A 72,089-nucleotide genomic window follows, 5' to 3' on the forward strand; every position below is an offset into this window, starting at 1 on the left:
AAATATTTCTGACTGTGCAAATAAGAAAAGATGATTGACAGAGGGTGAGTGAGTGATCTTGTGAATGTAAAGAGTTAATATTTCTGACTGCAAATAAGAAAAGATGAATGACAGAGGGTGACTGAGTGATCTTGAGAATGTAAAGGGTTAATATTTCTGACTTTGCAAATAAGAAAAGATGATTGACAAAGGGTGACTGAGTCATCTTGAGAGTGTAAAGGGTTAATATTTCTGACTGTAAAAAAGAAAAGATGAATGACAGAGGGTGACTGAGTGATCTTGAGAATGTAAAGGGTTAATATTTCTGACTGTGCAAATAAAAAAATATGATTGACAGAGGGTGACTGTGATCTAGAGAATGTAAAGTGTTAATATTTCTGACTGTGCAAATATGAAAAGATGATTGACAGAAGGTGACTGAGTGATCTTGAGAATGTAAAGGGTTAATATTTCTGACTGTGCAAATAAAAAAAGATGATTGACAGAGGGTGACTGTGATATAGAGACTGTAAAGGGTTAATATTTCTGACTTTGCAAATAAGAAAAGATGATTCACAAAGGGTGACTGAGTGATCTTGAGAATGTAAAGGCTTAATATTTCTGACTGTGCAAATAAGAAAAGATGATTGACAGAGGGTGACGGTGATCTTGAGAATGTAAAGGGTTAATATTTCTGACATTGCAAATAAGAAAAGATGATTCACAAAGGGTGACTGAGTCATCTTGTGAATGTAAAGGGTTAATATTTCTGACTGCAAATAAGAAAATATGAATGACAGAGGGTGACTGAGTGATCTCGAGAATGTAAAGGGTTAATATTTCTGACTGTGCAAATAAGAAAAGATGATTGACAGAGGGTGACTGTGATCTAGAGACTGTAAAGGGTTAATATTTCTGACTTTGCAAATAAGAAAATATGATTCACAAAGGGTGACTGAGTGATCTCGAGAATGTAAAGGGTTAATATTTCTGACTGTGCAAATAAGAAAAGATGATTTACAGAGGGTGACGGTGATCTTGTGAATGTAAAGGGTTAATATTTCTGACTGCAAATAAGAAAATTTGAATGACAGAGGGTGACTGAATGATCTTGAGAATGTAAAGGGTTAATATTTCTGACTTTGCTAATAAGAAAAGATGATTGACAAAGGGTGACTGAGTCATCTTGAGAATGTAAAGGGTTAATATTTCTGACTGCAAATAAGAAAAGATGATTGACAGAGGGTGACTGTGATCTAAAGAATGTAAAGGGTTGATATTTCTGACTGCAAATAAGAAAAAATGATTTACATAGGGTGACTGAATTATCTTGAGAATTTAAAGGGTTAATATTTCTGACTGTGCAAATAAGAAAAGATGATTGACAGAAGGTGACTGAGTGATCTTGAGAATGTAAATGGTTAATATTTCTGACTGTGCAAATAAAAAAAGATGATTGACAGAGGGTGACTGTGATCTAGAGACTGTAAAGGGTTAATATTTCTGACTTTGCAAATAAGAAAAGATGATTGACAAAGGGTGACTGAGTCATCTTGAGAATGTAAAGGGTTAATATTTCTGACTGTGCAAAAAAGAAAAGATGATTGACAGAGGGTGACGGTGATCTTGAGAATGTAAAGGGTTAATATTTATGACTTTGCAAATAAGAAAAGATAATTCACAAAGGGTTAATATGTCTGACTGTGCAAATAAGAAAATTTTATTGACAGAGGGTGAGTGAGTGATCTTGAGAATGGAAAGGGTAAATATTTCTGACTGTGCAAATAAGAAAAGATGATTGACAGAGGTTGAGTGAGTGATCTTGTGAATGTAAAGGGTTAATATTTCTGACTGCAAATAAGAAAAGATGAATGACAGAGGGTGACTGAGTGATCTTGTGAATGTAAAGGGTTAATATTTCTGACTTTGGAAATAAGAAAAGATGATTGACAAAGGGTGACTGAGTCATACTGAGAGTGTAAAGGGTTAATATTTCTGACTGCAAATAAGAAAAGATGATTGACAGAGGGGTACTGTGAACTAGAGAATGTAAAGGGTTAATATATCTGACTGCAAATAAGAAAAGATAATTGACAGAGGGTGACTGATCTTGTGAATGTAAAGGGTTAATATTTCTGACTGTGCAAATAAAAAAAGATGATTGACAGAGGGTGACTGTGATCTAGAGACTGTAAAAGGTTAATATTTCTGACTTTGCAAAAAAGAAAAGATGATTCACAAAGGGTGACTGAGTGATCTTGAGAATGGAAAGGGTTAATATTTCTGACTGTGCAAATAAGAAAAGATGATTGACAGAGGGTGACTGTGATCTAGAGAATGTAAAGGGTTAATATTTCTGACTTTGGAAATAAGAAAAGATGTTTTAGAAAGGGTGACTGAGTCATCTTGTGAATGTAAAGGGTTAATATTTCTGACTGCAATTAAGAAAATATCAATGACAGAGGGTGACTGAATGATCTTGAGAATGTAAAGGGTTAATATGTCTGACTTTGCAAATAAGAAAAGATGATTGACAAAGGGTGACTGAGTCATCTTGAGAATGTAAAGGGTTAATATTTCTGACTGCAAATAAGAAAAGATGATTGACAGAGGGTGACTGTGATCTAAAGAATGTAAAGGGTTAATATTTCTGACTGCAAATAAGAAAAGATGATTGACAGAGTGTGACTGAATTATCTTGAGAATGTAAAGGGTTAATATTTCTGACTGTGCAAATAAGAAAAGATGATTGACAGTGATCTTGAAAATGTAAAGGGTTAATATTTCTGACTGCAAATAAGAAAAGATGATTGACAGAGTGTGAATGAGTTATCTTGAGAATGTAAAGGGTTAATATTTCTGACTGGGCAAATAAGAAAAGATGATTGACAGAGGGTGACTAAGTCATTTTGAGAATGTAAAGGGTTAATATGTCTGACTGTGCAAATAAGAAAATATGATTGACAGAGGGTGAGTGAGTGATCTTGAGAATGGAAAGGGTAAATATTTCTGACTGTGCAAATAAGAAAAGATGATTGACAGAGGGTGAGTGAGTGATCTTGTGAATGTAAAGAGTTAATATTTCTGACTGCAAATAAGAAAAGATGAATGACAGAGGGTGACTGAGTGATCTTGAGAATGTAAAGGGTTAATATTTCTGACTTTGCAAATAAGAAAAGATGATTGACAAAGGGTGACTGAGTGATCTTGAGAATGTAAAGGGTTAATATTTCTGACTGTAAAAAAGAAAAGATGAATGACAGAGGGTGACTGAGTGATCTTGAGAATGTAAAGGGTTAATATTTCTGACTGTGCAAATAAAAAAATATGATTGACAGAGGGTTACTGTGATCTAGAGAATGTAAAGTGTTAATATTTCTGACTGTGCAAATATGAAAAGATGATTGACAGAAGGTGACTGAGTGATCTTGAGAATGTAAAGGGTTAATATTTCTGACTGTGCAAATAAAAAAAGATGATTGACAGAGGGTGACTGTGATATAGAGACTGTAAAGGGTTAATATTTCTGACTTTGCAAATAAGAAAATATGATTCACAAAGGGTGACTGAGTGATCTTGAGAATGTAAAGGGTTAATATTTCTGACTGTGCAAATAAGAAAAGATGATTGACAGAGGGTGACGGTGATCTTGAGAATGTAAAGGGTTAATATTTCTGACATTGCAAATAAGAAAAGATGATTCACAAAGGGTGACTGAGTCATCTTGTGAATGTAAAGGGTTAATATTTCTGACTGCAAATAAGAAAATATGAATGACAGAGGGTGACTGAGTGATCTCGAGAATGTAAAGGGTTAATATTTCTGACTGTGCAAATAAGAAAAGATGATTGACAGAGGGTGACTGTGATCTAGAGACTGTAAAGGGTTAATATTTCTGACTTTGCAAATAAGAAAATATGATTCACAAAGGGTGACTGAGTGATCTCGAGAATGTAAAGGGTTAATATTTCTGACTGTGCAAATAAGAAAAGATGATTTACAGAGGGTGACGGTGATCTTGTGAATGTAAAGGGTTAATATTTCTGACTGCAAATAAGAAAATTTGAATGACAGAGGGTGACTGAATGATCTTGAGAATGTAAAGGGTTAATATGTCTGACTTTGCTAATAAGAAAAGATGATTGACAAAGGGTGACTGAGTCATCTTGAGAATGTAAAGGGTTAATATTTCTGACTGCAAATAAGAAAAGATGATTGACAGAGGGTGACTGTGATCTAAAGAATGTAAAGGGTTGATATTTCTGACTGCAAATAAGAAAAAATGATTTACATAGGGTGACTGAATTATCTTGAGAATTTAAAGGGTTAATATTTCTGACTGTGCAAATAAGAAAATATGATTGACAGAAGGTGACTGAGTGATCTTGAGAATGTAAATGGTTAATATTTCTGACTGTGCAAATAAAAAAAGATGATTGACAGAGGGTGACTGTGATCTAGAGACTGTAAAGGGTTAATATTTCTGACTTTGCAAATAAGAAAAGATGATTCACAAAGGGTGACTGAGTGATCTTGAGAATGTAAAGGGTTAATATTTCTGACTGTGCAAAAAAGAAAAGATGATTGACAGAGGGTGACGGTGATCTTGAGAATGTAAAGGGTTAATATTTATGACTTTGCAAATAAGAAAAGATAATTCACAAAGGGTTAATATGTCTGACTGTGCAAATAAGAAAATTTTATTGACAGAGGGTGAGTGAGTGATCTTGAGAATGGAAAGGGTAAATATTTCTGACTGTGCAAATAAGAAAAGATGATTGACAGAGGTTGAGTGAGTGATCTTGTGAATGTAAAGGGTTAATATTTCTGACTGCAAATAAGAAAAGATGAATGACAGAGGGTGACTGAGTGATCTTGTGAATGTAAAGGGTTAATATTTCTGACTTTGGAAATAAGAAAAGATGATTGACAAAGGGTGACTGAGTCATACTGAGAGTGTAAAGGGTTAATATTTCTGACTGCAAATAAGAAAAGATGATTGACAGAGGGGTACTGTGAACTAGAGAATGTAAAGGGTTAATATATCTGACTGCAAATAAGAAAAGATAATTGACAGAGGGTGACTGATCTTGAGAATGTAAAGGGTTAATATTTCTGACTGTGCAAATAAAAAAAGATGATTGACAGAGGGTGACTGTGATCTAGAGACTGTAAAAGGTTAATATTTCTGACTTTGCAAAAAAGAAAAGATGATTGACAGAGGGTGACTGAGTGATCTTGAGAATGGAAAGGGTTAATATTTCTGACTGTGCAAATAAGAAAAGATGATTGACAGAGGGTGACTGTGATCTAGAGAATGTAAAGGGTTAATATTTCTGACTTTGGAAATAAGAAAAGATGTTTTAGAAAGGGTGACTGAGTCATCTTGTGAATGTAAAGGGTTAATATTTCTGACTGCAATTAAGAAAATATCAATGACAGAGGGTGACTGAATGATCTTGAGAATGTAAAGGGTTAATATGTCTGACTTTGCAAATAAGAAAAGATGATTGACAAAGGGTGACTGAGTCATCTTGAGAATGTAAAGGGTTAATATTTCTGACTGCAAATAAGAAAAGATGATTGACAGAGGGTGACTGTGATCTAAAGAATGTAAAGGGTTAATATTTCTGACTGCAAATAAGAAAAGATGATTGACAGAGTGTGACTGAATTATCTTGAGAATGTAAAGGGTTAATATTTCTGACTGTGCAAATAAGAAAAGATGATTGACAGTGATCTTGAAAATGTAAAGGGTTAATATTTCTGACTGCAAATAAGAAAAGATGATTGACAGAGTGTGAATGAGTTATCTTGAGAATGTAAAGGGTTAATATTTCTGACTGGGCAAATAAGAAAAGATGATTGACAGAGGGTGACTAAGTCATTTTGAGAATGTAAAGGGTTAATATGTCTGACTGTGCAAATAAGAAAATATGATTGACAGAGGGTGAGTGAGTGATCTTGAGAATGTAAAGGGTAAATATTTCTGACTGTGCAAATAAGAAAAGATGATTGACAGAGGGTGAGTGAGTGATCTTGTGAATGTAAAGAGTTAATATTTCTGACTGCAAATAAGAAAAGATGAATGACAGAGGGTGACTGAGTGATCTTGAGAATGTAAAGGGTTAATATTTCTGACTTTGCAAATAAGAAAAGATGATTGACAAAGGGTGACTGAGTCATCTTGAGAGTGTAAAGGGTTAATATTTCTGACTGTAAAAAAGAAAAGATGAATGACAGAGGGTGACTGAGTGATCTTGAGAATGTAAAGGGTTAATATTTCTGACTGTGCAAATAAAAAAATATGATTGACAGAGGGTTACTGTGATCTAGAGAATGTAAAGTGTTAATATTTCTGACTGTGCAAATATGAAAAGATGATTGACAGAAGGTGACTGAGTGATCTTGAGAATGTAAAGGGTTAATATTTCTGACTGTGCAAATAAAAAAAGATGATTGACATAGGGTGACTGTGATATAGAGACTGTAAAGGGTTAATATTTCTGACTTTGCAAATAAGAAAAGATGATTCACAAAGGGTGACTGAGTGATCTTGAGAATGTAAAGGCTTAATATTTCTGACTGTGCAAATAAGAAAAGATGATTGACAGAGGGTGACGGTGATCTTGAGAATGTAAAGGGTTAATATTTCTGACATTGCAAATAAGAAAAGATGATTCACAAAGGGTGACTGAGTCATCTTGTGAATGTAAAGGGTTAATATTTCTGACTGCAAATAAGAAAATATGAATGACAGAGGGTGACTGAGTGATCTCGAGAATGTAAAGGGTTAATATTTCTGACTGTGCAAATAAGAAAAGATGATTGACAGAGGGTGACTGTGATCTAGAGACTGTAAAGGGTTAATATTTCTGACTTTGCAAATAAGAAAATATGATTCACAAAGGGTGACTGAGTGATCTTGAGAATGTAAAGGGTTAATATTTCTGACTGTGCAAATAAGAAAAGATGATTTACAGAGGGTGACGGTGATCTTGTGAATGTAAAGGGTTAATATTTCTGACTGCAAATAAGAAAATTTGAATGACAGAGGGTGACTGAATGATCTTGAGAATGTAAAGGGTTAATATGTCTGACTTTGCTAATAAGAAAAGATGATTGACAAAGGGTGACTGAGTCATCTTGAGAATGTAAAGGGTTAATATTTCTGACTGCAAATAAGAAAAGATGATTGACAGAGGGTGACTGTGATCTAAAGAATGTAAAGGGTTGATATTTCTGACTGCAAATAAGAAAAAATGATTTACATAGGGTGACTGAATTATCTTGAGAATTTAAAGGGTTAATATTTCTGACTGTGCAAATAAGAAAAGATGATTGACAGAAGGTGACTGAGTGATCTTGAGAATGTAAATGGTTAATATTTCTGACTGTGCAAATAAAAAAAGATGATTGACAGAGGGTGACTGTGATCTAGAGACTGTAAAGGGTTAATATTTCTGACTTTGCAAATAAGAAAAGATGATTCACAAAGGGTGACTGAGTGATCTTGAGAATGTAAAGGGTTAATATTTCTGATTGTGCAAAAAAGAAAAGATGATTGACAGAGGGTGACGGTGATCTTGAGAATGTAAAGGGTTAATATTTATGACTTTGCAAATAAGAAAAGATAATTCACAAAGGGTTAATATGTCTGACTGTGCAAATAAGAAAATTTTATTGACAGAGGGTGAGTGAGTGATCTTGAGAATGGAAAGGGTAAATATTTCTGACTGTGCAAATAAGAAAAGATGATTGACAGAGGTTGAGTGAGTGATCTTGTGAATGTAAAGGGTTAATATTTCTGACTGCAAATAAGAAAAGATGAATGACAGAGGGTGACTGAGTGATCTTGTGAATGTAAAGGGTTAATATTTCTGACTTTGGAAATAAGAAAAGATGATTGACAAAGGGTGACTGAGTCATACTGAGAGTGTAAAGGGTTAATATTTCTGACTGCAAATAAGAAAAGATGATTGACAGAGGGGTACTGTGATCTAGAGAATGTAAAGGGTTAATATATCTGACTGCAAATAAGAAAAGATAATTGACAGAGGGTGACTGATCTTGAGAATGTAAAGGGTTAATATTTCTGACTGTGCAAATAAAAAAAGATGATTGACAGAGGGTGACTGTGATCTAGAGACTGTAAAAGGTTAATATTTCTGACTTTGCAAATAAGAAAAGATGATTCACAAAGGGTGACTGAGTGATCTTGAGAATGTAAAGGGTTAATATTTCTGACTGTGCAAATAAGAAAAGATGATTGACAGAGGGTGACTGTGATCTAGAGAATGTAAAGGGTTAATATTTCTGACTTTGGAAATAAGAAAAGATGTTTTAGAAAGGGTGACTGAGTCATCTTGTGAATGTAAAGGGTTAATATTTCTGACTGCAATTAAGAAAATATCAATGACAGAGGGTGACTGAATGATCTTGAGAATGTAAAGGGTTAATATGTCTGACTTTGCAAATAAGAAAAGATGATTGACAAAGGGTGACTGAGTCATCTTGAGAATGTAAAGGGTTAATATTTCTGACTGCAAATAAGAAAAGATGATTGACAGAGGGTGACTGTGATCTAAAGAATGTAAAGGGTTAATATTTCTGACTGCAAATAAGAAAAGATGATTGACAGAGTGTGACTGAATTATCTTGAGAATGTAAAGGGTTAATATTTCTGACTGTGCAAATAAGAAAAGATGATTGACAGTGATCTTGAAAATGTAAAGGGTTAATATTTCTGACTGCAAATAAGAAAAGATGATTGACAGAGTGTGACTGAGTTATCTTGAGAATGTAAAGGGTTAATATTTCTGACTGGGCAAATAAGAAAAGATGATTGACAGAGGGTGACTAAGTCATTTTGAGAATGTAAAGGGTTAATATTTCTGACTGTGCAAATAAGAAAATATGATTGACAGAGGGTGAGTGAGTGATCTTGAGAATGGAAAGGGTAAATATTTCTGACTGTGCAAATAAGAAAAGATGATTGACAGAGGGTGAGTGAGTGATCTTGTGAATGTAAAGAGTTAATATTTCTGACTGCAAATAAGAAAAGATGAATGACAGAGGGTGACTGAGTGATCTTGAGAATGTAAAGGGTTAATATGTCTGACTTTGCAAATAAGAAAATATGATTGACAGAGGGTGACTGAGTCATCTTGAGAATGTAAAGGGTTAATATTTCTGACTGCAAAAAAGAAAAGATGAATGACAGAGGGTGACTGAGTGATCTTGAGAATGTAAAGGGTTAATATTTCTGACTGTGCAAATAAAAAAATATGATTGACAGAGGGTTACTGTGATCTAGAGAATGTAAAGTGTTAATATTTCTGACTGTGCAAATATGAAAAGATGATTGACAGAAGGTGACTGAGTGATCTTGAGAATGTAAAGGGTTAATATTTCTGACTGTGCAAATAAAAAAAGATGATTGACAGAGGGTGACTGTGATATAGAGACTGTAAAGGGTTAATATTTCTGACTTTGCAAATAAGAAAAGATGATTGACAGAGGGTGACTGAGTGATCTTGAGAATGTAAAGGCTTAATATTTCTGACTGTGCAAATAAGAAAAGATGATTGACAGAGGGTGACGGTGATCTTGAGAATGTAAAGGGTTAATATTTCTGACATTGCAAATAAGAAAAGATGATTCACAAAGGGTGACTGAGTCATCTTGTGAATGTAAAGGGTTAATATTTCTGACTGCAAATAAGAAAATATGAATGACAGAGGGTGACTGAATGATCTTGAGAATGTAAAGGTTTAATATTTCTGACGTTGCAAATAAGAAAGGATGATTGACAAAGGGTGACTGAGTCATCTTGAGAATGTAAAGGGTTAATATTGCTGACTGCAAAAAAGAAAAGATGATTGACAGAGGTAGACTGTGATCTAAAGAATGTAAAGGGTTAATATTTCTGACTGCAAATAAGAAAAGATGATTGACAGAGGGTGACTGAATTATCTTGAGAATGTAAAGGGTTAATATTTCTGACTGTGCAACTAAGAAAAGATGATTGACAGAAGGTGACTTAGTGATCTTGAGAATGTAAAGGGTTAATATTTCTGACTATGCAAATAAAAAAGATGATTGACAGAGGGTGACTGTGATCTTGAGAATGTAAAGGGTTAATATTTCTGACTGTGTAAATAAGAAAAGATGATTGACAGAGGGTGACTGTGATCTTGTGAAAGTAAAGGGTTAATATTTCTGACTGCAAATAAGAAAATATGAATGACAGAGGGTGACTGAATGATCTTGAGAATGTAAAGGGTTAATATTTCTGACTGTGCAAATAAGAAAAGATGATTGAGAGAGGGTGAGTGAGTGATCTTGTGAATGTAAAGGGTTAATATTTCTGACTGCAAATAAGAAAATATGAATGACAGAGGGTGACTAAATGATCTTGAGAATGTAAAGGGTTAATATTTCTGACTTTGCAAATAAGAAAAGATGATTGAGAGAGGGTGAGTGAGTGATCTTGTGAATATAAAGGGTTAATATTTCTGACTGCAATTAAGAAAAGATGACAGAGGGTGACTGTTATCTTGAGAATGTAAAGGGTTAATATTTCTGACTTTGCAAATAAGAAAAGATGATTGACAAAGGGTGATTAAGTCATCTTGAGAATGTAAAGGGTTAATATTTCTGACTGCAAATAAGAAAAGATGATTGACAGAGGGTGACTAAGTCATTTTGAGAATGTAAAGGGTTAATATTTCTGATTGTGCAAATAAGTAAATATGATTGACAGAGGGTGAGTGATCCTGTGAATTTAAAGGGTTATTATTTCTAACTGCAAATTAGAAAAGATGATTGACAGACGGTGACTGTGATCTTGAGAATGTAAAGGGTTAATATTTCTTACTTTGCAAATAAGAAAAGATGATTGACAGAGGGTGACTGAGTGATCTTGTGAATGTAAAGAGTTAATATTTCTGACTGCAAATAAGAAAAGATGAATAACAGAGGGTGACTGAGTGATCTTGAGAATGTAAAGGGTTAATATTTCTGACTTTGCAAATAAGAAAAGATGATTGACAAAGGGTGACTGAGTCATCTTGAGAGTGTAAAGGGTTAATATTTCTGACTGTAAAAAAGAAAAGATGAATGACAGAGGGGGACTGAGTGATCTTGAGAATGTAAAGGGTTAATATTTCTGACTGTGCAAATAAAAAATATGATTGACAGAGGGTTACTGTGATCTAGAGAATGTAAAGTGTTAATATTTCTGACTGTGCAAATATGAAAAGATGATTGACAGAAGGTGACTGAGTGATCTTGAGAATGTAAAGGGTTAATATTTCTGACTGTGCAAATAAAAAAAGATGATTGACAGAGGGTGACTGTGATATAGAGACTGTAAAGGTTTAATATTTCTGACTTTGCAAATAAGAAAAGATGATTAACAAAGGGTGACTGAGTGATCTTGAGAATGTAAAGGGTTAATATTTCTGACTGTGCAAATAAGAAAAGATGATTGCCAGAGGGTGACGGTGATCTTGAGAATGTAAAGGGTTAATATTTCTGACTTTGCAAATAAGAAAAGATGATTCACAAAGGGTGATTGAGTCATCTTGTGAATGTAAAGGGTTAATATTTCTGACTGCAAATAAGAAAATAAGAATGACAGAGGGTGACTGAATGATCTTGAGAATGTAAAGGGTTAATATTTCTGACGTTGTAAATAAGAAAGGATGATTGACAAAGGGTGACTGAGTCATCTTGAGAATGTAAAGGGTTAATATTTCTGACTGCAAAAAAGAAAAGATGATTGACAGAGGGTGACTGTGATCTAAAGAATGAAAGGGTTAATATTTCTGACTGCAAATAAGAAAAGATGATTGACAGAGGGTGACTGAATTATATTGAGAATGTAAAGGGTTAATATTTCTGACTGTGCAACTAAGAAAAGATGATTGACAGAAGGTGACTGTGATCTTGAGAATGTAAAGGGTTAATATTTCTGAGTGTGTAAATAAGAAAAGATGATTGACAGAGGGTGACTGTGATCTTGTGAAAGTAAAGGGTTAATATTTCTGACTGCAAATAAGAAAATATGAATGACAGAGGGTGACTGAATGATCTTGAAAATGTAAAGGGTTAATATTTCTGACTGTAAATAAGAAAAGATGATTGACAGAGGGTGACTGAGTTATCTTGAGTATGTAAAGGATTAATATTTCTGAAGGTGAAAATAAGGAAAGATGATTCACAGAGGGTGACTGAGTGATCTTGAGATTGTATAGGGTTAATATTTCTGACTGTGCAAATAAGAAAAGATGATTGATAGAGGGTGACTGAGTGATCTTGAGAATGTAAAGAGTTAATATTTCTGACTGTGCAAATAAGAAAAGATGATTGATAGAGGGTGACTGAGTGATCTTGAGAATGTAAAGAGTTAATATTTCTGACTGCAAATAAGAAAAGATGATTGACAGAGGGTGACTGAGTCATCTTGAGAATGTAAAGGGTTAATATTTCTGACTGCAAATAAGAAAAGATGATTGACAGAGGGTGACTGAGTCATCTTGAGAATGTAAAGAGTTAATATTTCTGACTGCAAATAAGAAAAGATGATTGACAGAGGGTGACTGAATCATCTTGAGAATGTAAAGGGTTGATATTTCTGACTTGCAAAAAGAATAGATTGTAAAATGTGATATAAGGTGGCACAATTTGACTTGCTATTCCAAATTGGATATATATCTAATTTTTAAATTTGCTGGTCATTAAACACACCTAAATCTAAATATTCCTCTTGGGAAAATGAGCGTAAAACATAGTTGATTCAAAAGGTATATACAGTTTTATTAATATTTCTTTTAAAACCAATAGTGTATCGCTATAAAACTAGACACCGGTGTCTTCTAAAATTCAGAGTATCAATGATAATAAAATATACAAATGTACCTTTATATCTTTTTTTTTTTATAAACCTATACAAAGTTGCTAACAAAACCTTTTCCCTATAAGAATGGATTGAGCTCCAAATTTTATGCAATTTACACAATATATATTCTCAGAGTTAATATTGCAGTGAGTCCAGTTATTAGGGGCACACGTTTGTTAAAAGACCAATTGGTCCAATGTTACCTTATAGTTTATCTGACTGATTGCACTATACCGGTGAGTCCGTGGTTAAAAGGGGATTGTAGTGCAAATGATCCCCAACAGGTCTGGTGTGAGATGGTGTCTGAGCTTCTGCTTCTTAAGTTGGTATTACGGTTTTTATTTCACCGTTCCTTTTAGATCCTTGCTCAGTGAGTTTCAAATATAGATGATCCTCCTTTCGGTCAGTGACCGATCGCCTCCTGCTGATGTGAATTTCAAATATAGATGATCCTCCTTTCGGTCAGTGACCGATCGCCTCCTGCTGATGTGACCGCTCCTCCTGGGGTGTCTCTTGGCGATTTTTCTTTCTGCGGTCTGTGGTTAACCGCTTTCTGTTACTGCTCCCGATTAGTGAGCCTTTTTTGTGTTAGGGGTCACTTGTTGCTCCTCAGTGCGGATAGGTGGTGTACTGCTAGTGGTTGGAACTAGCTGTAATTCTTACCAGACCTGGAAGATGTATATAAATTTTCAAAAGTGCACAAAATGCTCCGTTTGCTCCTTATTCACCTGTTCACCACAATCAGTGTGACTGGTTCTCTGGTATCAATACGTTTCGGCTTGGCAGCCTTGAATCTCAGAATCTTGAACCTGCAAAATTTAAAAGTTAGATATATATCCAATGGGGAATAGCAAGTCAAATTGCGCAACCTTATATCACATTTTACTTGCAAACATTTGGGATAACGTTTTTAAAGGTGAGCTATATATATATTTAGACTGTGTGATATATATCACACAGTCTAAACCTTTTTGTCCTAAGAAAAGATGATTGACAGAGGGTGACTAAGTCATTTTGAGAATGTAAAGGGTTAATTTTGTGACTGCAAATAAGAAAATATGATTGACAGTGGGTGAGTGAGTGATCTTGAGAATGTAAAGGGTTAATATTTCTGACTGCAAATAAGAAAGATGATTGACAGAGGGTGAGTGATCTTGTGAATGTAAAGGGTTAATATTTCTGAGTGGAAATAAGAAAAGATGATTAACAGAGGGTGACTGAGTCATCTTGAGAATGTAAAGGGTTAATATTTCTGAGGGGAAATAAGAAAAGATGATTAACAGAGGGTGACTGAGTCATCTTGAGAATGTAAAGGGTTAATATTTCTGACTGCAAATAAGAAAAGATGATTGACAGAGGGTGACTGAATGATTTTGAGAATGTAAAGGGTTAATATTTGTGACTGTGTAAATAAGAAAAGATGATTGACAGAGGGTGACTGGGTCATCTTGAGAATGTAAAGGGTTAATATTTCTGACTGTGCAAATAAAAAAAGATGATTGACAGAGGGTGACTGAGTGATCTTGAGAATGTAAAGGGTTAATATTTTTGACTGCAAAGAAGAAAAGATGATTGACAGAGGGTGACTGAGTGATCTTGAACCTGTGTACATTTGTGACTATAAATGTGTGTCACTAAAAATGTAATGGCTTCTCCAGGTACAATTACATTGTTATTGAAATGTGAGTGAGGGTATGTCTATGGAGCGCATGTGAGTAAGGGAGTGTGTGCCAGAGGCCAGCAATACTTTGCAAAGCAATAAGTTGAACCCCTTAAAGGGATAGTTGTTGGTATGAAACTATTTTACATTCTCTCAAGATAAGGCGATAACTTATTAACATTATTTTACTTCCAAAAATGTTATAGGGGTTTTAAATAAGGACTACCAACAATAGGGGAGCCATATTTTATGGTGTTAAATCCCTGTTTTAACCATGGACTTTCCCAAGCCAGCACTTACACATGAGCTGTGCTCACCTACATGATACAATGTATAAACCTTGAGCCTACAAATCTGTATACATTTAGCATGTTTCATACGTGTGTAACTGTTTGTTTTAAACAGAGATGTATGTCGTCAGGGGTTTAAAGCAGATGGAAGCGATCCTGATTGCTTCCATCCACTTTCAAGGTATTGCGTGATGCCTTAATATTGAGTCATTACTGCAATACCTTTTCTGTGGCCCTCTTTGCATCGACCAACGATGGTGCCGATCGTTGGTGGGTGGGAGCAGCTGCAGGGAGGCCGGGTTTAAAAAACCTGTAATACCAGCACTGTAGGTAAGTGAGCGGTGACAATAACGTGCAAGTTAGTACTGCGCCCCTCATAACGCAAAACTCGTAATCTAGCCGTATGTTTATACCACTTGTATAGAAACTTGATTTGAACTGTGTGTACTGTATATATAAGATTGCTGAATAATGAAAAATTTTAATATATATATTTCTACCATTTAGTTTCGGGGATTTCCATGTAGAATCTGTTGGCGCTTTATAAATAAATAATAATAATAATAGAATCCCAGTATAATTAGAAATTTAGGACACATTTCTAACGTAATTTTCAGTCAAGTAGTGGAATTAAAAAAGGATTTTTTTCTTTGACCTCTTTTATTTAAAAATCTCTTTGTGACTGAACATAGGGCATCTTTTTTGTCAGATATACATAGTAAATGTGAGTGTGTGCTTTTGTGTGTGTATGCAAGACTAAGTGCCTGTGATAATGTGTATGTGAGAGAAAGTGTGTGCCTGTGATCGTGTGTGTGTGTGAGAGAGTATTTGCATGATCTTGCGAGCCATGCACTTTTTTTATTACTACATTTTTACCTTATAATTATGTGGTGTCCTGCTATACAGATACATTTTTAGTACTTGCTGTAATGGTATTCTTCTTATGCCAAATATGTGCTTGAGAGTAAGGGAGGTAATGAGGAGATTAATGATTTAACTTGCTGAGTGAAATCTCAGTGTTTTGGCAGAAACTAAAAACTGAATACTCAGAACTGAGGAAGAGTGCGCTCACAGAACTACTTCCTTTTGCCTTAATCTACTTATGTAAAACCAGTTTTTCGCTTATGTTGCAACTAAAAAGAAAAGCAAGAAATCGTTTGTGTCCTGAAAACAATCTAATTGTAGCTATAAGTAGCTTAAACCCTAGGTTTGATATGATTATGTCATCAAACCATATTTTATAAGCCTACATTTTATATTCATGCTTAGGTTTTAGGTTTGTGAAAAAGTTTTGTTTTGATTACTGATAGTTGTTAGAGTATCAGTTCTATGATTAAAAATGCATTCTTTTTTGTTTTATTAATGTAGGTTGCAATATACTTTTTGGTGTAATATGATTAAAAGGAAGAAAAAATATAAATATAATTAAAAGATAAAGACCCCACTTTACCTTTGTGTATGCTCATTCTTGGCTATATATATTTGCATGCCTTTGACAGTTTGTGTGTATAATATTTCTATTGTGTCTTTTATACTACATATTAATAGTTTATATACTCCTCCTCCCTACATCATTTCATAGTTATTTAAAAAAATATCCATTACTAACTTTAATCAGGATTTTTCTAGCGCTGCAGAATCTTTTGGCGCTCTACAAATAACCGATAATAGTAATAATAAATTATCCAATATGCTATTGATTTAAATATTAGTGTCTACTCATTCTAAATTATATGTCTGGAATTTAAAACAGTAGAAATTACTTTCCCAAAATAGGGGTACTTAGGATTTTTTTAGAGATGAAGGGGTATTTCTCCTTAAAAGGTTTAGAAACAATGACTTACAGGAACACAGAACACTATTTTTTTGGCTATGTAATAGTGAAAGTGAAACCAGTGAATGAAAGTATTTTGCAAGATAATTTGTTCTTATTCTGTCTTGCATTATCTCCTGGTACATTCCCAGACATCCCAACCTGTAAAATCTCATTTTAGGGAGGTACCCCCCACACCTTAAACCTGTTATTTAATAAATATAGAAATGATCCACAGAAACCATGCAAATCATTTGTTTAGATTTTTTATTGTGCAATTACACACAAACAATACATTAATAAGTAATACTCTAAGTAGTAAGCACACAATAGACAAAAGCTGCATTTAACACATACATGAAAATTAAATTATAATAGCAAAGATAATTTAACCATTTGTTTCCATGCACCTGTATGTTTTAGCAATCCCCCTATCAAATATCTCATTCTAAACTAAAGCCCCTTTGAATTTCATGTCACACTAGCCTCTTCAGGAAAGCAAGATAATATGTGTTAATGCAGCAGTGTAAGGGTTAAGGTAGAAGTTTTTCAATAATTACTTCTTACTCCATGATTGTAGTTGAGCTGTATTCCTGCAGTTGTCAACCTAGTGATTTATTTTATGCAGGAATTAAGTGAGGATTTTGAGGGGGGGGGTTCAGCTCACTGACATAAAGGGCTTCCACTGAGGGAGGCGGGTGAGTGGCCCATCACTTTCTCATTTCCGGACATTAGTCCACCGTGCGTGCGTGCGTGTATATCTCGAAAGACAGTGCACATTTTGTTAATGTAAGTAAATTGTACATTTGTTTCAAATTGCTGCTCTGTCGGACACAATCAATTAGATTGTTTTAGGCTAAGATACGCTCGTATTTCATCAGTATGTCTCATAACAATACATATTAAGTGCTAGTAGTGTCTGTAGTGCAGCTGCCCCCCCCCTCATTACCCTATCCCCCTCCCAGATCCCTTTCCCATACCCTATCCCCTCCCAGATCTCTTTCCCATACCCTTTCCCCTCCCAGATCCCTTTCTCACAATAGATCCAAGATAGGATACCCATCATTTCCCTTCCTCCTTCCTTCCCCCTCACTTACTTTTTTTTTCCCTTCTGTGTTGCGTGGCATAGTGGTCCTGCCCTCCTCCCGCCCCTCCAGCGATGGGCCGCCCACCGCCTCCCTTCTTACACTCCCACCCACCAACGATCGGCACCACCGCTCTCCGATGCAGAGAGGGCCACAGAGTGGCCCTCTCATCTTCGGTAACTCTGCAAATCAAATTCTGCAGTGCCTCACTCGTGGGGCATGCAGAAATAGTGTCATCTCGCTATTTTGAGCGAGATAACGTCAGGGTACGTCGCTGGTCCTTAAGGGCATAACGACCAGCGTTGTACATTGTACGGCACTGGTCGTTAAGGGGTGAAATATATAAAATATAAATAAATAAATTCTAGTGATGTGATCCGTTATTTGAATGAAATAGCCTCTACTTCTTATAGTTTGAGCTCTCAATTATGTTTGCCTTTAAAAGATGTGCATTTTTTAAAATTAGGTTTATTGTGATGTGGGGGTTTGTCGGTTTAGGAGATAATATGTTAATTAGGTTTATTGTGATGTGGGGGTTTGTCGGTTTAGGAGTTGATATGTTAATTAGGTTTATTGCGATGTGGGGGTTTGTCAGTTTATGGGTTAATAGGTTAATTAGGTTTTTTGCGATATGGGGGTTTGTCGTGTAGGGGTTAAAAGGTAAATTAGGTTTATTGCAATGTGGGTCATTGGCGGTTAAGGGGTTAATATTTTAATTATTTTATTTGCCGATTAGGGGTTAATTACTTTATTATTTTGCGATGTGGTGGTTTGCGGTTTAGGTGTTTGTTAATACTTCGTGCGGGAGGCTAGGTTTTTTTGTTATACTTAGTGCTGGCGGTTACGTGTTTTTTATTTATTTCATGTGGGCAGTTATGTGTTTTTTATTTATTTTGTGCGGGCGGTTGCTTGTTTTTTTTTTTTTGAGACTTTCAGTTTGCCTACGCTGCATCCAGGTGGATTCTTTTGGCTGCCTTGCGCAGCCAACATTCATTTGAGGATGTGTGCGCCACTGGCGACGGCAACGGACGCATTACGAATGCAATTATAGTATAGATTGTTCATCAGGGTAATCCAGTTTTGAGGATTCCCCCCTGTGTTCCTACCTGGTACTTAAGTGGTAATGCTTTAGACTCTCCCCTGTAGTGTTGTCATAACAAAGGGGAAATCATGTTCCATAGTAATTTTCTCTAACTTTTTGCAGGTCTTAAACTTACATGCTTTAATGAATCATTAACATATAATTTATTCAACTATAATGGCATTTTAATCATTCTAATTATTTGTAAAATTAAACAAGAGTTAAACGTAGTGAGTTGTAAACAGTTTAGAAAAATAATTTGGTGCTTGAATATCAAAATTATTGCACACGAAATTGAACCTACCACAAAGAGAGAATGTTATACGTGCGATTAGCATTTGTAGAATTTCATCATAAAATTGGGGACCTAACACTAAGGAGAAGGACTGAACAGACCAGGCAGACTTGGGAAGACTTCATATACGCTGCGGAATCTGTTGGCGCTCTACAAATAACCGATAATAATAATAATAATAATAATATACTCTACACAAAAGATGCAGATGGAGGAGATAACCTCTTCTTGGCTAGGTGTAACTTAAAGGGACAGAGTACACCAATTTTCTTATAACTACATGTAATAGACACTACTATAAAGAAGAGTATGCACAGATACTGATTTTAAAAACTTACTTAGAAGCTCCCAGTTTAGTACCGTTGATGTGTTTAGGCTGGGACACGTAGTGAAAGGGGATGGGAAAGCAAAAAGTGCAGACATCCCCCCCTCCCTTCCTGCATATAAAAATATAGATTACACAAACAATAACAGCAAGAATTTGTAGACCTGGGTCTACAATTGATACTTTGTGGCTTGGTTTGGAGTCTGAAAATCAGTACAATGTTATTAAAAAATAAGCAAAACAATACATGTTTACAAAAACACTCCCAGATGGGCTAAATAAATGGATCTACAAAACATTTATGCAAAGAAAAATCTAGTGTACAATGTCCCTTTAAGCTGACTACAAAATCTCTAGCATCACACACAGACTTGGGAGCTGATTTATTAAGGGCCGAATGTACCTGTTTCCATGCAAACCTTCAGGCTCGCCGGAAACAGGAGTAATGGGGATTGTCAACACCAGAATTTTTGTTCTCTTAAAAGATAGATAATCCCTTAATTACCAATTCCCCAGTTTTACATAACCAACACAGTTATAAGAACACGTTTTACCTCTGCAATTACCTTGTATCTAAGCCTCAGCAGACTGCCCCCTTATTTCAATTCTTTAGACATACTTGCATTTTAGCAAATTAGTGCTCATTCCTCGTTAAAATCACGTGCATGAGATCAATGTTATCTATATGAAACACATGAATAAACACCCTCTAGTGGTGAAAAATTGTCAAAATGCATTTAGATTAGAGGCGGCCTTCAGGGTCTAAGAAATTAGCATATGAACCTCCTAGGTTTAGCTTTCAACTAAGAATACCAAGAGAACAAAGCAAAATTGGTGATAAAAGTAAATTGGACCCAGTAAAATGCTACCAGAAAGGCACCTGGATGGATGGCAAAAAGAAGTTAGGTTGTTATAAATGTGGGGATTGTACCACATGCAACAGCATGCTTATGGGATCTCAGTTCCATCATCCTCGGACGGTGAAAAGTTATAAGATCTTTCACAGATTAACATGCACCAGCAGTTTTGTGATTTATATTTTGACATGTCCGTATTCTCTTGTATACGTTGGCAAGACCTCAACCACATTTAGAGAGAGGATGGCTAATCACTGCCATGCCATAAGAGTTGCTATTGATAAACATGTATCAGATCAACCTGTTGCCAAGAATTTTATGCAAGCAGGTCATACGGCTGCTAGCCTAAGAACCATTATAATTGATTATGTGCCCCACTGACTAGAGGTGGGGATAGGCACAGAAAGCTCCTAAAAGTTGAGGCTTCATGGATCTATCGACTAGATACTGTAGCACCCAGAGGTTTGAATGTACAACTGGACTATAATGTCTTCTTGTAGCTGGATCTTTCTATGACTGGACGGTCTAGGTCTCATCTGGCACAACTATAACAATAGAACTCTACCTCTGAAATCAATAACAGCCCTATTTACAATATGTATATATTACTTGGGCTATTCAGTTGATGAGTGTGTAATCCGCATATGCGGGTTTCTACCATACTGCAATAAACATGAAGGGAATTTGGTACGACTTTGAAGTGTACTTTTTAATCCTATAGTGGCCTAATCTGAGTTATAGGGATTGCCTAAATTGTGTTTTTTTATATAAACTTGTGTAAAGTGTTTTTTAATATAGTAAGGGTTGATCTCTGTGATCGGTTGCGCTGTTGTGTGTCTATGCTGCAGTGAGTTGATTGTACTGTGACGTAGTTGGTTTTCATCACAGGGGGAGAGGCTATGCTAATTAGCCATGCGCCCTAATCGTAAGATGAGATATACGTCATTGGTGACATGGCAAGACCGCACTGGCTTAGCTGAACCGGAAGTCAGAGCACATTGGGGTTTAATAGGGAACGGGTGTGTGTGTTTGTTAGAGAGCACTTGGATACAGTTTGACTACCCATTGAGAAAGGTACCAGTTTGGTACCGAAATGTCTGGGCTTATTTGTACTTAACATGTTGATGTGATTAAATTGGATTATTCTCAAGATCGGTGAGTGTAGCGTTTTATTCTCTGGAAGGATAAAGGATATTTGTATGTATATATACATTTTTTTAGATGGTGGAATACCTTGGCAAATAATAGCATTGGGTAGAGAATTAGACTGCATGATCTCTGAACGTTATCTAGATAAAGCTATAACTCTTGCAAAACAGACATTGCAAGTCTAAAAGTATTACTGAAAACAGACCTTGCAAGTCTAAAAGTATTACTGAAGTGGCATAGCACAACTGTGAGACTTGCCCAGATATATTCAACATGCTCACCCCAATGTTGGAACACAATATTCTCACTGCTAGCGTCTCTTAGTATCCACACTGCCTCCTCCCCCTCTTGTGCTCTTTTCAATATCATAGATGGCAGAATCCCAGAAGCCCCCAAAAGGCTGATGATTTATATTTTAGTAGCATACCATAGAGAGATTTGTCTATAGGATGCAGGATAGAACAGATGCCTATTGGGAGGTATGGGATAAATGGTTATTATTATTATTATTATCGGTTATTTGTAGAGCGCCAACAGATTCCGCAGCGCTATAAACAAAGGGGGAGTACAACAAAACAATTACAGGGTAGAGGGCCCTGCCAAGAGTTGCACTGTTGTAGTCAGCTCTTAAGAAGGTGATCTGCAAACAGCTGGACTTTTAGGCTTACATGCTAAGAGGGTTCAGGGGATTGCAGTGGATGAGAGGAACTGGTATTAGGAAAGGTTAGCGTAGGTTGTATGCGTCCCTGAACAGTAGAGTCTTTAGGGAGCACTTGAAGCTTTTAAAAATAGAAGAGAGTCTTGTTGAGCGAGGCAGAGAGTTCCACAAGATGGGAGCCATTCTGGAGAAGTCCTGTAAACGGGAGTGTGATGAGGTGACAAGAGAGGTGGAGAGTAGGAGGTCATGAGTAGAGTGAAGGGGACGGGAGGGAGAGTATCTGGAGACAAGGTCTGAGATGTAGGGGGGAGCAGTGCAGTTGAGGGTTTTGTATGTCAGAGTGAGAGTTTTGTGTTTGATCCTGGAGGCAAGAGGAAGCCAGTGAAGGGATTGGCAGAGAGGCGCAGCAGATGAAGAGCGACGTGTAAGGAAGACGAGTCTGGCAGAGGCATTCATTATGGATTGTAAAGGAGCTAGGCGGCAGGTGGGGAGACCAGAGAGGACAGAGTTGCAGTAATCAAGGCGGGAAAGAATGAGAGAGTGGATTAAAATCTTAGTTTCTCTTGTGTAAGGAAGTGTCTAATTTTAGAGATGTTTTTAAGGTGGAAGCGGCAGGCTGTAGCCAAGGACTGAATGTGAGGAGTGAAGGAAAGATCTGAGTCAAATGTGACCCCGAGACATCGGGCATGCGGGGTAGGGGTAATGATGGAGTTGTCGACAGTTATAGAGATATTGGGGGTGGAGATTTTGGAAGAAGGGGGGGAAATGAGGAGCTCAGTTTTGGAGAGATTTAGCTTGAGGTAGTGAGAGGACATCCAGGAAGAGATGTGAGAAAGACAGTTAGTGACATGGGTTAGCAAGGAAGGAGATAGTTCTGGTGCAGAGAAGTAGATTTGGGTGTCATCGGCATACAAATGATATTGGAAACCGTGGGACTTAATTAGGGAACCTAGTGATGACATATAGATTGAGAAGAGAAGGGGACCGAGGACAGAGCCTTGCGGTACTCCGACAGAAAGTGGTGACGGGGCAGAGGAGGCCCCAGAGAAGGCTACACTGAAGGTACGGTTTGACAGGTAGGAAGAGAGCCACAAAAGGGCTGTGTCACAGATGCCGAAGGATTGGAGGGTTTGGAGCAAAAGAGGGTGGTCGACAGTTTCAAAGGCTGCGGACAGATCAAGGAGGATAAGCAGAGAGAAGTGTCCTTTTGATTTAGCTGTAAGTAGGTCGTTGGTGACCTTAACAATAGCTGTCTCTGTGGAGTGATTGGGACGAAATCCAGATTGCAGCGGGTCAAGAAGGGAGTTTAACTTAAGGTAATGGGATAGGCATGCATATACTAGTTTTTCGAGAAGCTTTGAAGCAAGAGGGAGGAGGGAAATTGGGCGGTAGTTGGATGGGGAAGTAGGATCAAGGGAAGGTTTTTTGAGGATAGGTGTGACCAGTGCATGTTTCATCGATGAGGGAAATGTACCAGTGCTGAGGGAGAGGATGAAAATGTGTGTTAGCATAGGGGTAAGGGTAGCAGAGAGAGAGGGGAACAGCTGTGAGGGGATAGGGTCAAGGGGACAGGTAGTAAGGTGAGAGCGCAGTATAAGTGCTGAAACTTCGTCTTCAGTAACAGGGGAGAATGAACTAAGTTTCGGGTTATGAGGGTTGTGGTTGAGTGAGAGTATTTGAGGGGGGGAGAGAATGGAATTGTGTTGAGAGCTGATTTCATGTCTGATGGAGTCAATTTTGTTAGTGAAGTGACTGGAAAAGTCTGGAGCTGACAGAGAAGTTGTATTAGGAAGTGGGGGAGGGCGGAGGAGAGTATTGAAAGTGGCGAACAGACATTTTGGGTTTGAAGAAAGATTAGAGATAAGAGTAGAGAAGTAGTGTTGCTTGTGGAGATTAAGGGCAGAGTAGTAGGAGTTCAAGATGAATTTGTAATGAAGAAATCAGCTGAACTCCGTGATTTTCTCCAATGCCGTTCAGCAGTACGGGAACATCTGCGTAGGTACCGTGTCAGAGGAGTATGCCAGGGCTGGGGATGAGTGTGTGATTTCCTAGCAGTGGTAAGAGGGGCGAGATTGTCAAAGACGGATATAAGGGTGGAATTATAGTGGCAGATAGATTGTTCAGGACAGGAAAAGGTGGAGAAGGATGAGAGGAGTGGTTGAAGGGAATTAGCAAGTTGTTGCTGATCTAAAGACCTAATGCTTCTGTGAAGTTTGGTGTGAGGAGTAGAAGGTGGGAGAGTTGTAGGAAGGGATAATATGTTGCAGGTAAGGAGATGGTGGTCAGAAAGAGGAAAAGGGGAGTTTGAGAAGTTTGAGAGAGTGCATAGATAGCTAAAGATCAGGTCAAGGGAGTGACCGTCTTTGTGAGTGGGAGAATCAGTCCATTGTGACAGACCAAAAGAGGAAGTGAGTTGCAGAAGTTGTTTAGCAGATGAGGCAGTGGGATTGTTAAGGGGGATGTTGCAGTCGCCAAGAATGAGGGCAGGGGTGTCTGAGGAAAGGAAGTAGGGTAGCCAGGCAGCCAAGTGATCTAGAAATTGAGTTGCGGAGCCAGGGGGTCGGTATATGACTGCAACACGTACAGAGATAGGGGAGAATAAGCGAATCATGTGGGTTTCGAATGAGGGAAAAGTGAGGGAAGAGATAGGGTGTATTTGTTGGAAGGTGCAACGAGAGGAAAGTAAAATACCTACACCACCTCCTTGTCTATTACCAGACCTAGGAGTGTGGCTGAAGTGGAGACCCCCATGTGACAGAGCAGCAGTGGATGCTGTGTCTAGGGGAGAGAGCCAGGTTTCTGTTAGGGCCAGAAGGTTGAGGGAGTGGGAGATGAAGAGGTCATGTATAGAAGTGAGTTTGTTGCAAACAGAGCGAGAGTTCCAGCGTGCACAGGTGAAAGGCGTAGTGGCTTTAGATGCAAGAGGAATGTGAGTAAGGTGTGCAGAGTTTTGTTTTCCGAGTCTATGGGATGGTACACATGGATGTGCACAGCTTGTCAGTGGTTGGGGACCAGGATTAGGGGAGATGTCACCAGCAGTAAGTAGAAGCAAGAGGGAGAGTGACATGAGATGAGATACAGATTTGCAGTAGTGAGACTGCTTTTGAGATGAGCTGCAGGGGGTAGAGAGAGTGTTTAGGAATAGGTAAAGTTCATGAGTAGAAAAGTAAGGTGAGTTTAAGAGAGATGGGCTAATGAACAGTGCAGGTGGAGAGGGAGAAGGAGTAATTGAATAGTGTAGTTTGTTATAGAGACAAAGGGTAGCGAAAAGGAATATAAATATATTGAGCATTTTTACAGAATTGGGAACCAGTTAAAAATATAAGACACAGTATTACTGTAACAATTGCATAACGGAACAAAAGGTAGGTGAAACATAATATAATAAAAGTACTGTGTATTCTATGGGGTTAAGGGAATGGAAGGATGTGCTGATCAGTGTTTGCACCTGTCATTTTAGGAGAGTTAAAGTTGTGTGGGAGACTATCTATAAATGAGGAAATGAGCTTGGGGTGGGTGGTGTGAGGGGTAGGGTGGGAGGGAAGCTGTTTTCCAGAAGGCTACCTGTAGAAAGTTAGATGGCTATTGCAGCAATTGAGTGAAAAGGTCTGTGGGTTTTTTTCTGTGTTCTGGGAGAGACTGTGTAAAGGGAGAGAGATAAATTGGTTAATGATGGCCCAGAGAAAGTGTGTTAAAATGGTTTCATATATATATTTAGGGCCTATTGACTGCTTCCAATTACCATCCTCCTGTTGCACAGTAGATAATGCTTAGTTTATTCCCTGCAAAATAATTTCAGTTCTAAGTGATGAATAGTCCCTCCCACCTGCTTCTCCCCCTCCCCCCTTTTTTTCTCCTCCTTCGCAATGTCTAGGGTTACATACCTTCTTTTTGCCCTGCTATGTTGTATTTTATCTCTCAGACTGGTGATTGTATACAGTGATTTACATTTTTTTTAAAAGCTATACCTAGAATATCTATTTACATAGATGTTGGATACTTTTAACCTAAACTAATTATGTTGACTCTTTCACAGTTTATGCCACCATACAGAGTCAGTGAACTTTTCTTGTTTGTCTTATTTAAGTAATTATTTTAATGTTTTTAGTAGACCTTTTTTTTTCTGTACATACAACATTACTCAATGTCTTTCAGACCCAAAATAAGATTTGAGATCTTGCTAGATCAAATTCTTCAGATATAATTTTGTAATGTCAATGTTTTTATTACAGTATTAGTTTAAATTTCAATATTTAAAAAGATTTAAAAAGATGAATGAAATAAGAAATGTCCTTTAAAAGTTCAGCATTAAGTTATATAATTGCTTTTTAATTGTTTTATTAACCATAGTTTACACACAGACATTCAATAACAAATATTTCTCTATATTGTGACATACTTCAATTATTTTAAATGTCAGGGTTTGTTAGTTCATATAACCCCAAATATTTTCTTTTTTTTAAGAACAAAAGTAAATTAATTTTAATATTAAAAAAAAATAAAAAGCAAAATCAACATTACAGGACCAGATTACAAGTGGAGCAGTATTTTACACTCCCGCTCGAGTGTTAACTCCGCTAGAAGTAAGGTATTTAGGCTTGTCAGGTAGCGCTCTTATTACAAGTTGAAAATAAACTGTTTTTGCTTGAGCGCTTAATCAACGCGCAGAAAAAGACGACCTTAGAAAATTGTGTGCAAACTCCTACTCGCATGCAAACCGGATCGTATATTTTAAAAAGCGATAACCCAACATGAAAATATGGATATTTAACATTCAAATGTTCTTCACATAGTAGCATTTGTTCTATTTGTTTATAAATACATATTTCTACATATTTCTGATGGTATTTTGCACAAATATATGTATTATATTTATATATTTATATACATACCCATTATTATATATAGGTATAGATATATACAGATATATAGGAATATCTATTTATAAATACATTTCTATATATTTCTGATGGTATTTTGCACACATGTATTTATTATATGTATTTATATATATATTTATATATATATATATATATATATATAAATATATACATATACTCATTATTATATATAGGTATAGATATATACAGATATATAGGAATATCTATTTATAAATACATATTTCTATATATTTATGATGGTATTTTGCACACATATATTTATTATATGTATTTATATATATAATATAATATATAGGAATATCTATTTATAAATACATAGAACATATTCTATATTATATATATATATATATATATATATATATATATATATATATATATATATATATATATATATGTGTGTGTGTTTTAGCACACCTTACAAAAAGTTTATATATACATCTTTTGGGAGTGCTGCCAATATGACCCAGAAATTATACAACAAAAAGGTATTGTTACACCTCCATTATCAAAAGCACAACATATTTTTTAAACTGCTGCAAAGAAATACCTGCAAACAACTATCCTTTTTAAATAAAATTGGGATCTTAGTCACACAATATGGCCATATTTTGCTTAGCCAGTCATCACTTACAAGGTGTCCCAATATAGACTGGTCCTAACACTGCAGTTCTTTTGCCACAGAATCATTCCTGCTTTAACTCCTCATAATAGAATTAGACTCCCTGGTTCACAACTCTTTTACACAGTCCTGAGCACACCTGAACTTGGGTGGGGTGCTTAAACAAATGGGAGATGGTCAGTCTCCCTAATTAAAAACAAATACAATATGGTTTTTTAGCACACCTTACAAAAAGTTTATATACACATCTTTTGGGAGTGCTGCCAATATGACCCAATAATTATACAACAAAAAGGTATTGGCACACCTCCATTATCAAAAGCACAACATATATACTGTATATATATATACTGTATATGTATACATATGTATCTATGTATTTATGTGTTTATATGTGTATATTTGCTTGTAAATACGCATAAATACATATATACACATACCTGCATATATATATATATATATATATATATATATATATATATATATATATATATATATATATATACACACACACACATAAACATATATATATATATATATATATATATACACAAACATATATATATATATATATATAATGTATATATATATATATATATATATATATATATATACACACACACACCTTTAGACATGTATATGTATGTATCTCTATGTTAAAACTTTGTCTTTCACCTGAGACCTCATATCTTTGAGCCTTTATAACTTTTTTTGTGCAATATTTTTTAAAATAATTTTATTAGATGGTGTTATTATGAGGGTAACTGTACTTTGTAATGTTTTTTTTTATGTGTTTTGTGACACTTTTTTTTTAGTTTTGTGAAACAGTTAACCAGAGTTTTGAGGACGTGGTAATTATTCTAGGGTAAATCACTATTGCGCTCGAGTGATTACATTTAATTTCAACTTGTAATACGAGTGGTAAACTCGATGCGCACAAACACCCGTGATAAACACGTTTTGCTTGCGCATAACTTTTAGTGCTCCACTCATAATCTGGCCCTCAATGTGTTATCTTGAGAACTGCTCAGAGGAGAGATCTCCATTTTTTAATTAATATCCATGTTGCTTAAAACGCTGTGCCCTAGCAATAACATCATTGGCATAGTCTTGATCAAAGGTGTATTTGTCTATATTTTCATCCACCACTTTGTTAGGACCAGCGTTATAAGCTGCAAGAGCACCTGTAATAAAAAATAAAGAGATCAAATAGCATATAGCTTTAATATGGTAATCAGGACTAGGCAATATGATACAATATAATATAATGTAATATGTATCATGAACAGATTTGTATACATCCACCCAAAATGATTTATATTCAATTGTATTGCATATTAATGGGAAATGTAATAATTTATTATTTATCTACTAGACAAAGAAAAAAGCCTCTCTATTGGATAATAAAAGAATATCACTGTTATTTTACGCTAAAGGGACATGTTACTCATATGCTAAATTACTTAAGAGATGTAGCACATCTGTAAAAACTGATTAGAAAACAAATCACATGAACATTTCTATGTAAAAAAGATATTTGACCTCAAAATGTCCTCAGGTCACCAGGGTAAAGGCTCTGTGAGCAGTTATTCTTTAGCTTATCTTTCGTAAGGGGAAAAAAACAGCCCGTCAGCATTATCAGTGCTGGTTTCACACTTTGCTTTGCTGTGATCCTGTGGGATTTCACCAACATTTAGCAAAATGTCATAGTAAACTGCCTTAATCCCCCAACATATACCTCTCTGATAATCTTGTACTAAACACTGTCAAACTCAAACAGACCTTTGAGACGTTGCTGGGCGTTCCAGTGTGGGAATTTTTTATCAATGGCATCTATCATGTAAATCAGTATCTCTGTGGCCTGATTAAGGTGTTCTTCACTGTCCCATGCTCCACGAGGCTTGTGCCATATGTTGCTAACCTAGAAACAGCAACAACAACAAAATAAAAAAAATAAAACTATATTCTATTGGAATAAAGATGCTCATAAGCTTAGACTAATGATATGCTTAATTGGTATGGTAAAATGCCATTGATTCTATACCCCCTAGTATACCATATTTGACTGACTCCAGCCTCCTAACTCTTTAAGGGTATTTCTAATTGTACATAAACGTTCTCTGTTGGGAGGGGACCTAGTTAAACCCAAAAAGTATATCCTCATGAACAAGCGTTACTTTCCAATTTGGGATCATTCCTTCTGATTCTACTTATAAACTATTTTTTTTTTCTGGCTCTTAGATGGACAAAATTTGGTTATATTCATAATATTTTTTGATAATCTAGCTGTCCTATTTTTCTGCAACATTTTATTATCATTCTGTGTTTGGATACTTAAATGACAGCTTTCCCTAAACAGAGCTCTAGCCCCCTATGGCTGAAGATTTGGGCATCAGATAAAGGCTCTAAACAATTGTTAGAAACATTCAGTTAAGGAAAAAAAAATGTAATGCTGTTATTATAGAAATTACAGAATGGTAATGGTTCCTTTCTTCTTATGAGTGAAACGTCAAGCCTCTGGTTGGTTTCTTTCAACCTTTATTTTGGTAAGTCTTCCTATAAGTTCAGATCTTCTAAGAAATCATATGATCAAGCCCAAAATGGACCTTATGCTCAATCTATTTACATGCAGTTTCCACATTTAGAAAACTGGAGTCAGACTTCAATTTTCCAGACCTCTTAAAAATATATTCTCTCCTGTCCCTTACGATAGAGGGAAAGAAAGGACCTTTTAAGATGATCAAGATCTTTTCAATTTTCCCGGAAGGTCATCCTGTTCCCTACCCATAACAGAGAAAATGTCAATTTCTTCCAGTTCTAAACTTGAAACAAATACATTAATGAACATTTCTCTTGAAAATGGAAACATTTGTCTTTAGTTATACTTCCACTGGAACTTTATTATCAGACTAGGCGATAAGCCTGCCCAGAGGGCAGTCTATTTAAAAAAAGAAACTACAACACCCAAAACTAAAAATACAAAAAATAAAAAATTTAAAAATACAGAAAAAAATAAACAAAGCTATCCAAAATAAAAATGTAAACTCTATGGCCCCTATTTATCAAAGGTCTTGCGGACCTGATCCGACAGTGCGGATCAGGTCCGCAAGACCTCGCTGAATGCGGACAGCAATACGCTCTCCGCATTTAACATTGCGGCCAATCGGCCATCAGCAGGGTGGTGTCAATCAACCCGATCGTACTCCATCGGGTTGATTTCCTGCGATTCCTGTCCACCTCATCAGAGCAGTCGGACAGGGTTATGGAGCAGCTGTCTTTACTGGTGTTTCTGGCGAGTCTGAAGACTCGCCAGAAACACGGCCCTTCAAGCTTCGTTCGGAGCTTGATAAATATGGGCCTATATCTAAACTAATACCCCTATAAAAATAAAAAATCCCCTCCAAAATAAAAACACCCAATTATCTAATACTAATTTAATAATAGCCCTTAAAATGGCTTTTGTAGGGCATTGTCCTAAGTTAAACAGTTCTTTTACCTAAACAAACTACCAATTACCCCCCAACAGTAAAACCCCCCACCCACCAAACCCCCCAAAATAAAATAAAAACTAACACTGAAAAAAACTAAAGTACCCATTGCCCCTAAAGGGGCATTTGTATAGGCATTGCCCTTAAAAGGGCATTTAGCTATTTTACTGATCTAAAAAGGGCAGCCCATTAAATCCCTAATCTTAAAAAGGTAGCGTATCATGTCCTCTGCATATCGCGGCACATCGATAAATGCCGAGAGCATATGCTGTTGGCATTTATCATTGCACCAGCAGTTCTTGTGAACTGCTGGTGCAATGCCGCCCCCGCTAGCAGGGGGTGTCGATCAACTCGATTGAATTCGATCGGGTTGATTTCTGTCCGTTGCCTCAGAGCAGTCAGACAAGTTATGGAGCTGCAGTCTTTAGAGGGGCCTCAAGCTCTATACGGAGCTTGATAAATAAGCCCCAAATAGTTACTCACCGTTCCTGAAGTCCTGCGGAGAAGGTCTTCTTCCAGGCAGCTCCATCATCTTCTATATTTATCCAGAGCAAAGGTGGCACAAAGCAGAGGTGCAGAGCTGGGGATCCTTAGCGGCGGTCCTCACCAGCGGTGCGCAGCAGAGGTGCGGAGCTCTCTTCCCTGACACGTGGATCCTTAGCAGCTTTTCTCAACGGCGGCAGTCCGCAGCGGTGGTCCTTGGCAGCATGGAGGCTCCTTTAAATCCGATGTCCGTCGTAGACTAAAGATTGAATGCAAGGTACCGCAATCAATTTGGTGTACCTTGCATTCCTATTGGCTGAAATTTTGAAATCAGCCAATAGGATTAGAGCTACTGAAATCCTATTAGCTGTTCAAATCAGCCAATAAAATTTCGGTAGCTCTCATCCTATTGTCTGATTTAAAAATTTCAGCCAATAGGAATGCAAGGTACGCCAATAAATATGAGGTACCTTGCATTCAATCTTAAGTGTGCGACAGACGATCGCATGAAGATTGAGCCTCCACGCCGCTGAGAATCGCTGCTGACTAGGACCACTGCTGAGGATCCCCGCATCAGGGAAGCCAGCTCCGCACCTCCGCTCCATGCCGCTTTCGCTCCAGATGAAGATAGAAGATGATGGAGCCGCCTGGAAGAAGACCTTCTCCGCCGGACTTCAGGAATGGTGAGTACCTATTTGGGACTTAGTGCTAGGATTTTTTTTGCGATGTGGGGGTTTGTCAATTTAGGGGTTAATAGGTTAATTAGGATTATTGGGATGTGGGGGTTTGTCGGTTTAGGAGTTGATAGGTTAATTAGGTTTATTGCAATGTGGGGGTTTGTCGGTTTAGGGGTTAATAGGTTAATTAGGTTTATAGTGATATGGGGGTTTGTTGGTGTAGGGGTTAATAGGTAAATTAGGTTTATTGCAATGTGGGTGGTTGGCGGTTAAGGGGTTATTATTTTAATTATTTTATTTGCCGATTAGGGGTTAATTACTTTATTATTTTGCGATGTGGGGGTTTGCGGTTTAGGTGTTTGTTAATACTTTGTGCGGGAAGCTAGTTTTTTTTGTTATACTTTGTGCGGGCGGTTACGTGTTTTTTATTTATTTCATGTGGGCAGTTACGTGTTTTTTATTTATTTTGTGCGGGTGGTTCTTGTTTTTTTTTTTGTTTTTTTAAGGCTTTCGGTTTGCCTACGCTGCATCCAGGTGGATTCTTTTGGCTGCCTTGCGCAGCCAACATTCCTTTGAGGATGTGTGTGCACTGGCGACGGCAACGGACGCATTATGATTTATGAACGCGATTATAGTATAGATTGTTCATCAGAGTAATTCAGTTTTGAGGATTCCCCCCTGTGTCCCTACCTGGTACTTAAGTGGTAATGCTTTAGACTCTCCCCTGTAGTGTTGTCATAACAAAGGGGAAATCATTTTCCATAGTAATTTTCTCTAACTTTTTGCAGGTATTAAACTTACATGCTTTAATGAATCATTAACATATAATTTATTCAACTATAATGGCATTTTAATCATTCTAATTATTTGTAAAATAAAGCAAAATTAAGCAAGACATTGAACCTACCACAAAGAGAGAATGTTATAGGTGTGATTAGCATTTGTAGAATTTCATCATAAAATAGGGGATCTAACACTAAGGAGAAGGACTGAACAGACCAGGCAGACTTGGGAAGACTTAATATACTCTACACAAAAGATGCAGATGGAGGAGATAACCCCTTCTTGGCTAGGTGTAACTTAAAGGGACAGAGTACACCAATTTTCTTATAACTACATGTAATAGACACTACTATAAAGAAGAGTATGCACAGATACTGATTTTAAAAACTTACTTAGAAGCTCCCAGTTTAGTACCGTTGATGTGTTTAGGCTGGGACACCCAGTGAAAGGGGCTGGGATAACAAAAAGTGCAGACATCCCCCCTCCCTCCCTTCCTGCATATAAAAATATAGATTACACAAACAATAACAGCAAGAATTTGTAGACCTGGGTCTACAATTGATACTTTGCGGATTGGTTAGGAGTCTGAAAATCAGTACAATGTTATTAAAAAATAAGCAAAACAATACATGTTTACAAAAACACTCCGAGATGGGTTAATAAATGGATCTACAAAACATTTATGCAAAGAAAAATCTAGTGTACAATGTCCCTTTAAGCTGACTACAAAATCTCCAGCATCACACACAGACTTGGGAACTGATTTATTAAGGGCCGAATGGCCCTGAATGTATCTGTTTCCATGCAAGCCTTCAGGCCCACCGGAAACAGGAGTAAAGGGACAGTCAACACCAGAATTTTTGTTGTTTTAAAAGATAGATAATTGCTTAATTACCTATTCCCCAGTTTTGCATAACCAACACAATTATAATAATACACGTTTTACCTCTGCAATTACATTATATCTAAGCCTCAGCAGACTGCCCCCTTATTTCAGTTCTTTTGACATACTTGCATTTTAGCCAATCAGTGCTCATTCCTCGGTAAATTCATGTGCATGAGATCAATGTTATCTATATGAAACACATGAACAAACTCCCTCTAGTGGTGAAAAATTGTCAAAATGCATTTAGATTAGAGGCGGCTTTCAAGGTCGCCTCCGTATTCAGCATTGCACCAGCAGCTCTTATGAGCTGCTGATTCAACACCGCCCCCTGCAGATTCGCGCCGCCAGCAGGGGAGTGTCAATCAACCCGATCGTACTCGATCAGGTTGAATTGTGGCGACCTATGTCCGTCTGCTCAGAGCAGGCGGACAGGGTTATGGAGCAGCAGTCTTTAGACCGCTGCTTCATAACTGCTGTTTCTGGCGAGCCTGCAGGCTCACAAGAAACGCGGGCCCTCAAGCTCCATTCGGAGCTTGATAAATGGGCCTCATTGCTTTTTATATAATCCTACATATAACTTCTTACATGGGACTATTGCAGCAAACTAATATAAATACATTTATTTATTTTCGTTATTCCAATCTAAATAAGGACAATAATTTACATCTACACATATGTTTTCTACAGGGTCAAGGAAATAAACAAAATGGTTTTTTTTATTACAATGGGCAAGATTACATATATGGCGCAGGCTTCAGCGCAAGCACTGAAACCCACAACGCCCGTAATTTCACCTCGCACATCGGGGTATTACATATAGGGTGCCGACAGTTCATAAAGTGCCGTAAGTCGGATAAACTAGCGATGTCCAGAAATGTTTGTAAATACTAATTTCTGGAGTCGCTAGTGACTTACGCCACTGTAGATGTAAGAGAAATGTTTCACTTATGCAGACTTTTGAAATCGGTTTTGAGTCTATTATGGCGGTATGTGTACTTTAGCATGCGCGACGCGGCTGTAGCTGAATTCGCTGCCCCAGCTTTGGTTACTGTCTGTCCCAAATTCTCCTACTTTTTGTCTCAAGAGCGGTCAGTCCATAGTACAGACTCTTCATGCTCCAGGCTGAGATGCTGCTTGGTATCCCCGGGTTTGGCAGTTCCGGGTCGTGCTCGGTCTGATATTCTGCTGCTACTTTCTAGTTCTCTCCTCCGTTACTTGTCACCAGGCTATGCTGGGTGAATGGTCTGGTGTTGTTTTTTCTCAGGGTCTGTTACTCCCCTCAGGTTATTTCACCTCTGTACCAGGCTTTGATGCTGCTGTCTGATACTTTCTCTGACACACTAATAGTAGCTATACTTTGTGCTAGTTTTTCTGCAGATTCTGCCCCAGAATTTGTTGTCACCAAATTGTGCAGGTCAGTGCTGTTGCTACTATACCAGTCTCTTGTTGCTGTGTAAGGAGGTACAGAACCTGCAGGTCCTGCCGCTGTCACTGTCCCAACTATTTGCAGTAGTCTTCAGCTAGTAGCGGACGGATGGAGAGCAGTCAACAGGATCTGCCCCCTAATCAACCTGACATGGCATCCAGCCAATAAAATTACTTTGTAGATTGAGTCTGTCTATGATTCGCTGAGAATAGTTCATTGTCATCGTTGTACCTGAGCTGTGGGTTTCCCAAGTGTTCCAGGCTTGACTACTCCGCTAGCCCTAGACTCGAGCCGTCTTGATTTTGAGACTACTTATTCATACGCAGGCGCGGTACACAGATAAGGTTGCTTGATGGTCCCACCGTGACGTAAAGAGAATGCTCTAGCAGAAAGAACACGGCTGTATTTATTACTAAAGACTGCCACTGATTTTTAAAGCTGTATTATTTGTGTAAAAAAATACAATTTTCAGCCAGCAGGTCCTATTTGTATCAAAAATAAAAAAATTTAGCCAGCGACTGGTGTTTTTTTTTTTAGTTAGGTGACCACGTCACTTGGCATAAAATTAGAGGTAGCCCTTGTAATGCAAAAGTCTGCCCACCCCTGGTTTAGAAGGAGTTAGGTTAGGGGGCTTAGTGTTTAATTATTTGCGTTGTGGGCATTGGCGGTTTAGGGGTTATTGATTTATTAGCATTGCATTGTGGGCTTTGGCGGGTTAGGGGTTAATACTTTAATATGTTTATTGTGTTGTGGGTTTATGGCGGATTAGGGGTTAATAGTTTTATTAGGTAGTTTGCTATGTTTGGGTTGGCAGATTTAGGGGTTAATACTTTAATTATTAGTTGCAATATGGGTTTGATGGCGGATATAGGGGTTAATACTTTAATTATTAGTTGCGATGTGGGTTTGATGGCGGATATAGGGGTTAATATACTTTTGCCTAGATTACGAATTTTGCGGTAACAGGGGTGAGGTATTAACTTGCACGTTATTCTCACCGCTCACTTTCATGCAACGCTGGTATTACGAGTTTTCAGAAATCCGGCGTTAAAAGACAAAAGGTGAGCGTAGAGCAAAATTTTGCTCCAAATCGCACTTCAATACCAGCGCTGCTTAAGTCAGCAGTGAGCTGGTGTAACGTGCTCGTGCAAAATTTCCCCATAGGAATCAACGGGCAGAGTCGGCTGAAAAAAAGTCTAACACCTGCAAAAAATCAGCGTAAAACTAAGTATCGCAGCCCCATTGATTCCTATGGGGAAATACAATTTATGTTTACACCCTAACATGAACCTCGAGTCTAAACACCCCTAATCTTACACTTATTAACCCCTAATCTGCCACCCCGACATCGCCGCCACCTACATTATAATTATTAACCCCTAATCTGCCGCTCCGGACACCGCCGCTACCTACATTATACTTATTAACCCCTAATCTGCTGCCCCCAACATCACCGCCACCTACATTATATTTATTAACCCCTAATCTGCCGCCCCCTATGTCGCCGCCACCTACCTACACTTATTAACCCCTAATCTGCTGCCCCAATGTCGCCACCACTATAATAAACATATTAACCCCTAAAACGCCGCATTCCCGCCTCACAAACATTAGTTAAATATAATTAACCCCTAATCTGCCGTCCCTAACATCGCCGCCACCTACCTACATTTATTAACCCCTAATGTGTCGCACCCAACGTCGCCGCCGCTATATTAAATGTATTAACCCCTAAACCTAAGTCCAACCCTAACACCCCCTAACTTAAATATATTTTAAATAAATCTAAATAAAATTACTATCAGTAACTAAATAATTCCTATTTAAAACTAAATACTTACCTATAAAATAAACCCTAAGCTAGGTACAATGTAACAAGTTTGTATTTATTTTAACTAGGTAGAATAGTTATTAAATAGTTAATAACTATTTAATAACTACCTAGCTAAAATAGGATTGAGCTTGCATTCTATTGGCTGTTCCAATCAGCCAATAGAATGCGAGCTCAATCCTATTGGCTGATTGGATCAGTCAATAGGATTGAACTTAAATCCTATTGGCTGATTGCATCAGCCAATAGGATTTTTTCTACCTTAATTCCGATTGGCTGATAGAATTCTATTAGCCAATCGGAATCTAAGGGACGCCATCTTGAATGACGTCACTTAAAGGTACCTTCATTCAGCTTTAGTCGTCGCCAGAAGAGGATGCTCCGCGTCGGATGTCTTGAAGATGGACCCGCTCCGCGCCGGATGGATGAAGATAGAAGATGCCGTCTGGATGAAGACTTCTGCCCATCTGGAGGACTACTTCGCCCGGCTTGGGTGAAGACTTCTCCCGGCTTCGTTGAGGACTTCGGCCCGGATTGGATGAAGACGTCTCCCGGTAAGTCGATCTTCAGGTAGTTAGTGTTAGGTTTTTTTAAGGGTGTATTAGGTGGGGGGGTTTTTAGGTTAGGGTTTGGGCGGCAAAAGAACTAACTGCCCTTTTAAGGGCAATGCCCATCCAAATGCCCTTTTCAGGGCAATGGGGAGCTTAGGTTTTTTTATTTAGGTTTTTATTTGGGGGGTTGGTTGTGTGAGTGGTGGGTTTTACTGTTGGGGGGTTGTTTGTATTTTTATTACAGGTAAAAGAGCTGATTACTTTGGGACAATGCCCCGCAAAAGGCCCTTTTAAGGGCTATTGGTAGTTTAGTTTAGGCTGGGGGGGTATTTGGGGGGGGCTTTTTTTATTTTAATAGGGCTATTAGATTAGGTGTAATTAGTTTAAATATCTGTAATTTGTTTATTATTTTCTGTAATTTAGTGTGTTTTTTTTTGTTCTTTAGCTAATTTAATTTAATTTAGGTAATTGTATTTAATTTATTTAATTATAGTGTAGTGTTAGGTGTTAGTGTAACTTAGGTTAGGTTTTATTTTAAAGGTACTTTTGTATTTATTTTAGCTACCTAGTTAAAATAAATACAAACTTGCCTGTGAAATAAAAATAAATCCTAAGCTAGATAAAATGTGACTATTAGTTATATTGTAGCTAGCTTAGGGTTTATTTTATAGGTAAGTATTTAGTTTTAAATAGGAATTATTTAGTTACTGATAGTAATTTTATTTAGATTTATTTAAATTATATTTAAGTTAGGGGTTGTTAGGGTTAGACTTAGGTTTAGGGGTTAATACATTTAATATAGTGGCGGCGACATTGGGGGCGGCACATTAGGGGTTAATAAATGTAGGTAGGTGATGGCGATCTTAGGGACAGCAGATTAGGGGTTAATTATATTTAACTAATGTTTGCGAAGCGGGAATGCTGCGGTTTAGGGGTTTATATGTTTATTATAGTGGTGGCGACGTTGGGGCAGCAGATTAGGGGTTAAAAAATATAATGTAGGTGGCGGCGATGTTGGGGACAGCAGATTAGGGGTTAATACGTATAATGTAGGTGGCGGCGGTGTCCGGAGCGGCAGATTAGGGGTTAAAAAATGTATTATAGTGTTTGCGATGCGGGAGGGCCTCGGTTTAGGGGTTAATAGGTAGTTTATGGGTGTTAGTTTACTTTTTAGCACTTTAGTTATGAGTTTTATGCTACCGCGTTGTACATAAAACTCATAACTACTGACTTTCAAATGCGGTAGGAATCTTGACAGGAGAGGGTGTACCGCTCACTTTTTGGCCTGCCAGGACAGACTCGTAATACCAGCACTATGAAAGTCCCATAGAAAAAAGACTTTACGAAGTTTACGTAGTCATTTTGCTGTAAGGCCAAAAAAGTGTGCGGTCACCCTAAACCTGAAAGACTCGTAATACCAAAAAAAAAGCACCTGTTAACGCTGATTTTTCAGCTACTGCAAAACTCGTAATCTAGGCCCTAATTAGTTATTGCAGTGGGGGAATGCGGTTGACAGGTAGATAGATATTGAGCATGCATTAGGTGTTAGTTTATATTTTCAGGCAGTTACAGGAGTTACAGTGCTCACATACTTGCTTGCTGCGACTGCCTGTGTGGCGAGGTGAAAATGGAGTAAAATTTCTCCATTTTTGCCACGTAAGTCCTTGCGTTGAATATGTGATACCGATTTGCGAAGCGGTCCCATGTTAGCTTATGGGAGTAAAAATTACGGCCGCCGGGTGAAATATATGTGACTCATTTATATGCGCCACTGTATATTGGATATCAAAACCTCGTAAAAAGTGGCGGCGCCAGCTTTTGCAGGCGACGCCCCATATGTAATGGAGCCCCATAATTGTTTCTAGTAGTGGTGAGGACACATTTCCACTAAGCCAAGGGTAAATTTCCAGCTGAATCGTACAACCAAACTACATCACACAGATACTTGTGGAGTTACTGTTTTAATTTACATTTAATTTAATTAACCTTACAATTGTTATTAGGAAATAGGTTTGCCAATGGTATACTCACACTTGTTGCATTATACTGATATTAAATAGCATACAGGTGAAACTCGAAAAATTAGAATATCGTGCAAAAGTTCATTTATTTCCCTAATGCAAATTAAGAGGTGAAACTAATATATGAGATAGATTCATTAAATGCAAATCAAGATAGTTCAAGCCATGATTTGTCATAATTGTGATGATTATGGCTTACAGCTCATGAAAACCCCAAATCCACAATCTCAGAAAATTAGAATATTGTGAAAAGGTGCAATATTCTAGGCACAGGGTTCCTGAGCCTTTAAAAGGTCTCTCAGTCTGGTTCAGTAGGAATCACAATCATGGGAAAGACTGCTGACCTGACAATTGTGCAGAAAACCATCATTGACACCCTCCATAAGGAGGGAAAGCCTCAAAAGGTAATTGCAAAAGAAGTTGGATGTTCCCAAAGTGCTGTGTCAAAGTACATTAATAGAAAGTTATGGGGAAGGGAAAAGTGTGGACGAAAAAGGTGCACAAGCAGCAGGGATGACCGCAGCCTGGAGAGGATTGTCAGGAAAAGGCCATTCAAAAGTGTTGGGGACTTTCACAAGAGCCACCACACACAGACGGATCCTGGACATGGGCTTCAAATGTCGTATTCCTCTTGTCAAGCCACTCCTGAACAACAACAATGTCAGAAGCGTCTTACCTGGGCTAAAGAAAAACAGACCTGGTCTGTTGCTCAGTGGTCCAAAGTCCTCTTTTCTCATGAGAGCAAATTTTGCATCTAATTTGGAAACCAAGGACCCAGAGTATGGAGGAAGAATGGAGAGGCACACACTGCAAATGCTTGAAGTCCAGTTTGAAGTTTTCACAGTCTGTGTTGATTTGGGGAGCCATGTCATCTGCTGGTGTTGGTCCACTGTGCTTCATTAAGTCCAGGGTCAACTCAGCCGTCTACCAGGAGATTTTGGAGCACTTCAGGCTTCCTTCCGCAGACAAGCTCTATGTGGATGCTGACTTCATTTTCCAGCCGGAATTGGCACCTGCCCACACTGCCAAAAGCAGCAAAACCTAGTTCAATGACCGTGGGATTACTGTGCTTGATTGGCCAGCAAACTCGCCTGACCTAAACCCCATAGAGAATCTATGGGGCATTGCCAAGAGAAAGATGAGAGATATGAGACCAAACAATGCAGAAGAGCTGAAGGCCACTATTGAAGCATCCTGGTCTTTCATAACACCTCAGCAGTGCCACAGGCTGATAGCTTCCATGCCACACCGCATTGAGGCAGTAATTGCTGCAATAGGGGCCCAAACCAAGTACTGAGTACATACAGTATGCATGCTTATACTTTTCAGAGGTCCGATATTGTTCTATGTACAATCCTTGTTTTATTGATTGCATGTAATATTCTAATTTTCTGAGATTGTGGATTTGGGGTTTTCATGAGCTGTAAGCCATAATCATCACAATTATGACAAATCATGGCTTGAACTATCTTGCTTTGCATGTAATGAGTCTATCTCATATATTAGTTTCACCTTTTAAGTTGCATTAGTGAAATAAATGAACTTTTGCACGATAATCAAATTTTTCGAGTTTCACCTGTACGTTTGCTAATCACTGATTTATTAACAGGATTATTTTTACTATTGCTGTTTGCATGTTGCTTTATTATTGTTTCACTGTTAATAAATTGTATTTTAATTTATGACTAACATTATCCTATGTTAATTACACTTTGGGGGCACTTACAAAAATAGTATAGGAATATTTTTATTTAGAGAGTGTTGTCTTATCCAGAGTACTAGTATATGTGCTTATTGTATTTTATTAAAGGTACAAATATCATTGTGAATTGTTCCTATTTAGACTATCTGGAACTTCACTTTCACTATTACAGCTTAGGCAATGCCACCTCTCACTAGCATTATCACTCCTGCTCCCACTAGCAAAATGGGTGAACTACTGCTTCACCCCTGTCCTCTGACATTTGAGCTACTCCTTTGTCTAGGGGTATAATAAGTAATATTTGGTGCATGCATTGCCAGTAATTAGTGGCATATAATTATATCACTGAGAACATTATACACAGTGAGGTCACAAAAAGTAGAAGCACTTAAAGGGACAGTCTACACGAGAATTTGTATTGTTTTAAAAGATAGATAATCCCTTTATTATCCATTTCCCAGTTTTGCATAACCAACACAGTTATATTAATATACTTTTTACATCTATGATTACCTTGTATCTAAGCCACTGCAGATTGCCCCCTTATTTTATTTCTTTTGACAGACATGCATTTTAGCCAATCAGTGCCGACTCCTAGGTAACTCCACGTGCGTGAGCACAATATTATCTATATGGCAAACATGAACTTACAGCCTCTAGTTGTGAAAAATTGTCAAAATGCATTCAGATAAGAGGCAGCCTTCAAGGGCTATTAAATTATCATATGACCTACCAAGCTTTAGCTTTCAATTAAGAATACCAAGAGAACAAAGCAAAATTAATGATAAAAGTGAATTGGAAAGTTGTTTAAAATGACATGCCCTATCTGAATCATGAAAATTTATTTTTGACTAGACTGTCCATTTAAGTACTTTTGTTAATGGTATTTGGGTTCAGTGTCTGTCCCTTTAACTTGTAATACGACTGCAATAAGCGTGTTAATAGCGCTCCCTATGCTATCCATTAAAAGTATAGGAAGCGCTAAAAAAAGTTTGACCCGCATTAAGATGCTTTGGTTAAAAATTGTAATTATCCACTTCAAATACCTGATTGTGCGTTGTTTGTAGAGGGAGCCTAAGCTCAAGATAGCGTCTCCTGTGCTATTGATTGTGCTCCACTTGTAATCTAGCCCTATATGTATAACACAAATATAGATGCTATAAAGTAAGACATCTGTATGCTCCAGAGCCTACTTAGGAATGTTCTCATAGAAAAAGCTAAGTTTCAACAAAGTATACAAAGGCAAAAAAGTAAGTTAGATACAGTAAACTGCATTTTTTTTTCTTTTAAATTGCACTTCTTTCTAAATAACCCCTTATTACCCTAGCTGCTATATCCCAATAATAGCCTTAATTACCAAATGAGCACGTTGTAGAGACATTTAACGGTGGGAAGCAGACTGATAGAAAGGCATGTGGGCCCTATTTTATTATTGTCCATCTTGTCATCCTCTAAGCAAATAATGCTTTTCCAACCAGAAGCTCAGGAGTGGTGCTGAAGGAAATGGTCAACTCAATTATCATTTAGGGATATATTTATTATAGTGCGAGCGGACATGATATGATGAAGCGTATCATGTCAGCTGCATGTCGATAAATGCCGACAGCATACGCTGTTAGCATTTATCATTGCACCAGCAGTTCTTGTGTGGTGCAATGCCGCCCCCTGCAGATTTGCGGCCAATCAGCCGCTAGCAAGGGGCGTCAATTAACCCGATTGTATTCGATCGGGTTGATTTCTGTCCGCAGCCTCAGAGCAGGTGGACAAGTTATGAAGCAGTGGTCATACGGAGCTTGATAAATCGGCCCCATAGAGTGTAGAATTCCTTACTTAATACAAATCAACTGCATAGTGGATGATGTTGCATGTAATGGATTATTATGTATGATACTGATGCAAAATCGTCAAGCAGCCACTCCACAATCATTTTTACAATTGTATTTCTTACCTGCATTAGACCAAAGCATGTCCCATCGTCACTCCATCCATTTTTATGATAATTCCCACTACGGGTCTCACGAGAAGTTATTCCACCAAGCAGAGCTGGATCCACTCTATGCCTTCTAGCAACATTATTGATTCTTGTCTTATATTTATTCAGACTTTGGAGATCATCGTCTGCCATACGATGAGATGCTTTCACACCTTTAAAAGTAAAGGCGCATAATGAAAAGTAAAGTAACACTATATAGAGACCAACTGCACCAACAAGCAAGGGAGCATTTTAGGAGGAAGAATGAGTGATACAAATAGCATTGGTGAAATATGTCATTTGTATTAATTGTATCTGCTGAGTACTGTCAGTGGCATTATGCATCACATTACAAACAGCACTCAGAGCATGCATGGGAGGCAAATACTTATAACCAATATTGCATCATCAAAAAATGATCACTTTTGCATGGATAACTTAACCACAGCATTTCGGCACATAATGCTATTCTGCAAAATATGTTTGAATTTAAAATTCATATCTAACTACCACTTTAAGCTTTTTAGGCCCTTATATTTTCATGTTGTTATTGCACTAATGTTATAATATGCATTACTGCACTGTTGCCATATAGGCACATGCATGCTCCGAAGTCTACCTATGCTCTACAACAAAGGATACCAAGAAAATAAAGACATTTTGATAAAGGAAGAGTATTGGGGACATTTTTTTAATTGCATGCTCTGTCTAAACAATGAAAGTTTAATTTTGACTTTCATATCACTTTTATTTTACTATATAATTTACTTTATTATCTTGGTATCTTTTTTTAACATACATAGGTAGGCACAGGATCAGGAATGCACTAGTGGGATCTAGTTGATGATTGGTGGCTGCACATGTATGCTTAATTTCATTGGATTACCCAATGTGTTCAGCTAGCTCCCAGTAGTGCATTACTGCTCCTTTAAATGAATACTAAACCCATTTTTTTTTTCTTTCTCAATCCAGATAGAGCATGTAATTCTAATCAACTTTCTAATTTATTCCTATTACCAAATTATCTTCGTTCTCTTGCTATCTTTATTTGAAAAAGCAGGGATCTAAGCTTAGGAGCTGGTCCATATTTGGTTAAGCGCTATGTATAGCGCTTGCTGAATGGTGGCACAACGGCAAAGTCACAAGGAGGGGCAGGCATATTGAAATCAAGTCGCACAGGACCCTTCTGATATCTATCTAGGGAGAAGGTCTGAAAGTGTTGCCTGTTGATAGCCCCTGGTACCCCAGACTGACATTTATTGCCTTTCTATTTTGCAAGGACTTTGTTTTTTAAAGAATCTTAGTTTTTAACACGTTTGTATTTTTGTTATTAAATATTGGAACCCCCTACAACAAATACAGTCTTGGATCCATTTGTTACTGAGCGCATCACTTAGAGCTATAGTAGCTCAAAATCATGTGAGTAGTTTTCCTGTTGTGCTTTAAGGGATATTCTGGTATGGTTTGGCACTCTGAAAGTTTCTCTCCATTTTCTTTGAGGTACGACGAAGATCACCTTTTGTATACTATCCCATGACCTTATAGTGCACAGTGTTGTATGGGATTATTTCCTTCTTTTTTCAAAATTATAATCATTGTTTACATAATGTGTCACAGAGATTGGGCCCATCCGCCGGTGGGTTGGCAAAACCTTGCCAGCTAGCCAGGCTCCTGGAAATCGGTGTCAGACCGGAATTGACCGCCAGTCTGCCGCTTCTTAAAAGGGATGTCGATTGAGCAGGGTTCCGGGGATCAAGTCTCCCTTATAGTATCTTGTCGTCAATTTCATGAGGCACCTAAGGATACCACTTGTTTGGGGGTGGTACCTTTTGGGAGGAATGGGGGACCAGAAATAAAGTGCCCCCTTACTCCCAGAAGGTAGCATTCATATCAGATTTCTGGTTAATGAAAAAAAAAATGTCCCCCGATTTGCCCCAAAATAAAGTGGACATATCCTTTTTAAAATTAAAAAAATAGCTTTTTTAAAAATAAATAAATAACTGCACAAAGCAGGTTAAAGTAAGAGGGTGTGGGGTGTTAGAAAAAAATGTAATTAATATTGCTTGTTGTGTTTATTACTTGATAACTGCATGAGTGTTATGTAAAAAATATACTTTAATGCTACTGACTACTAGAACATAATATATATATATCAACATATATATCTATGTTATCACTAACAAACACAACAAGCTAATTGCATTATGCAATATACATGCATAACAATTTAAATATTAAATATCAATGTAAGGCCTAACTACATTATATCAATAATGTTTGAAATGAAAGGCATGGTTACGTATAATGTATATTAGTTTAAAGGGACATGAAACACACATTTCTTCTTGATTTGGAAACAGCATGTAATTTTAAACAGCTTTCTAATTTATTTATACTATCTATTTTGATTCATTCTCTTGATATCCTTTGCTGAAAAGAATATCTAGATATGCTTAGTGGCTACTGATTGGTGGCTGCAGATGACTCGTGTGATTGGCTCACTCATGTCCATTGCTATTTCTTTAGCAAAGAATATCTAAAGAATAAAGCAATTTCGATAATAGAAGTAAATTGGAATGTTGTTTAAAATTGTATTCTCTTCCTGAATCATGAAAGAAAATAATTGTGTTTAGTGTCCCTTTAAGTATTGGCTATATACATTAAAATGTAGATGTTCTTGCTTGATGCGTTTATTATTTTAAATATATCTGTAAAATAGATATTTATGTTATAAAAGACAGTTGCATTATAATTATATTACATAACTGCATGACTGTTATGTAATAATAACATTGTAATATTAGCACCTTTTTAAACAAATATACATTTTAAAATATATATTTATGCTTACAAGAAAAACACAAGAAAAAAATAAATGCATATTTGTTTATATACAATAGTTTAAAGAATATGCATCTTACATATAAAAGCATAATATTTTAAATATATTGTAGATAAATGCACTATTAACCCATAAGATTCCCTAACCTAATCACCTAATAAACCACATACAGGTATTGGAGTGGTTAGGAGATTAAGGCCTAATAAATGGTAACCATCAATAATCACCTAATCAACCCCCATATAGGTATGGGGAGTGGTTAGGAGATTAAGGTCTACTAAATGCTAACCATCAATAATCACCTACTCAACCCCCACACTGGTATGGGAGGTGGTAAGGAGAGTAAAGCCTAAACCGCCACCTACCAATGCAAGCTAATATCAGGGTATTTAGTATTTTCAGTATTTTGTCACAACCTCACCACCTTTTCATTTGTAAAAACGAGTGAGAACTGCAGGGACGAAATGTTTTGAGAATAACGCTGGAATTTGAGAGAAAAATTCAAACACGCCCATGGAACCCACATGTTCAACCCATTTTCCGAAAAAATTATGTTTTGTATTTTATACTAATATGTACAATTGTATGTGTTTTTGCACTTCCGGTGTACTTAAATTAGATTTTACAGTGCACATATGTAATATGATAGATTCCTGTGTAATTTACAAATGTTATGTTTTGTTATAAAAGTGGCTTTATATAATTCCACTAGGGAAATAGAAGGACTGACATTTTTTTAATAATGTTGCCAGCCAAATAAAAACAAATATTTTATTGAATAAACCTCCAGGTAAAAGTATAATCAGCCTGCTATCTCTCCCCTCCCTCTGTGTAGCTTGTTATTTACATTTATAAACCTGCCAGTTGCCGTGCACTCACACAATTTAGGAATGTAACAGGGAAAAATAAACTTTTTTACATAGAAAACAATCAGCCAGATTACGAGTTTTGCGTTATGGCTGCCTTGCTTCTAACTTGCAAGTTATTTCAACCGCTCACCTTTAACAGCGCTGGTATTACAGGTTTTCAAAAGCTCGGCGTTAGCAGGCAATATGGCAGCGTTGAGCTCCATACCGAACCCAAATACCAGCGCTGCTGTGAGCTGCTTTTATGTGCTGGAGCAAGATTTCCCCATAGAAGAAAAAGCCTAACACCTGCAATACTGGAGCATAAAGCTCCGTAACACAGCCCCATTTATTCCTATGGGGAAAGAAAATATATGTTTAAACCTAACACCCTAACATAAACCCCCGAGTATAAACACCCCTAATCTGCCACCCCCGACATTGCCGCCACCTACATTACACTTATTAAACCCTAATCTGCTGCCCCCAATGTCGCCGCCACCTACATTACACTTATTAATCCCTAATCTGCCGCCTCAAATGTCGCCGCCACCTACATTACACTTATTAACCCCTAATCTGCCGCCCCCAATGTCACCACCACCTACATTACACTTATTAACCCCTAATCTGCCACCCCAATGTCGCCGCCTCCTACCTAAACTTATTAACCCCTAATCTTCCACCCCCAACATCGCCGCCGCCACTATACTAAAGTTATAAACCCCCTAAACCTCTAGCCTCACACATCACTAACACTAAATAAATATGTTAACCCCTAAACCTAACCCTAAGTCTAACCCTAACCCTAACAACCCTAACTTTAAAATAATTAAAATAAATCAAAATTACTATTATTACCTAAATAATACCTATTTAAGACTAAATACTTACCTGTAAAATAAACCTAAGCTAGCTACAATATAATTAATAGTTATATTGTATCTAGCTTAGGTTTTATTTTTATTTTACAGGTAAGTTTGCATTTATTTTAACTAAGTAGAGTTAAACCTAACATTACACTATAATTAAATAAATTAAATTACAAAAAACATTTATCTAAATTACAAAAAATAATAAACTCTGTTACAAAAAATAATAAACTCTAAATTATAAAAAACAATATACACTAAATTACACAAAATAAAAAAGAAATGATCAAATATTTAAACTAATTACACCTAATCTAATAGCTTTATCAAAATTTAAAAGCCCCCCAAAATAAAAAAAACCTAACCTACACTAAACTGCCAATGGCCCTTAAAAGGACCTTTTGCAGGGCATTGCCCCAAAGAAATCAATTCTTTTACCTGTAATAAAAAATACAAACTACCCCCCAACAGTAAAACCCACCACCCACACAACCAACCACCCCAAATAAAAACCTACCTAAAAAACCTAAGCTCCCCATTGCCCTGAAAAGGGCATTTGGATGGGCATTGCCCTTAAAAGGGCATTTAGCTCTTTTACGTTGCCCAAACCCTAATCTAAAAATAAAACCCACCCAATAAACTCTTAAAACATCCTTTTGTGTAAAACATTCTTGAATCCAGCAATGTCTGGATGTGTTTTTGTGAGATAAAAATAAAATGTACTTCTAGAAACGCAAAGATCACAATTTACCACAGGGGTACAGTTTACCCTTGCAAAAACAGTTGTGTATCTAATAGTAAAGAATCGTGTTAAACAATGATAAATCAATGTCATATTAAAAAACAATATCAAACATTACTTATAATAGTATCCCTGTTGTGTAGGATAGTGTAGGATAAATATTCTTATGTGTCCCCAAATTACTCCAAAGGATAATGAACCAGTCTCCAAGGTAAAAAGTGCAAAATCATAGCCTAAAAAAAAGTACTAACATAGTGCACTTTGTTATAACAAAATAAAACCTACTAACAAAATTGTGCTTACCAACAAGTAATAAGTCATGCATCGACCCCAGGTAACTGTTGTTTTTGTGTTTCGGCTGTAACAAGAGCCTTTTTTAAGATTGTTTCATTATCCTTTTGAGTAATTTGGGGACACATGAGAAGATCTATCCTACACAATGAAAATATTACTTTTGAACACTATTATACAGTATGGTATCTTTAATATTACTTTATCACATTGATTTATTATTTTTTTAACACATTTCTGCACTAGTATCATTTTATAGTACAATATCAAAGTATTTAATGTCCCTTTAAAAGGGCCTTTTGTAGGGCATTGTCCTAAAGTGTTAGCTCTTTTTCTGAAATAAAAAAAGTCTACAAACCTCTTCAAGTAACACCCCCCCCCAAAAAAAAAGTCTATCTAAAAAAAAATTACTCTAAAAATAGTCTGTTTTGGGGTAACTTAGGGGGTGTTAGGTTAGGGGTTTAGATGTTAGTGAGTTACTTTGTGATGGGTGGTGTGGCAGTTTAGGGGTTAATAGTGTAATGTGTTACTTTGTGATGGGGTGTGTGGCAGTTTAGGGGTTAATAGTGTAGTGGGTTATTATGCAATAGGGGTGGCAGTTCAATGGTTAACAATGTAGTGAGTTACTTTGCAATGGGGTGGTTTTGGGGTTAATAGAAAAGTTTAGTGCAATTGTTTTTTTTCCAGCCAAACTAGGTTGTGTAATAAGTTTGAGAGGCAAATGTGATTGCGTTTGGACATTTGCTGCTCAACGCTACCCATAGAAAATATGGGGAGCGTAAATTACTGCAATTTTGCACAAAAGGAATTGCTGTAATTTACACAGCCCGCCCTTTGTATTATAGATTTGAGCGTAAATAAAGGGGTTCCACTCGTAATCTGGTCCTTTTTGTGTATAGTGTTTAATATTTTCTTGCTCTATGTTTTTAACTCATTTGTATTTTCACACAAAATAAGTCCTATTCTGCTTACATCAGTAGTGGACCTACTCAACAGAGGGCCCTGCTGCAAGATTTTTTGGGGCCACCCCAAAGGTAACTCAATAAAAAGCAAATGTAATAAAATACATTCTGGTCAATATAATGATTTGGAGGATACATAAATGGACCTGCAACTTGCACTAATGAAAGGCTTCCCTGCATTAGGATTGTACACATTCTGCTTATGCCTATGTATGGCTGGCTTTTATGGGCCCCCTGCAGCTCTTGGGCCCTGGAGACACTACACCTGCTGCACCAATGGTAGTTCTGCCCCTGGTTTACATTTAACTGATTTAAGTTATATTTTAGTTGAAAATTGTATGAGTCAAAATTATTTTTATAATTTTGATCTTCTTACAGCAACAATAAATGAAACAAAAAGAATATGGCTATAAAACATAAGTGCTAATTTTCATGTATACTGGGGAAAAACAGTGCAGGGAGTACTCACCATTTAAAGGAAAGTTTGTCATATCCTGCAGTTTTAGCTGATGCCCCTGTAGTAGAAACAGTCATTATATCAGCATGCCGTAAAGCCATAGCTTCCTTGTGCTGGATCACCGGTGCTATATATCACACAGAGATAAATCCGTAGCACACAAATAGCAGAAATGTTCTGATTATCTTTTCTGACCTTCACTATTCCTTTAAATAGCATAAATACTGTTTGATCCTGCCCCTTTCAGGGAGGAAAACAAGAATATCATGCAGTGCCAGGAAATTAGAACAATAATAGCATGCAGTACCAGGAATATCATGCAGTACCAGGAATATCATGCAATACCAGGAGATAAAACAAGAATATCATGCAGTACCAGGAAATAAGAACGAGACAAAATAAGAACCAATCATCTTGCAAAATACTTTCATTCACTGGTTTCACTTTCACTATTACACAGCCAACCAACTACTGTTCTGTGTTCCTGTAAGTAATAGCACTCATAATGAAACTGAGGATAAAGTTGTTTTCTTGGAATTTATAACATTTAGTGCCAGATAAAGTGGGTTTATCGCAGGTGATTGCATGTGTCAGGTTTACGCCTTCTATTAAAAGTTTAAAGCAAATAGTTGAGCAAAAGGGGCAGCTGCTCCGGGCCCAGTCTTTGTTGTGGGGCAAAAAGGCAGCTGCCCATTGAGCCCTGTGTTGCCCTCAAATAGTTTTCCAGGTGTTTTAAAAATGTCCCGGACCCATGTTGGATGTGTGCACTGCCGCTGTCATATGGTGCACGGTTTCCCTCCTCTGGTAAAATTCAGTAGTCCAGGCCGGAAGCTGGAGCCACAGTCATCATCCGCACTGGTCGGTGTTCTAAGATAAGTTGTCTACCGTGTAGGAATGTGTCTACCATGTCACTTCCGGTGACGTGAATCAGCTGCTGGAGGTCAGTGGCGCTCACTGCGCATGTGCTAGAGGCCCAACCTCCTTAAAACAGCTGATTTACACGGGTCGAGGAATTATATGGCATGCGCACATTACTGGTTATAAAAATCAGATGGAACAAGCTGTTTGTCATCGGATTTTGTAACCAGAAAGTGTGCCAGACAGGTTGCAGAATCTGTACACCACCACACAAAGGATGCAAAGACTTGCACAGATATTGACCCCTTATACTTAGTCACCAAGTTCAGACAGTTCCTTCACTGTGTAACAATCTGAGGGGGGAGTATTTGAAAGAAGTTATCTATTTTTGTGAGTCTGTTAATGTATGATATAATGTGAGAAAATAAGAAAAGATAATTGACAGAGGGTGACTGAGTGATCTTGAGAATGTAAAAGGTTAATATTTGTGACTGTGCAAATAAGAAAAGATGATTGACAGAGGGTGACTGAGTGATCTTGAGAATGTAAAGGGTTAATATTTTTGACTGCAAATAAGAGAGATAATTGATAGAGGGTGACTGAATGATCTTGAGGATGTAAAGGGTTAATATTTCTGACTGTGTAAATAAAAAAAGATGATTGACAGAGGGTGACTAAGTCATCTTGAGAATGTAAAGGGTTAATATTTCTGACTGTGCAAATAAGAAAAGATGATTGACAGTGGGTGACTGCGTGATCTTGAGAATGTAAAGCCTAAATATTTCTGACTGTGCAAATAAGAAAAAAATGATTGACAGGGTGACTGAGTGATCTTGAGAATGTAAAGGGTTAATATTTCTGACTGCAAATAAGAAAGATAATTGATAGAGGGTGACTGAATGATCTTGAGGAAGTAAAGGGTTAATATTTCTGACTGTGCAAATAAGAAAAGATGATTGACAGAGGGTGACTGTGATCTAGAGACTGTAAAGGGTTAATATTTCTGACTTTGCAAATAAGAAAAGATGATTCACAAAGGGTGACTGGGTGATCTTGAGAATGTAAAGGGTCAATATTTCTGACTGTGCAAATAAGAAAAGATGAATGACAGAGGGTGACGGTGATCATGAGAATGTAAAGGGTTAATATTTCTGACTTTGCAAATAAGAAAAGATGATTCACAAAGGGTGACTGAGTCATCTTGTGAATGTAAAGGGTTAATATTTCTGACTGCAAATAAGAAAAGATGAATGACAGAGGGTGACTGAATGATCTTTAGAATGTAAAGGGTTAATATTTCTGACTGCAAATAAGAAAAAATAATTGACAGAAGGTGACAGAGTGATCTTGAGAATGTAAAGGGTTATTATTTCTGACTGTGCAAATAAGAAAAGATGATTGACAGAGGGTGACTGAGTAATATTGAGAATGTAAAGGGTTAATATTTCTGACTGCAAATGAGAAAAGATGATTGACAGAGGGTGACTTACTCATCTCAAGCATGTAAAGGGTTAATATTTCTGACTGGGCAAATAAGAAAAGATGATTGACAGAGGGTGACTAAGTCATTTTGAGAATGTAAAGGGTTAATATTTCTGACTGTGCAAATAAGAAAATATGATTGACAGAGGGGGAGTGAGTGATCTTGAGAATGTAAAGGGTTAATATTTCTGACTCTGCAAATAAGAAAAGATGATTGACAGATGATGAGTGAGTGATCTTGTGAATGTAAAGGGTTAATTTCTGACCGCAAATAAAAAAAGATGATTGACAGAGGGTGACTGTCATCTTGAGAATGTAAAGGGTTAATAATTCTGACTTTGCAAATAAGAAAAGATGATACACAGAGGGTGACTGATTGATCTTGAGAATGTAAAGGATCAATATTTGTGACAGTGTAAATAAGAAAAGATGATTGACAGAGGGTGACTGAGTGATCTTGAAAATTTAAAGGGTTAATATTTCTGACTGTAAATAAGAAAAGATGATTGACAGAGGGTGACTGAGTGATCTTGAGAATTTAAAGGGTTAATATTTTTGACTGTGCAAATAAGAACAGATGATTGACAGAGTGTGACTGAGTCATCTTGAGAATGTAAAGGGTTAATATTTCTGACTGGGCAAATAAGAAAAGATGGTTGACAGAGGGTGACTGAGTGATCTTGAGAATGTAAATGATTAATCGTTCTGACTGTGCAAATAAGAAAAGATGATTGACAGAGGGTGACTGAGTGATCTTGAGAATGTAAAGGGTTAATATTTCTGACTGTGCAAATAAGAAAAGATGATTGACAGAGGGTGAGTGAGTGATCTTGTGAATGTAAAGGGTTAATATTTCTGACTGCAAATAAGAAAAGATGAATGACAGAGGGTGACTGAATGAACATGAGAATGTAAAAGGTTAATATTTCTGACTTTGCAAATAAGAAAAGATGATTGACAGAGGGTGACTGAGTCATCTTGAGAATGTAAAGGTTTAATATTTCTGACTGCAAATAAGAAAAGATGATTGAAAGAGGGTGACTGTGATCTAGAGAATGTAAAGGGTTAATATTTCTGACTTTGGAAATAAGAAAAGATGATTCACAAAGGGTGACAGAGTCATATTGTGAATGTAAAGGGTTAATATTTCTGACTGCAATTAAGAAAATATGAATGACAGAGGGTGACTGAATGATCTTGAGAATGTAAAGGGTTAATATGTCTGACTTTGCAAATAAGAAAAGATGATTGACAGAGGGTGACTGAGTCATCTTGAGAATGTAAAGGGTTAATATTTCTGACTTTGCAAATAAGAAAAGATGATTGACAGGGGGTGACTGAGTCAACTTGAGAATGTAAAGGTTTAATATTTCTGACTGCAAATAAGAAAAGATGATTGAAAGAGGGTGACTGTGATCTAGAGAATGTAAAAGGTTAATATTTCTGACTTTGGAAATAAGAAAAGATGATTCACAAAGGGTGACTGAGTCATCTTGAGAATGTAAAGGTTTAATATTTCTGACTGCGAATAAGAGAAGATGATTGAAAGAGGGTGACTGTGATCTAGAGAATGTAAAGGGTTAATATTTCTGACTTTGGAAATAAGAAAAGATGATTCACAAAGGGTGACAGTCATATTGTGAATGTAAAGGGTTAATATTTCTGACTGCAATTAAGAAAATATGAATGACAGAGGGTGACTGAATGATCTTGAGAATGTAAAGGGTTAATATGTCTGACTTTGCAAATAAGAAAAGATGATTGACAGAGGGTGACTGAGTCATCTTGAGAATGTAAAGGGTTAATATTTCTGACTGCAAATAAGAAAGATAATTGATAGAGGGTGACTGAATGATCTTGAGGATGTAAAGGGTTAATATTTCTGACTGTGCAAATAAGAAAAGATGATTGACAGAGGGTGACTGTGATCTAGAGACTGTAAAGGGTTAATATTTCTGACTGCAAATAAGAAAGATAATTGATAGAGGGTGACTGAATGATCTTGAGGATGTAAAGGGTTAATATTTCTGACTGTGCAAATAAGAAAAGATGATTGACAGAGGGTGACTGTGATCTAGAGACTGTAAAGGGTTAATATTTCTGACTGCAAATAAGAAAGATAATTGATAGAGGGTGACTGAATGATCTTGAGGATGTAAAGGGTTAATATTTCTGACTGTGCAAATAAGAAAAGATGATTGACAGAGGGTGACTGTGATCTAGAGACTGTAAAGGGTTAATATTTCTGACTGTGCAAATAAGAAAAGATGAATGACAGAGGGTAACTGTGATCATGAGAATGTAAAGGGTTAATATTTCTGACTTTGCAAATAAGAAAAGATGATTCACAAAGGGTGACTGAGTCATCTTGTGAATGTAAAGGGTTAATATTTCTGACTGCAAATAAGAAAAGATGAATGACAGAGGGTGACTGAATGATCTTTAGAATGTAAAGGGTTAATATTTCTGACTGCAAATAAGAAAAAATAATTGACAGAAGGTGACAGAGTGATCTTGAGAATGTAAAGGGTTATTATTTCTGACTGTGCAAATAAGAAAAGATGATTGACAGAGGGTGACTGAGTAATATTGAGAATGTAAAGGGTTAATATTTCTGACTGCAAATGAGAAAAGATGATTGACAGAGGGTGACTTACTCATCTCAAGCATGTAAAGGGTTAATATTTCTGACTGGGCAAATAAGAAAAGATGATTGACAGAGGGTGACTAAGTCATTTTGAGACTGTAAAGGGTTAATATTTCTGACTGCGCAAATAAGAAAATATGATTGACAGAGGGGGAGTGAGTGATCTTGAGAATGTAAAGGGTTAATATTTCTGACTCTGCAAATAAGAAAAGATGATTGACAGATGATGAGTGAGTGATCTTGTGAATGTAAAGGGTTAATTTCTGACCGCAAATAAAAAAAGATGATTGACAGAGGTTGACTGTCATCTTGAGAATGTAAAGGGTTAATAATTCTGACTTTGCAAATAAGAAAAGATGATACACAGAGGGTGACTGATTGATCTTGAGAATGTAAAGGATCAATATTTGTGACAGTGTAAATAAGAAAAGATGATTGACAGAGGGTGACTGAGTGATCTTGAAAATGTAAAGGGTTAATATTTCTGACTGTAAATAAGAAATGATGATTGACAGAGGGTGACTGAGTGATCTTGAGAATGTAAAGGGTTAATATTTTTGACTGTGCAAATAAGAACAGATGATTGACAGAGTGTGACTGAGTCATCTTGAGAATGTAAAGGGTTAATATTTCTGACTGGGCAAATAAGAAAAGATGGTTGACAGAGGGTGACTGAGTGATCTTGAGAATGTAAATGATTAATCGTTCTGACTGTGCAAATAAGAAAAGATGATTGACAGAGGGTGACTGAGTGATCTTGAGAATGTAAAGGGTTAATATTTCTGACTGTGCAAATAAGAAAAGATGATTGACAGAGGGTGAGTGAGTGATCTTGTGAATGTAAAGGGTTAATATTTCTGACTGCAAATAAGAAAAGATGAATGACAGAGGGTGACAGAATGAACATGAGAAAGTAAAAGGTTAATATTTCTGACTTTGCAAATAAGAAAAGATGATTGACAGAGGGTGACTGAGTCATCTTGAAAATGTAAAGGTTTAATATTTCTGACTGCAAATAAGAAAAGATGATTGAAAGAGGGTGACTGTGATCTAGAGAATGTAAAGGGTTAATATTTCTGACTTTGGAAATAAGAAAAGATGATTCACAAAGGGTGACAGAGTCATATTGTGAATGTAAAGGGTTAATATTTCTGAAAGCAATTAAGAAAATATGAATGACAGAGGGTGACTGAATGATCTTGAGAATGTAAAGGGTTAATATGTCTGACTTTGCAAATAAGAAAAGATGATTGACAGAGGGTGACTGAGTCATCTTGAGAATGTAAAGGGTTAATATTTCTGACTTTGCAAATAAGAAAAGATGATTGACAGGGGTTGACTGAGTCAACTTGAGAATGTAAAGGTTTAATATTTCTGACTGCAAATAAGAAAAGATGATTGAAAGAGGGTGACTGTGATCTAGAGAATGTAAAAGGTTAATATTTCTGACTTTGGAAATAAGAAAAGATGATTCACAAAGGGTGACTGAGTCATCTTGAGAATGTAAAGGTTTAATATTTCTGACTGCAAATAAGAAAAGATGATTGAAAGAGGGTGACTGTGATCTAGAGAATGTAAAGGGTTAATATTTCTGACTTTGGAAATAAGAAAAGATGATTCACAAAGGGTGACAGTCATATTGTGAATGTAAAGGGTTAATATTTCTGACTGCAATTAAGAAAATATGAATGACAGAGGGTGACTGAATGATCTTGAGAATGTAAAGGGTTAATATGTCTGACTTTGCAAATAAGAAAAGATGATTGACAGAGGGTGACTGAGTCATCTTGAGAATGTAAAGGGTTAATATTTCTGACTTTGCAAATAAGAAAAGATTAATGACAGGGGGTGACTGAGTCAACTTGAGAATGTAAAGGTTTAATATGTCTGACTTTGCAAATAAGAAAAGATGATTGACAGAGTGTGACTGAATTATCTTGAGAATGTAAAGGGTTAATATTTCTGACTGTGCAAATAAGAAAAGTTAATTGACAGAGTGATCTTGAAAATGTAAAGGGTTAATATTTCTGACTGCAAATAAGAAAAGATGATTGACAGTGTGTGACTAAGTCATCTTGAGAATGTAAAGGGTTAATAAATCTGACTGGGGAAATAAGAAAAGATGATTGACAGAGGGTGACTAAGTCATTTTGAGAATGTAAAGGGTTAATATGTCTGACTGTGCAAATAAGAAAATATGATTGACAGAGGGTGAGTGAGTGATCTTGAGAATGGAAAGGGTAAATATTTCTGACTGTGCAAATAAGAAAAGATGATTGACAGAGGGTGACGGTGATCTTGAGAATTTAAAGGGTTAATATTTCTGACTGCAAATAAGAAAAGATGAATGACAGAGGGTGACTGAGTGATCTTGAGAATGTAAAGGGTTAATATTTCTGACTGTGCAAATAAAAAAAGATGATTGACAGAGGGTGACTGTGATCTTGAGAATGTAAAGGGATAATATTTCTGACTGTGTAAATAAGAAAAGATGATTGACAGAGGGTGACTGTGATATTGTGAATGTAAAGGGTTAATATTTCTGACTTTGCAAATAAGAAAAGATGATTGAGAGAGGGTGAGTGAGTGATATTGTGAATGTAAAGGGTTACTATTTCTGACTGCAAATAAGAAAAGATGACAGAGGGTGACTGAATGATCTTGAGAATGTAAAGGGTTAATATGTCTGACTTTGCAAATAAGAAAAGATGATTGACAAAGGGTGACTGAGTCATCTTGAGAATGTAAAGGGTTAATATTTCTGACTGCAATTAAGAAAAGATGATTGACAGAGGGTGACTGTGATCTAAAGAATGTAAAGGGTTAATATTTCTGACAGCAAATAAGAAAAGATGATTGACAGAGTGTGACTGAATTATCTTGAGAATGTAAAGGGTTAATATTTCTGACTGTGCAAATAAGAAAAGATGATTGACAGTGATCTTGAAAATGTAAAGGGTTAATATTTCTGACTGCAAATAAGAAAAGATGATTGACAGAGTGTGACTGAGTTATCTTGATAATGTAAAGGGTTAATATTTCTGACTGGGCAAATAAGAAAAGATGATTGACAGAGGGTGACTAAGTCATTTTGAGAATGTAAAGGGTTAATATGTCTGACTGTGCAAATAAGAAAATATGATTGACAGAGGGTGAGTGAGTGATCTTGAGAATGGAAAGGGTAAATATTTCTGACTGTGCAAATAAGAAAAGATGATTGACAGAGGGTGAGTGAGTCATTTTGAGAATGTAAAGGGTTAATATGTCTGACTGTGCAAATAAGAAAATATGATTGACAGAGGGTGAGTGAGTGATCTTGAGAATGGAAAGGGTAAATATTTCTGACTGTGGAAATAAGAAAAGATGATTGACAGAGGGTGAGTGAGTGATCTTGTGATTGTAAAGGGTTAATATTTCTGACTGCAAAAAAGAAAAGATGAATGACAGAGGGTGACTGAGTGATCTTGAGAATGTAAAGGGTTAATATTTCTGACTGTGCAAATAAAAAAAGTTGATTGACAGAGGGTTACTGTGATCTAGAGAATGTAAAGTGTTAATATTTCTGACTGTGCAAATATGAAAAGATGATTGACAGAAGGTGACTGAGTGATCTTGAGAATGTAAAGGGTTAATATTTCTGACTGTGCAAATAAAAAAAGATGATTGACAGAGGGTGACTGTGATATAGAGACTGTAAAGGGTTAATATTTCTGACTTTGCAAATAAGAAAAGATGATTCACCATGGGTTACTGAGTGATCTTGAGATTGTAAAGGGTTAATATTTCTCACTGCAAATAAGAAAATATTAATGACAGAGGGTGACTGAATGATCTTGAGAATGTAAAGGGTTAATATTTCTGACGTTGCAAATAAGAAAGGATGATTGACAAAGGGTGACTGAGTCATCTTGAGAATGTAAAGGGTTAATATTTCTGACTGCAAAAAAGAAAAGATGATTGACAGAGGGTGACTGTGATCTAAAGAATGTAAAGGGTTAATATTTCTGACTGCAAATAAGAAAAGATGATTGACAGAGGGTGACTGAATTATCTTGAGAATGTAAAGGGTTAATATTTCTGACTGTGCAAATAAAAAAAGATGATAGACAGAGGGTGACTGAATGATCTTGAGAATGTAAAGGGTTAATATTTCTGACTGTGTAAATAAGAAAAGATGATTGACAGAGGGTGACTGTGATCTTGTGAATGTAAAGGGTTAATATTTCTGACTGCAAATAAGAAAATATGAATGACAGAGGGTGAATGAATGATCTTGAGAATGTAAAGGGTTAATATTTCTGACTGTGCAAATAAGAAAAGATGATTGAGAGAGGGTGAGTGAGTGATCTTGTGAATGTAAAGGGTTAATATTTCTGACTGCAAATAAGAAAAGATGGCAGAGGGTGACTGTGATCTAAAGAATGTAAAGGGTTAATATATCTGACTGCAAATAAGAAAAGATGATTGACAGAGTGTGACTGAATTATCTTGAGAATGTAAAGGTTTAATATTTCTGACTGGGCAAATAAGAAAAGATGATTGACAGTGATCTTGAAAATGTAAAGGGTTAATATTTCTGACTGCAAATAAGAAAAGATGATTGACAGAGGGTGACTAAGTCATTTTGAGAATGTAAAGGGTTAATATGTCTGACTGTGCAAATAAGAAAATATGATTGACAGAGGGTGAGTGAGTGATCTTGAGAATGGAAAGGGTAAATATTTCTGACTGTGCAAATAAGAAAAGATGATTGACAGAGGGTGAGTGAGTGATCTTGTGAATGTAAAGAGTTAATATTTCTGACTGCAAATAAGAAAAGATGAATGACAGAGGGTGACTGAGTGATCATGAGAATGTAAAGGGTTACTATTTCTGACTGCAAAAAAGAAAAGATGATTGACAGAGGGTGACTGTGATCTAAAGAATGTAAAGGGTTAATATTTCTGACTGCAAATAAGAAAAGATGATTGACAGAGGGTGACTGAATTATCTTGAGAATGTAAAGGGTTAATATTTCTGACTGTGCAACTATGAAAAGATGATTGACAGAAGGTGACTGAGTGATCTTGAGAATGTAAAGGGTTAATATTTCTGACTGTGCACATAAAAAAAGATGATTGACAGAGGGTGACTGAGTCATCTTGAGAATGAAAAGGGTTAATATTTCTGACTGCGAATAAGAAAAGATGATTGACAGAGGGTGACTGAGTCATCTTGAGAATGTAAAGGGTTAATATTTCTGACTGCAAAAAAGAAAAGATGATTGACAGAGGGTGACTGTGATCTAAAGAATGTAAAGGGTTAATATTTCTGACTGCAAATAAGAAAAGATGATTGACAGAGGGTGACTGAATTATCTTGAGAATGTAAAGGGTTAATATTTCTGACTGTGCAACTAAGAAAAGATGATTGACAGAAGGTGACTGAGTGATCTTGAGAATGTAAAGGGTTAATATTTCTGACTGTGCAAATAAAAAAAGATGATTGACAGAGGGTGACTGTGATCTAGAGACTGTAAAGGGTTAATATTTCTGACTTTGCAAATAAGAAAAGATGATTCACAAAGGATGACTGAGTGATCTTGAGAATGTAAAGGGTTAATATTTCTGACTGTGCAAATAAGAAAAGGTGATTGACAGAGGGTGACGGTGATCTTGAGAATGTAAAGGGTTAATATTTCTGACTTTGGAAATAAGAAAAGATGATTCATAAAGGGTGACTGAGTCATCTTGTGAATGTAAAGGGTTAATATTTCTGACTGCAAATAAGAAAATATGAATGACAGAGGATGACTGAATGATCTTGAGAATGTAAAAGGTTAATATGTCTGACTTTGCAAATAAGAAAAGATGATTGACAAAGGGTGACTGAGTCATCTTGAGAATGTAAAGGGTTAATATTTCTGACTGCAAATAAGAAAAGATGATTGACAGAGGGGTACTGTGACCTAGAGAATGTAAAGGGTTAATATATCTGACTGCAAATAAGAAAAGATAATTGACAGAGGGTGACTGATCTTGAGAATGTAAAGGGTTAATATTTCTGACTGTGCAAATAAAAAAAGATGATTGACAGAGGGTGACTGTGATCTAGAGACTGTAAAGGGTTAATATTTCTGACTTTGCAAATAAGAAAAGATGATTCACAAAGGGTGACTGAGTGATCTTAAGAATGTAAAGGGTTAATATTTCTGACTGTGCAAAGAAGAAAAGATGATTGACAGAGGGTGACTGTGATCTAGAGAATGTAAAGGGTTAATATTTCTGACTTTGGAAATAAGAAAAGATGATTCACAAAGGGTGACTGAGTCATCTTGTGAATGTAAAGGGTTAATATTTCTGACTGCAATTAAGAAAATATCAATGACAGAGGGTGACTGAATGATCTTGAGAATGTAAAGGGTTAATATTTCTGACTGTGCAAATAAGAAAAGATGATTGACAGAGGGTGACGGTGATCTTGAGAATGTAAAGGGTTAATATTTCTGACTTTGGAAATAAGAAAACATGATTCATAAAGGGTGACTGAGTCATCTTGTGAATGTAAAGGGTTAATATTTCTGACTGCAAATAAGAAAATATGAATGACAGAGGATGACTGAATGATCTTGAGAATGTAAAGGGTTAATATGTCTGACTTTTCAAATAAGAAAAGATGTTTGACAAAGGGTGACTGAGTCATCTTGAGAATGTAAAGGGTTAATATTTCTGACTGTAAATAAGAAAAGATGATTGACAGAGGGTGACTGTGATCTAAAGAATGTAAAGGGTTGATATTTCTGACTGCAAATAAGAAAAGATGATTGACATAGGGTGACTGAATTATCTTGAGAATTTAAAGGGTTAATATTTCTGACTGTGCAAATAAGAAAAGATGATTGACAGACGGTGACTGAGTGATCTTGAGAATGTAAATGGTTAATATTTCTGACTGTGCAAATGAAAAAATATGATTGACAGAGGGTGACTGTGATCTATAGACTGTAAAGGGTTAATATTTCTGACTTTGCAAATAAGAAAAGATGATTCACAAAGGGTGACTGAGTGATCTTGAGAATGTAAAGGGTTAATATTTCTGACTGTGCAAATAAGAAAATTTGATTGACAGAGGGTGAGTGAGTGATCTTGAGAATGGAAAGGGTAAATATTTCTAACTGTGCAAATAAGAAAAGATGATTGACAGAGGTTGAGTGAGTGATCTTGTGAATGTAAAGTGTTAATATTTCTGACTGCAAATAAGAAAAGATGAATGACAGAGGGTGACTGAGTGATCTTGTTAATGTAAAGGGTTAATATTTCTGACTTTGCAAATAAGAAAAGATGATTGACAAAGGGTGACTGAGTCATATTGAGAGTGTAAAGGGTTAATATTTCTGACTGCAAATAAGAAAAGATGATTGACAGAGGGGTACTGTGATCTAGAGAATGTAAAGGGTTAATATATCTGACTGCAAATAAGAAAAGATAATTGACAGAGGGTTACTGATCTTGAGAATGTAAAGGGTTAATATTTCTGACTGTGCAAATAAAAAAAGATGATTGACAGAGGGTGACTGTGATCTAGAGACTGTAAAGGGTTAATATTTCTGACTTTGCAAATAAGAAAAGATGATTCACAAAGGGTGACTGAGTGATCTTGAGAATGTAAAGGGTTAATATTTCTGACTGTGCAAATAAGAAAAGATGATTAACAGAGGGTGACTGTGATCTAGAGAATGTAAAGGGTTAATATTTCTGACTTTGGAAATAAGAAAAGATGATTCACAAAGGGTGACTGAGTCATCTTGAGAATGTAAAGGGTTAATATTTCTGACTGCAATTAAGAAAATATCAATGACAGAGGGTGACTGAATGATCTTGAGAATGTAAAGGGTTAATATGTCTGACTTTGCAAATAAGAAAAGATGATTGACAAAGGGTGACTGAGTCATCTTGAGAATGTAAAGGGTTAATATTTCTGACTGCAAATAAGAAAAGATGATTGACAGAGGGTGACTGTGATCTAAAGAATGTAAAGGGTTAATATTTCTGACTGCAAATAAGAAAAGATGATTGACAGAGTGTGACTGAATTATCTTGAGAATGTAAAGGGTTAATATTTCTGACTGTGCAAATAAGAAAAGATGATTGACAGTGATCTTGAAAATGTAAAGGGTTAGTATTTCTGACTGCAAATAAGAAAAGATGATTGACAGAGTGTGACTGAGTTATCTTGATAATGTAAAGGGTTAATATTTCTGACTGGGCAAATAAGAAAAGATGATTGACAGAGGGTGACTAAGTCATTTTGAGAATGTAAAGGGTTAATATGTCTGACTGTGCAAATAAGAAAATATGATTGACAGAGGGTGAGTGAGTGATCTTGAGAATGGAAAGGGTAAATATTTCTGACTGTGCAAATAAGAAAAGATGATTGACAGAGGGTGAGTGAGTGATCTTGTGAATGTAAAGGGTTAATATTTCTGACTGCAAATAAGAAAAGATGATTGACAAAGAGTGACTGAGTCATCTTGAGAGTGTAAAGGGTTAATATTTCTGACTGCAAAAAAGAAAAGATGAATGACAGAGGGTGACTGAGTGATCTTGAGAATGTAAAGGGTTAATATTTCTGACTGTGCAAATAAAAAAAGATGATTGACAGAGGGTGACTGTGATATAGAGACTGTAAAGGGTTAATATTTCTGACTTTGCAAATAAGAAAAGATGATTCACCATGGGTGACTGAGTGATCTTGAGAATGTAAAGGGTTAATATTTCTGACTGCAAATAAGAAAATATGAATGACAGAGGGTGACTGAATGATTTTGAGAATGTAAAGGGTTAATATTTCTGACGTTGCAAATAAGAAAGGATGATTGACAAAGGGTGACTGAGTCATCTTGAGAATGTAAAGGGTTAATATTTCTGACTGCAAAAAAGAAAAGATGATTGACAGAGGGTGAATGTGATCTAAAGAATGTAAAGGGTTAATATTTCTGACTGCAAATAAGAAAAGATGATTGACAGAGGGTGACTGAATTATCTTGAAAATGTAAAGGGTTAATATTTCTGACTGTGCAACTAAGAAAAGATGATTGACAGAAGGTGACTTAGTGATCTTGAGAATGTAAAGGGTTAATATTTCTGACTGTGCAAATAAAAAAAGATGATTGACAGAGGGTGACTGTGATCTTGAGAATGTAAAGGGTTAATATTTCTGACTGTGTAAATAAGAAAAGATGATTGACAGAGGGTGGCTGTGATCTTGTGAATGTAAAGGGTTAATATTTCTGACCGCAAATAAGAAAACATGAATGACAGAGGGTGAGTGAGTGATCTTGTGAATGTAAAGGGTTAATATTTCTGACTGCAAATAAGAAAAGATGGCAAAGTTTGACTGTGATCTTGAGAATGTAAAGGGTTAATATTTCTGACTTTGCAAATAAGAAACGATGATTGACAGAGGATGACTGTGATATTGTGAATGTAAAGGGTTAATATTTCTGACTGCAAATAAGAAAATATGAATGACAGAGGGTGACTAAATGATCTTGAGAATGTAAAGGGTTAATATTTCTGACTTTGCAAATAAGAAAAGATGATTGAGAGAGGGTGAGTGAGTGATATTGTGAATGTAAAGGGTTACTATTTCTGACTGCAAATAAGAAAAGATGACAGAGGGTGACTGAATGATCTTGAGAATGTAAAGGGTTAATATGTCTGACTTTGCAAATAAGAAAAGATGATTGACAAAGGGTGACTGAGTCATCTTGAGAATGTAAAGGGTTAATATTTCTGACTGCAATTAAGAAAAGATGATTGACAGAGGGTGACTGTGATCTAAAGAATGTAAAGGGTTAATATTTCTGACTGCAAATAAGAAAAGATGATTGACAGAGTGTGACTGAATTATCTTGAGAATGTAAAGGGTTAATATTTCTGACTGTGCAAATAAGAAAAGATGATTGACAGTGATCTTGAAAATGTAAAGGGTTAATATTTCTGACTGCAAATAAGAAAAGATGATTGACAGAGTGTGACTGAGTTATCTTGATAATGTAAAGGGTTAATATTTCTGACTGGGCAAATAAGAAAAGATGATTGACAGAGGGTGACTAAGTCATTTTGAGAATGTAAAGGGTTAATATGTCTGACTGTGCAAATAAGAAAATATGATTGACAGAGGGTGAGTGAGTGATCTTGAGAATGGAAAGGGTAAATATTTCTGACTGTGCAAATAAGAAAAGATGATTGACAGAGGGTGAGTGAGTGATCTTGTGATTGTAAAAGGTTAATATTTCTGACTGCAAAAAAGAAAAGATGAATGACAGAGGGTGACTGAGTGATCTTGAGAATGTAAAGGGTTAATATTTCTGACTGTGCAAATAAAAAAAGTTGATTGACAGAGGGTTACTGTGATCTAGAGAATGTAAAGTGTTAATATTTCTGACTGTGCAAATATGAAAAGATGATTGACAGAAGGTGACTGAGTGATCTTGAGAATGTAAAGGGTTAATATTTCTGACTGTGCAAATAAAAAAAGATGATTGACAGAGGGTGACTGTGATATAGCGACTGTAAAGGGTTAATATTTCTGACTTTGCAAATAAGAAAAGATGATTCACCATGGGTGACTGAGTGATCTTGAGAATGTAAAGGGTTAATATTTCTCACTGCAAATAAGAAAATATTAATGACAGAGGGTGACTGAATGATCTTGAGAATGTAAAGGGTTAATATTTCTGACGTTGCAAATAAGAAAGGATGATTGACAAAGGGTGACTGAGTCATCTTGAGAATGTAAAGGGTTAATATTTCTGACTGCAAAAAAGAAAAGATGATTGACAGAGGGTGACTGTGATCTAAAGAATGTAAAGGGTTAATATTTCTGACTGCAAATAAGAAAAGATGATTGACAGAGGGTGACTGAATTATCTTGAGAATGTAAAGGGTTAATATTTCTGACTGTGCAAATTAAAAAAGATGATTGACAGAGGGTGACTGTGATCTTGAGAATGTAAAGGGTTAATATTTCTGACTGTGTAAATAAGAAAAGATGATTGACAGAGGGTGACTGTGATCTTGTGAATGTAAAGGGTTAATATTTCTGACTGCAAATAAGAAAATATGAATGACAGAGGGTGACTGAATGATCTTGAGAATGTAAAGGGTTAATATTTCTGACTGTGCAAATAAGAAAAGATGATTGAGAGAGGGTGAGTGAGTGATCTTGTGAATGTAAAGGGTTAATATTTCTGACTGCAAATAAGAAAAGATGGCAGAGGGTGACTGTGATCTAAAGAATGTAAAGGGTTAATATTTCTGACTGCAAATAAGAAAAGATGATTGACAGAGTGTGACTGAATTATCTTGAGAATGTAAAGGTTTAATATTTCTGACTGTGCAAATAAGAAAAGATGATTGACAGTGATCTTGAAAATGTAAAGGGTTAATATTTCTGACTGCAAATAAGAAAAGATGATTGACAGAGGGTGACTGAATTATCTTGAGAATGTAAAGGGTTAATATTTCTGACTGTGCAACTATGAAAAGATGATTGACAGAAGGTGACTGAGTGATCTTGAGAATGTAAAGGGTTAATATTTCTGACTGTGCACATAAAAAAAGATGATTGACAGAGGGTGACTGAGTCATCTTGAGAATGAAAAGGGTTAATATTTCTGACTGCAAATAAGAAAAGATGATTGACAGAGGGTGACTGAGTCATCTTGAGAATGTAAAGGGTTAATATTTCTGACTGCAAAAAAGAAAAGATGATTGACAGAGGGTGACTGTGATCTAAAGAATGTAAAGGGTTAATATTTCTGACTGCAAATAAGAAAAGATGATTGACAGAGGGTGACTGAATTATCTTGAGAATGTAAAGGGTTAATATTTCTGACTGTGCAACTAAGAAAAGATGATTGACAGAAGGTGACTGAGTGATCTTGAGAATGTAAAGGGTTAATATTTCTGACTGTGCAAATAAAAAAAGATGATTGACAGAGGGTGACTGTGATCTAGAGACTGTAAAGGGTTAATATTTCTGACTTTGCAAATAAGAAAAGATGATTCACAAAGGGTGACTGAGTGATCTTGAGAATGTAAAGGGTTAATATTTCTGACTGTGCAAATAAGAAAAGGTGATTGACAGAGGGTGACGGTGATCTTGAGAATGTAAAGGGTTAATATTTCTGACTTTGGAAATAAGAAAAGATGATTCATAAAGGGTGACTGAGTCATCTTGTGAATGTAAAGGGTTAATATTTCTGACTGCAAATAAGAAAATATGAATGACAGAGGATGACTGAATGATCTTGAGAATGTAAAAGGTTAATATGTCTGACTTTGCAAATAAGAAAAGATGATTGACAAAGGGTGACTGAGTCATCTTGAGAATGTAAAGGGTTAATATTTCTGACTGCAAATAAGAAAAGATGATTGACAGAGGGGTACTGTGACCTAGAGAATGTAAAGGGTTAATATATCTGACTGCAAATAAGAAAAGATAATTGACAGAGGGTGACTGATCTTGAGAATGTAAAGGGTTAATATTTCTGACTGTGCAAATAAAAAAAGATGATTGACAGAGGGTGACTGTGATCTAGAGACTGTAAAGGGTTAATATTTCTGACTTTGCAAATAAGAAAAGATGATTCACAAAGGGTGACTGAGTGATCTTAAGAATGTAAAGGGTTAATATTTCTGACTGTGCAAAGAAGAAAAGATGATTGACAGAGGGTGACTGTGATCTAGAGAATGTAAAGGGTTAATATTTCTGACTTTGGAAATAAGAAAAGATGATTCACAAAGGGTGACTGAGTCATCTTGTGAATGTAAAGGGTTAATATTTCTGACTGCAATTAAGAAAATATCAATGACAGAGGGTGACTGAATGATCTTGAGAATGTAAAGGGTTAATATCTCTGACTGTGCAAATAAGAAAAGATGATTGACAGAGGGTGACGGTGATCTTGAGAATGTAAAGGGTTAATATTTCTGACTTTGGAAATAAGAAAACATGATTCATAAAGGGTGACTGAGTCATCTTGTGAATGTAAAGGGTTAATATTTCTGACTGCAAATAAGAAAATATGAATGACAGAGGATGACTGAATGATCTTGAGAATGTAAAGGGTTAATATGTCTGACTTTTCAAATAAGAAAAGATGTTTGACAAAGGGTGACTGAGTCATCTTGAGAATGTAAAGGGTTAATATTTCTGACTGTAAATAAGAAAAGATGATTGACAGAGGGTGACTTTGATCTAAAGAATGTAAAGGGTTGATATTTCTGACTGCAAATAAGAAAAGATGATTGACATAGGGTGACTGAATTATCTTGAGAATTTAAAGGGTTAATATTTCTGACTGTGCAAATAAGAAAAGATGATTGACAGAAGGTGACTGAGTGATCTTGAGAATGTAAATGGTTAATATTTCTGACTGTGCAAATGAAAAAATATGATTGACAGAGGGTGACTGTGATCTATAGACTGTAAAGGGTTAATATTTCTGACTTTGCAAATAAGAAAAGATGATTCACAAAGGGTGACTGAGTGATCTTGAGAATGTAAAGGGTTAATATTTCTGACTGTGCAAATAAGAAAAGATGATTGATAGAGGGTGACGGTGATCTTGAGAATGTAAAGGGTTAATATTTATGACTTTGCAAATAAGAAAAGATAATTCACAAAGGGTTAATATGTCTGACTGTGCAAATAAGAAAATTTGATTGACAGAGGGTGAGTGAGTGATCTTGAGAATGGAAAGGGTAAATATTTCTGACTGTGCAAATAAGAAAAGATGATTGAGAGAGGGTGAGTGAGTGATCTTGTGAATGTAAAGGGTTAATATTTCTGACTGCAAATAAGAAAAGATGATTGACAGAGGGTGACTGTGATCTAAAGAATGTAAAGGGTTAATATTTCTGACTGCAAATAAGAAAAGATGATTGACAGAGTGTGACTGAATTATCTTGAGAATGTAAAGGGTTAATATTTCTGACTGTGCAAATAAGAAAAGATGATTGACAGTGATCTTGAAAATGTAAAGGGTTAATATTTCTGACTGCAAATAAGAAAAGATGATTGACAGAGTGTGACTGAGTTATCTTGATAATGTAAAGGGTTAATATTTCTGACTGGGTAAATAAGAAAAGATGATTGACAGAGGGTGACTAAGTCATTTTGAGAATGTAAAAGGTTAATATGTCTGACTGTGCAAATAAGAAAATATGATTGACAGAGGGTGAGTGAGTGATCTTGAGAATGGAAAGGGTAAATATTTCTGACTGTGCAAATAAGAAAAGATGAATGACAGAGGGTGACTGAGTGATCTTGAGAATGTAAAGAGTTAATATTTCTAACTGCAAATAAGAAAAGATGATTGACAGAGGGTGACTAAGTCATTTTGAGAATGTAAAGGGTTAATATGTCTGACTGTGCAAATAAGAAAATATGATTGACAGAGGGTGAGTGAGTGATCTTGAGAATGGAAAGGGTAAATATTTCTGACTGTGCAAATAAGAAAAGATGATTGACAGAGGGTGAGTGATCTTGTGAATGTAAAGAGTTAATATTTCTGACTGCAAATAAGAAAAGATGAATGACAGAGGGTGACTGAGTGATCTTGAGAATGTAAAGGGTTAATATTTCTGACTTTGCAAATAAGAAAAGATGATTGACAAAGGGTGACTGAGTCATCTTGAGAGTGTAAAGGGTTAATATTTCTGACTGCAAAAAAGAAAAGATGAATGACAGAGGGTGACTGAGTGATCTTGAGAATGTAAAGGGTTAAAATTTCTGACTGTGCAAATAAAAAAAGATGATTGACAGAGGGTTACTGTGATCTAGAGAATGTAAAGTGTTAATATTTCTGACTGTGCAAATATGAAAAGATGATTGACAGAAGGTGACTGAGTGATCTTGAGAATGTAAAGGGTTAATATTTCTGAGTGTGCAAATAAAAAAAGATGATTGACAGAGGGTGACTGTGATATAGAGACTGTAAAGGGTTAATATTTCTGACTTTGCAAATAAGAAAAGATGATTCACCATGGGTGACTGAGTGATCTTGAGAATGTAAAGGGTTAATATTTCTGACTGCAAATAAGAAAATATGAATGACAGAGGGTGACTGAATGATCTTGAGAATGTAAAGGGTTAATATTTCTGACGTTGCAAATAAGAAAGGATGATTGACAAAGGGTGACTGAGTCATCTTGAGAATGTAAAGGGTTAATATTTCTGACTGCAAAAAAGAAAAGATGATTGACAGAGGGTGACTGTGATCTAAAGAATGTAAAGGGTTAATATTTCTGACTGCAAATAAGAAAAGATGATTGACAGAGGGTGACTGAATTATCTTGAAAATGTAAAGGGTTAATATTTCTGACTGTGCAACTAAGAAAAGATGATTGACAGAAGGAGACTTAGTGATCTTGAGAATGTAAAGGGTTAATATTTCTGACTGTGCAAATAAAAAAAGATGATTGACAGAGGGTGACTGTGATCTTGAGAATGTAAAGGGTTAATATTTCTGACTGTGTAAATAAGAAAAGATGATTGACAGAGGGTGACTGTGATCTTGTGAATGTAAAGGGTTAATATTTCTGACTGCAAATAAGAAAATATGAATGACAGAGGGTGAGTGAGTGATCTTGTGAATGTAAAGGGTTAATATTTCTGACTGCAAATAAGAAAAGATGGCAGAGTTTGACTGTGATCTTGAGAATGTAAAGGGTTAATATTTCTGACTTTGCAAATAAGAAACGATGATTGACAGAGGATGACTGTGATATTGTGAATGTAAAGGGTTAATATTTCTGACTGCAAATAAGAAAATATGAATGACAGAGGGTGACTAAATGATCTTGAGAATGTAAAGGGTTAATATTTCTGACTTTGCAAATAAGAAAATATGATTGACAGAGGGTGAGTGAGTGATCTTGAGAATGGAAAGGGTAAATATTTCTGACTGTGCAAATAAGAAAAGATGATTGACAGAGGGTGAGTGAGTGATCTTGTGAATGTAAAGAGTTAATATTTCTGACTGCAAATAAGAAAAGATGAATGACATAGGGTGACTGAGTGATCTTGAGAATGTAAAGGGTTAATATTTCTGACTTTGCAAATAAGAAAAGATGATTGACAAAGGGTGACTGAGTCATCTTGAGAGTGTAAAGGGTTAATATTTCTGACTGAAAAAAGAAAAGATGAATGACAGAGGGTGACTGAGTGATCTTGAGAATGTAAAGGGTTAATATTTCTGACTGTGCAAATAAAAAAAGATGATTGACAGAGGGTTACTGTGATCTAGAGAATGTAAAGTGTTAATATTTCTGACTGTGCAAATATGAAAAGATGATTGACAGAAGGTGACTGAGTGATCTTGAGAATGTAAAGGGTTAATATTTCTGACTGTGCAAATAAAAAAATATGATTGACAGAGGGTGACTGTGATATAGAGACTGTAAAGGGTTAATATTTCTGACTTTGCAAATAAGAAAAGATGATTCACCATGGGTGACTGAGTCATCTTGAGAATGTAAAGGGTTAATATTTCTGACTGCAAATAAGAAAATATGAATGACAGAGGGTGACTGAATGATCTTGAGAATGTAAAGGGTTAATATTTCTGACGTTGCAAATAAGAAAGGATGATTGACAAAGGGTGA

At 36.3% G+C, this 72,089-nt stretch overlaps 1 protein-coding gene across 1 annotated transcript; it reads right to left on the reverse strand.

Moving 5' to 3' along the window:
• Positions 1-28,337: 28,337 nt before the first annotated feature.
• On the reverse strand, positions 28,338-50,532 carry LOC128651930 (lysozyme g-like). The gene is made up of 4 exons (XM_053704894.1): positions 50,460-50,532; positions 43,413-43,609; positions 29,399-29,537; positions 28,338-28,800 (listed from the first exon to the last, which is right to left on the reverse strand). The coding sequence occupies exons 1-4, from the start codon at positions 50,479-50,481 to the stop codon at positions 28,670-28,672; spliced, it is 489 nt and encodes a 162-aa protein (XP_053560869.1). The 5' UTR covers positions 50,482-50,532; the 3' UTR covers positions 28,338-28,669.
• Positions 50,533-72,089: the final 21,557 nt, after the last annotated feature.

Source organism: Bombina bombina, chromosome 3, assembly GCF_027579735.1.
Source record: "Bombina bombina isolate aBomBom1 chromosome 3, aBomBom1.pri, whole genome shotgun sequence".
Taxonomy (NCBI): Eukaryota; Metazoa; Chordata; class Amphibia; order Anura; family Bombinatoridae; genus Bombina; species Bombina bombina.

Coding starts and splice junctions, on each gene's coding strand:
- LOC128651930 (XM_053704894.1), bottom strand. CDS start 50,481: ATGACAAACTTTCCTTTAAATG. Junction 43,610..50,459: donor GACAAACTTTCCTTTAAATG/GTGAGTACTCCC, acceptor TTACTTTTAAAG/GTGTGAAAGCATCTCATCGT. Junction 29,538..43,412: donor CATGCTTTGGTCTAATGCAG/GTAAGAAATACA, acceptor TGCTGTTTCTAG/GTTAGCAACATATGGCACAA.